General features: G+C 44.0%; 4 protein-coding genes across 7 annotated transcripts; 2 read left to right on the top strand and 2 right to left on the bottom strand.

The window, feature by feature from the left end:
- Window positions 1-23107: 23107 nt before the first annotated feature.
- mrm2 (mitochondrial rRNA methyltransferase 2) lies at window positions 23108-27778 on the bottom strand. Its single transcript, XM_056406207.1, has 2 exons — window positions 27464-27778; window positions 23108-26408 (listed from the first exon to the last, which is right to left on the bottom strand). The coding sequence occupies exons 1-2, from the start codon at window positions 27771-27773 to the stop codon at window positions 25987-25989; spliced, it is 732 nt and encodes a 243-aa protein (XP_056262182.1). The 5' UTR covers window positions 27774-27778; the 3' UTR covers window positions 23108-25986.
- Window positions 27709-32186, top strand: nudt1 (nudix (nucleoside diphosphate linked moiety X)-type motif 1). The gene is made up of 5 exons (XM_056406208.1): window positions 27709-27796; window positions 28784-28799; window positions 28899-29058; window positions 30384-30529; window positions 31672-32186. Exons 3-5 carry the CDS (start codon window positions 28904-28906, stop codon window positions 31881-31883), a joined length of 513 nt encoding a protein of 170 aa, XP_056262183.1. The 5' UTR covers window positions 27709-27796; window positions 28784-28799; window positions 28899-28903; the 3' UTR covers window positions 31884-32186.
- Window positions 31984-42607, bottom strand: snx8a (sorting nexin 8a). 3 transcript variants are annotated; one of them, XM_056406205.1, is made up of 14 exons: window positions 42538-42607; window positions 40379-40445; window positions 39561-39688; window positions 38949-39078; window positions 37848-38038; window positions 37637-37757; window positions 36675-36811; window positions 36484-36564; window positions 36226-36386; window positions 35453-35582; window positions 35282-35350; window positions 34677-34826; window positions 34182-34331; window positions 31984-33306 (listed from the first exon to the last, which is right to left on the bottom strand). In XM_056406205.1, the coding sequence occupies exons 2-14, from the start codon at window positions 40398-40400 to the stop codon at window positions 33226-33228; spliced, it is 1551 nt and encodes a 516-aa protein (XP_056262180.1). In that variant the 5' UTR covers window positions 40401-40445; window positions 42538-42607; the 3' UTR covers window positions 31984-33225. The 3 variants fall into 3 exon arrangements, with proteins under 3 accessions (XP_056262180.1, XP_056262179.1, XP_056262181.1); XM_056406204.1 differs by lacking the exon at window positions 42538-42607 and adding an exon at window positions 40552-41466; XM_056406206.1 differs by lacking the exons at window positions 39561-39688; window positions 42538-42607 and adding an exon at window positions 40552-40565.
- Window positions 41928-64542, top strand: ttyh3a (tweety family member 3a). Of its 2 annotated transcripts, none has more exons than XM_056406201.1 (15): window positions 41928-42134; window positions 42655-42838; window positions 46177-46346; window positions 48858-48969; window positions 49114-49334; window positions 50166-50261; window positions 51149-51221; window positions 52118-52193; window positions 54085-54140; window positions 54675-54767; window positions 55365-55457; window positions 56024-56160; window positions 57332-57505; window positions 57915-57990; window positions 62662-64542. In XM_056406201.1, exons 2-15 carry the CDS (start codon window positions 42713-42715, stop codon window positions 62833-62835), a joined length of 1677 nt encoding a protein of 558 aa, XP_056262176.1. In that variant the 5' UTR covers window positions 41928-42134; window positions 42655-42712; the 3' UTR covers window positions 62836-64542. The 2 variants fall into 2 exon arrangements, with proteins under 2 accessions (XP_056262176.1, XP_056262178.1); XM_056406203.1 differs by lacking the exon at window positions 62662-64542 and adding an exon at window positions 61196-61343.
- The last annotated feature ends 6836 nt before the right edge of the window (window positions 64543-71378 follow it).

Genomic DNA, 71378 nt, shown 5'->3' with positions numbered 1-71378 from the left:
GACAAAGAGACGATGATGCGGCGTGTACAGGACTGTCTCAGAAAATTAGAATATTGTGATAAAGTTCTTTATTTTCTGTAATGCAATTTAAAAAACAAAAATGTCATGCATTCTGGATTCATTACAAATCAACTGAAATATTGCAAGCCTTTTATTCTTTTAATATTGCTGATTATGGCTTACAGCTTAAGAAAACTCTAAAATCCTATCTCATAAAATTTTAATATTTCCTCAGACCAAGTAAAAAAAAAGATTTATAACAGCTGAGTGTTTGTCAAGGCTCAGGAAACCCTTGCAGGTGTTTCGAGTTAATTAGACAATTCAAGTGATTTGTTTAATACCCTACTAGTATACTTTTTCATGATATTCTAATATTTAGAGATAGGATATTTGAGTTTTCTTAAGCTGTAAGCCATAATCAGCAATAAATCAGAATAAAAGGCTTGCAATATTTCAGTTGATTTGTAATGAATCCAGAATGCATGACATTTTTGTTTTTTTTATTGCATTACAGAAAATAAAGAACTTCATCACAATATTCTAATTTTCTGAGACAGTCCTGTATACCATCTGAAGCCTGGAGGAGCATGTTGTTCCCACTCAGAACACAACCTGCTGCAAAGTGTCTGCAGCTTCCTCTGCTTTCATTTGACAAATCCCACTAGAAACCAAAAAAATAGTCTATTATAAGTAAAATGTGCGTTCACAAAGCGGTTGTTCAGGACATGTTTCAACCCCGCAGTGCATTTGTTTTACTTCATGTGAGCCACGTTGGAAAAGTTGTAGGGGAATAAATCTTTTTTTTAAATCGGAGCATCCTCGTTTCTCTCTGCTGGAGGACCATCCTCACATTAACGTCAACATCAGATCGATATTCTCTCTCCATTATGACGGTGGATGGATTTGCCTACATGAACCTGCGGCGCCGGTCCACCGTTTATGTGCAATGGCTCCACCGCTCACTATCCTGTTGTTTTGTCATCGGGGAGCAAACACTGCGATGATGGAACGAAAAGAAAGGAAGAAAAACGATTGCAAGCTGTCCGTCATCGTGTCGCCGCGGGCAGCCGATCGGCCGACGTCGGTCAACGGGAAGAGTGCGTGAAATTAATCGTCGAGTTATTTTCTCAAACATCTGTAAAGCATTTTCCGGAGCACGGCCGTGTGGATTTTCTCACACAAACAAAATAATGTTCAAGGTGAGTAACAATACGACACGCTGCTCTGCGTCCTTGTGGCGGTTTAACAGCAGTAACCGTGGCAACGGCAGCATCATCTCGTCGTGAACATGAGGCAATTTGCCCATTTCCCGTCAGTATCGCACTTTTCCTACAAAAGGGAGTCGACGTCATACTCCGTCCTCCTTCCGCTGCAGCAACCCTTCACACACACGCATAAATATGTAAATAAGGGGTTCAGTAACAGCGTCGACGTCATACTCCGTCCTCCTTCCGCTGCACCTGCAACATGCCTACACACACACACACACACACACAGATGTAAATAAGGGGTTAAGTAACTAATATAATGGTAAAAACATTTCCAGAATCCAATTTTTTTAAACAGCCGTGAGGATTTTCTCACACATTATTCTCAGAAAAACGAAATCATGTTCAAGGTGAGGAACAATATGACATATTGATCTGCAATTTGCCCATGTTCCGTCAGTTTTGCACTTTTCCTACAGAATGGCGTCGACGTCATACTCCGTCCTCCTTCCGCTGCACCTGCAGCATCCCGTCCTCCTCATTGCTCTCCTCTTTCCAACCACACCGGGTGTCTAAACGCAGCAATTAGACAAAGTGGTTCACGTCCCAGAGCTCCACTCAGGCAAGAACTTTTCCAATCGGATCACTTTTGTCAACTGTACTTCTTAAAATCTCGTGGAAAGGAGATTAAGGCCCGACGGGGTTCATCCAGATCTCTACGGCAATACGACGAGGCGGCAACTCCCCGCCTCGTCTCCTTCACTCATAACAAAGGTTCCAGTGTCTCCTTCACTCATAACAAAGGTTTCAGTGTCTCCTTCACTCATAACACAGGTTTCAGTGTCTCCTTCACTCATAACACAGGTTCCAGTGTCTCCTTCACTCATAACAAAGGTTTCAGTGTCTCCTTCACTCATAACACAGGTTTCAGTGTCTCCTTCACTCATAACGGCGGCTCCGTGAGCGTTGTGGTCTGATCCCGAGTCAGCGACACATGATGGATGGAGTTAGCAGTGGAGTGGCAGGATTTATGAAGAGGTGAAGAAACGTGTCAAAACATCTCTCCGCCCCAGCAGAGAGAGAGAGAGAGAGAGAGACAGAGAAAGAGAGAGAGAGAGAGACAGAGAGAGAGACAGAGAGAGAGACAGAGACAGAGAGAGAGAGTGAGAGAGAGAGAGACAGAGAGAGAGAGAGAGACAGAGAGAGACAGAGAGCGAGACAGAGAGAGAGAGTGAGAGACAGAGACAGAGAGCGAGACAGCGAGAGAGAGAGACAGAGAGAGACAGAGAGAGAGAGAAAGTAGGCCTGTATCAGTTATGCAACACTGCATCACGACGCAGCATCAAGACGACGCATCACAACGTCGCATCATGGCAACTCATCACGTCAACGTATCACGGCAATGCATCACAAGACCATATCACGGCAATGCATCACAAGACCATATCACGGCAATGCATCACAAGACCATATCACGGCAAGGCATCACGACGCAGCATCACGAGACCGTATCACGGCAACACACCACGGCAACGCATCACGGCAACTCACCACGACGCAGCATCAGCAGACCGCATCACGACAGCTATCGTAACTCAATGCACTTCATTTCATCGACGGTTATGTAACCATCTTGTTCGGAGGGGTCAGGGACACAATGACATGCACTTTATTTTCATGAAATTATTTTTATGGTGCATTTGATGCAATTTGTCAACCGAGTTATCAATTATGTGACGTACATATTAGACTATTCAGGTTTACACAGCAAGTTGTCTTTCAAGCTATATTTCTATACACTGTGTTGAGTATTATGTATCATATATCGCAGCTTTACATCTCGATACGTCGTGACTCGAGTGAGGTGCTTGCCATTAAACAGCCTTAACACACTTAGAGAAAAACATCTTTGCAAAGTCATTTAAAAGTGAGTGTTTCTTAGTGTATGCAGGAGAAACGTTTGAACCCCATGGTGAGATATTTCAAAAAAAATTAAGAAATTGCAGCTTCAGTGTAGCACATATTTTGGCATCCCTGTGAATTAAAAGTGTCTCGGCTCTATTAGAGTGGACCCAAAAGCACGACTCAGACAGGAGTGACAAAGAATACTGTCTTTGGTTGGAAACAGGCTGGGTCAAAACCGGGAGATCAGTCGAAGAAGCAAACAAGTCCAAAAAGGGGCGGGGCAGAGAATCAGAGGTCAGGGCAGGCAGGTCAGGAATATACTCTAATAACGCTGGAGAACTTGGCACGAAAACACAAGACAATCTGGCAGAGGACAAGTGGAAGTGAGGGAGCTAAATAGTGAGGGACTAATGAGGGGATGGGCTGCAGGTGAGAAGGGCGTGAGGACCAGGTGAAGGGAATGAGGGACTAACGAGGTGATCAGAGGCAGGTGAGGGGAGTTGGATTGACGAGATGGTGTGACAGGATGAAAACAACTATTACAAAAAGGAAGGCGTGGAGCTAAACTGTTACAAAAAGACATAAATAACAGGTTATGTGCAGGTAACAGGGAGGCCACAGCTAAAAATATAAGATACCAAATTATGGAAACAAAATGTAAAAGAAACTCCGAGCTTGAAGGGAAATATCCTGAGATCAATAACAGATGTTATGAGGCTTTTCAGAGACGTAATATTTCTTCGTAGCGTCAATGTGTCCTTCAAAATAAAACATTTTACAAATTCAGATAATCAAAGTTAGAGGAAACAGCCGATCAGCCTTCAGACGTCGTTCTCCCTGTTGACACTTTTCTAACTTTTAGGTTTTTCAACAAATGATGAAAAAGGAAAGCGGTTATTAGAATATAAATATATAAATAAATTACAAACTGTTTGCCGTCTAATACATTGGGGATCGTTTGATGCTACAACAAGCAGGAATTAATGCGCCGGCACCATAAACTAATAAAAGGGAGTGTTTATCTTCCAAAGGAAATGTGTCTTTTGAATTTGGGCACAACTTAATACAAGTTTAAGGACAAAGCCAAAGAACCCGCTGCAGGACACACTGTTTTTAGTCAGCTCATTAATTGTGGGGCCAATTATGGAAGCAGATCCTTCAGGCTGCTGTTATATATTCCTCTTAGATCCATTAGCGATAGTCTCTTCATTCCAGTTTCTAAAAATGTAAAAGATGCTCCGGAGCTCGAGGGGAAATGGCCTGAGATCACTCAATAACACGTGGTTCATTAAAACTGTTTTGGTTTTATAACTTTTTCATCACACAATATGTCAATGCATACCTCAAAATACACTTTGCAGCTGCAAAACCAGAGGAAAAAACATTAAATATTGTGATTGATCTTAGCCTCTGAGATGAGAAGAGGAGCTTTCAACCGTTTACGTCACATTTCATGCCACAAATGGAACAATTTCACGACAGCTTTCTGTCGTCCAATCAGCAGCCAGCGACGAACGCGTGAAGATGGCTTCATTTAACATTGAAGAAATCTAATTATAGCTACATCAAAATATATTTACTTCCTTCAATTTGCACATGTGGATTATTTCTCTTTCCTTTATTTACTCCTTTGTGTATTCAGAAGCATCTCTTTACATACTTAGAGGCACGTTAGCCGGAAATATAAGTTAATTAATTGATCAGTCAGACAATTTAATCAACGGTTTTAATAACACCTGTGACGCGACAATATTTGTATCCTATACAAATTGTAATTATCTGCCAGTCTTTCAAAAGAGTAAACTGAATATCATATTCATATCTAAATATCAAACAAATAAGCCATTTAATATCTCAACTTGGGACCCTGGGAAGTCGTGACACGCATTGTTTTACCATTTGCAGAACGATTAATGAAGAAAAAAATGATACAATAATGAAAATAATTGTTTAGGTGTACATACTGCACACTGCATTTTTATGGAAACATGAGATAAAGAAGATTAACAATTAAAAAATCAGAAGAGTCTTATGTACGTATGTATATGGAAGATATATGTGGAGATATATATATATATATATATATACTGTATATATATATTATTTATTTATTTTCTTTATTATTTTTCTTTATTTTATATTAATTTTCTTAATTTATTTGATGATAATAATTTAGGATAGGAATATATCCGCATTTTTTGCTTCTACCTACAGTCTTTCTGTTTTGTATATTATATAGAATAATATTGTATCGTGTTGCAATGATTGACTGAATACAAATACACAACAACAACAACAACTTAACAGTGGCTTAATATTCACTTCTTTTCCATTAGATGTGATGGAGCGGCGATAAGCTACAGATGACCATCAGTACATGACTAAGAGATTAGAGAGCAGCGTGGCGTGAAAGAGACGCTCGGTGGTTCAGATGTGATTATGATACCAAGAGTAAAGAAAGAAACACATAAAGCAGGCAGAATATTAAGATGCAAAAGACGTGTGAATAATTACATGTAAAGCAACCAAGAAGTACAGTTAAATCAAATTGAAATGAAACACAGGGTAAAAAGAAAATAAGGAGTGTAGAATAATAAAGTATAACACAGAGTCTTAAATTAACATGAATCCACTGACTGAGACTCTTTCTGCAGTTTCTGTCATATAATATAGTTGTAATAATCCAAAACAGCCATGCTGTGTTTTTAATGTCCCGTTCCGATATAGAAAACAAAGGATGATGCCATGTGGTAGAACCCTGGTGGAAACGGGGGTCTGTAATGGTTTCAGACCACAGCTTCCACTCACGTGCAGTAAATCTGGTTCATTATTTTGCATTTTAATGGCGATCGCTCCCCATCACGCTCCGCCCGAAGACACTCGCGTTCCCTCTCTCCGACGGGTCGAAGCCGTTCTTCGTCTTCTCTGTCGGCGCACGCTGATTTTAAACCCATTACGATGGACATTAAACTTTACTTATGGGGCCGATGAGCGACATCCTCGATTCAGAAGTGCTGCTTCCTGTTAGAAACTTGTGACACATCCCAAAAAAACTATTAAAGACTGTGAGGGAACAACTGTTTTATTTCACAATATCTTTTAATTGTAGCACAAATTGGCCAATAACTAAATGTTTCACGCTGATACTTGTTCGGTGCTTATTGTCAAAATAAATCTCTCTGGCATTATTGGATTTTGGTGTAAAACATAAATGTCATAGTAAGGAGCAGTGACATGAAGAGCTCAGAGATAATAATAAGTTCAGTACCCTCACTCTTCACATGGCACTTATTCAAATCCATCTCTGTAATATGAGCATAAGGGCCTCCGCCATTCATAAAACTCAGCAGGAATCGCATAAAAGAGGAAAGATAACCACTATTTTCACTTTAATATATAGTGAAACTATTGCCCTGCGGATGAGTGACAGGTCTCCCCATCTGACCTCCCGTGTCCTCTCAGTTCAGAAGGCAAAACTTCTCACACAATATTACGCCTGACTCAAGATTATTTAATTTAAACCCACAAATATGCTACAAGGGAAATCTTGAGATCTGCACAAAGAATATTGAAGTTTCCATCAAAACGTAGATGACATTTAATTCTGTTATTTTCTGCAGGCGGACATTTTTAATCACTTTAAATTTGTTTAAATGTCTTTATTTGAGATTAGTAATATTTTATTAAATCTTTATTTTTGTATCAAATTATTTACATATATATATATGTATATACACATACATATGAGAGAGAGATAAGATTAAGATATATACTTTATTAATCCCCAAGGGAAAATTAGTTCTCTGCATTTAACCCATCCTTAGTTATTAAGGAGCAGTGGGCTGCAGTGATGCGCCCGGGAAGCAACTGGGGGTTCAGTGCCTTGCTCAAGGACACTTCGATATACATACGATATATATATACACGTATATATATATATATATACATACATATACACATAGATATATATACATATATATACACATATACATACATATGTCAATACACACATATATATGTAAATACACATATATATATATATGTATTTATATATACACATATATATAAACACATACATATATATGTGTTTATATATATACACATATATATATACACACACATATATATAAACACATAAATATATATATATACAGATGTGTGTGTATATATATATATATATATATATATTCATACATACATACACCTCTGTGTTTATTTATATATCTACATACAGAGGTGTAAATAAAAGGTTAAGTAACAATATAATGGTAAAGTGTGAAGCCTTTAAATCCTGCTTTGGTCTCCATTGACTGATAAATGCAACAACTTTTAAATACACACAGTGGTTTGATCCTTCACGAGAATAAAGATAACCGCATTAGAATAGCTCCGAGTCTTAAATGGAGTCTGCAGCTCGATGCGTGACCCTTCGGTAAAGGTCGGCAGCAGACGTGACCCACCTGTAGCAGCTTTAAACATCCCATTAAAAACGCACAAAGCTGCCAGAGACACGCGGGACGACTGCTGGCCGCTGACCCATATTAACCGCTTGAAGCCTGTGGCTGAGCCGAGGGAAGAGGACGGCCTGCACCGAGACAGAGAGCACATGGGAGGCCCACTTCAGGGGCACTGTTGGAGAACCGCCTTCAACGACTGGCACATGCAAAATGGATGAATACAATCCTGGAAGGCCGAGAGACCAAGAGAGAGGGAGGAATGATGTCCCCCTTTTGTGTTCCAGCTGTCAAAGAATAATCACATAACTACCGAGTCCCATTAAAACATCATTTTTAAAAAGGTCATTTTGGGATATTTTGGGCTCTTATTCGACAGTGAAAGTGGAGAGAGAGACGAGAAAGGTGGTAAGAGAGAGCGACAAGCTGCAGGCGGAGACTTCTGTACCACGCACACGAGTCAACGTTATCGAAATGAGAAAAAAGGAGTTGAATCATACTGTACCGTTCAAAAGTTTGGGGTCACTTAGAAATGTGCTTATTTTTCAAAGAAAAGCTCTGTTTTTTAAATTAAATTAATCATAAATATACATAGTTAATGTGGTAAATGACTATTCTCTGGTGTTTAATGAAGTCTCTACATAGGTGTGTAGAGGCCCATCTCCAGTGCTCTAATGGTACATTGTGTTATCGCCTTAGAAGACTAACGGAGGGGTAGAAAACCCTTGAAAACGCTTTTTATGTGAGCGCAGCTGAAAACAGTTATGCTGGTGAGAGAAGCTCTAAAACTGGCCTTCCTTTGAGCGACAAGTTTGAAAAACATTAATATATCAAATAAAAATCATTATCTCTACCATCATTAATGTCGTGACTATATTTAATATTAATTTTGCAAAATAAAAGCGGAAAACATAAAATTGTCTGGGCGACCCCAAACTTTTAAGCGGTAGTGTACATTTGTAACACAACGTATTACCCAATTATACATAGTATTCCTATTACCTCACACTTTAATACAAACACATTCTTCACAGCTTCACTAATAAACACTCGTCTTCAGTGGAATATTAACATCAGTGCAGATTTCAGTCGTCTCGCCAGGTGTAGAAATGCAATTACGGTGAAACTAAAAATTGCTCAACCAAGAGGAGATTTGTTGTCGTCTCTCGGTGATAGGTTGCTCCTTTGTCACTGTGATTGCACAGCCACTGAGATGATGGAGACTAAGCTAATTTCAATATTATTTCTTTTTCATGGATAATGCCCCCCTTCTGATGTTCTGCTGCTGAATCTCAACAAAAACACCTTTTGACGAATCCACATAATTCATCCCTGACAGGGCATTTAAAAACAGATAGACATAGAAAGATAATAAATGAGTCACGCGGCGGCGGCTGCGAGGCTCGGCGCCACTGGAGCCCCGTTTTGGCATCAGATCATCGGTTCCATCTCCTTCCTCCACTTCCATCAGTGTCCACGCTCACGCTGATGAATGGTGACATTTTCATTCCATTTCTTTCATAACTTGCAATTGCTTCCCGTGCAACAATGTAAACAACACACAGCGGTGCACCGAGCCAGACGGGCAGCAGTGTGTGTGTGTGTGTGTGTGTGTGTGTGGGCCCGGTGGAGACGCTGCGATGAGGAACAACTCTCGGCTTCATGACTCACACATTTGGATGGGAAACGGGTTTCTGGTGCACCGCTGGCTCGGGAGGCCGATTTCTCGCTTCATGAAAACACACCAGACTTCGGCCAAGAATAATCAATGAGCGTGTTCTGCCGATTATTCGGCATGTGAAAAAGCGTGCCGGTGGGGGAGGGGAGGGGTTTAGGTGAGAAGCGCACTATTGTGATTTTGATTTTTCGCTCTTTATAAAATTAGTCGTCAAAAATATTATCCGCCCTGGCGTATTGGAACGTGCCAGCGAGGCTGAGAGTCTCGAGCCGATGGGAAACATGGCGGCTCATTTCTGATGGTGGAGGCTGAAGCTGTGGAGGTTTGGATCAGAAAAGTCACCCAGATAAAGGAATATTTAACAGATAAATGTTGCTTTTTTTGTAATATTTCAGGAAGAGGACGAGCGCTCAGCATTCATAACATAGATGTAATCATCGGACTGAAATATCTCATCGACTATTGGACACATTGTTTTTATTCACACACACGGGGTCATCCGGTAGAAAAGTTAAACCAGGCCGAGCTCACGTGTGAAGCTGTTCATCACACGCAGCCACGGTTTACCCATCGATCCCCATGGCAACCAGGTGAGATAGTAATCTGTTCTTCTCACTTGCTGGAAGGAATTTCATTGTCTCGTCTCGCAGGATTCTGGCCTTCTTTGTTCTCGGCTCGACTGGAAACATCGAATGAAAAGAAAAGAGCTGAAGCCGTTCCTCGAGCTGTCCACAGGACTGACATCCAACTCGTGTTTCTATATCGAACCATGAATGGATGTGAAGCATCGTTTCCTATAGAATAGGTTCTGCAGTAGCAGTTTTACACAAGACAGCCACAACAAGATGCAAAAACAACGTTGAAGCTCCTCAAAACTACCACAATGAGACCCAGAAGGGATGCAAAATTACTACAAATATTTGTAAAACAGACAAATCAATTTAAAGCTTCACAAAAAAACACAAAGGGATGCCAAACAAACACAAAGGGATGTAAAACAACAAAAACGGGATGCAACAAAGGGATGTAAAACAACAACAACGGGATACAAAACTACCAGAAAGGAATGCAAAACAAACGCAAAGTGAGACAAAACTATACCGGAAAGGGATATAAAACAAACAAAGGGATGTAAAACTACCACGAAGGGATGCAAAACTACTACAAAGGGATGCAAAACTACTACAAAGGGATGCAAAACAAACACAAATGGATGCAAAACTACTACAAAGAGATGCAAAACTACCATAAAGGGATGCAAAACTACTAAAGGGACCAGCCCATCAGAAAGATCATTTCATTATTCTATCTTGTGGCCAGCTGTAATAATATTCTGATCTGAAACGGCTCAGTAAGCAGGAAGTCTGTCAAAAAGGTAAAATATGTGCCTCTTATTTATGGAAAGTCAATAATATTGATGCTGCATCTGCAACTCGCTCCTTTGATTAACTCGCTGCATCAGATCGGCTCTCCTGGCGTCGCTCCAGACCGACGGCGATCGATGGCGCTCTCTGTTTATTAAACAGTCACGTGATCACAGATGTATTCTTAGCGCCGGCATCGTCATCATTCATTGCATCGCCACGCTGATTCCAGATTAGGTGATAAAATTCTTTGTCTGCTATAAAATGTAAAAAGCTGCAGCGTCAGGAAAATGGCACTGATATATATATATATACGTACATATATGCATATATACATATACATATATATACTTATACTTCATTTTTCTTTGCGTTACAACTAATTTGGTTTAAATCCTATTTATCAGATCGATCTCAGTTTGTATTTGTAAACGATGACGCCTCGATAACCACCAACGTTAATCACGGAGTTCCACAAGGTTCTGTGCTTGGACCAATTTTATTTACCTTATACATGCTTCCTTTGGGCAATATTATCAGGAAACACTCCATAAACTTTCATTGTTATGCAGATGACACTCAACTATATTTATCGATAAAACCAGAGGAGAGCAACCAACTCTGTAAAATTCAAGCATGTCTTAAAGACATAAAAACATGGATGACCTGCAACTTCTTGATGGCATCCAACACCACTGTAAAGAATCTTGGCGTTATCTTTGATCGGGACTTGTCCTTTAACTCCCACGTAAAGCAAATCTCAAGGACTGCATTCTTTCATCTACGTAATATTTCAAAAATCAGGCACATCTTGTCTCAAAAAGATGCAGAAAAATTGGTTCACGCGTTCGTTACTTCGAGACTGGATTACTGCAACTCCTTATTAGCAGGCTGCTCTAATAAATCTCTTAGGTCCCTCCAGTTGATCCAGAATGCTGCAGCTCGTGTTCTCACTAAAACTAAGAAAAGAGATCACATCACTCCTGCACTAGCTGCTCTGCACTGGCTCCCAGTAAAATCAAGAATCACTTTTAAAATTCTTCTCTTAACCTACAAAGCCTTGATTGGTGATGCTCCATCATATCTTAAGGAGCTTGTCGTACCATATTGCCCCACTAGAGAGCTACGCTCACTAAATGCGGGACTACTTGTAGTTCCTAGAGTCTTAAAAAGTAGAATGGGAGCCAGAGCCTTTCGTTATCAAGCTCCTCTTTTATGGAACCAGCTTCCAATTTCAGTCCGGGAGGCAGACACAGTCACCTCGTTTAAGAGTAGACTTAAGACCTTCCTCTTTGACAGAGCTTATAGTTAGGGCTGAATCAGGTTTGCCCTGGTCCAGCCCCTTGATATGCTGCTATAGGCTTATAGCTGCGGGGACGTTTTAGGATGCACTGAGTACCTATCTCCTCTTTTTCTCTCCTTAAGGATGAATTTTCATCTCTCAATCACACGTTACTAACTCTGCTTTCTCCCGGAAGTCCTTTTGACTTTCGTCTCATGGGGTCATCGGACCCTATGAGACGGCATAGATCTATCTGCCTGATGGATCGTCTGGGTCGTGGAATTCCTGCTCATGACTACGCCACTGTCCTGTTGAGACTCCGCCCTCCTCCTCCCCACCGCCATCTGCCTGATGGATCGTGGAGGTCTCCATCGTGGAATATGCCTACTATGAACTATTCATACACTCTGTCATATTCATTGAATGTATTTTAACTCTAAATCTGTCCTTCTGTACACATTACATCTATTGCATCTGTCCATCCTAGGAGAGGGATCCTCCTCTGTTGCTCTCCTCCAGGTTTCTTCCCTTTTTTTCCCCCTGAAGGGTTATTTGGGAGTTTTTCCTGGTCCGATGTGAGGTTTTGGGGCAGGGATGTCTATGTGTACAGATTGTAAAGCACTCCGAGACAAATTTGTAATTTGTGAAATTGGGCTATACAAATAAACTGAATTGAATTGAATTGAAAAGGCACCATCATAATGTACTTATGTTACATCACTGCTCAAGTCAAGGCTCTACTATTGTATTCCAGCTCATCATTCTGAACTTCTCGGTCTTTGTAGTCGACTGACGAGTCTTTTTTTTAATAAAGGACGATTACGTTGACAAGCTCTCCTCATTAAAAATTGAGAAGAGTCGAGACTCGTTATTTCCCGTGACTTTGGGGGCCGACCTCGCTTCACAATCACTCAGTTGCCTCCGTGTGAATGCGCTTCCTCTCAGAGACGGCGCTCTCACGAGGCCCAAGCACCGACAGTGATTGTCAGTTACAGTTATTGTGATGGACGGAGGCAGCAAGCCGGATGGTGGAGTCGTTTCCAGCGATAACGGCCGTGGTTCTCACCTACGATGTGGATATATACGCTTTTACAAACGGAGACGGCTCCGCGGTTATGGAAGTGGAAGTGCGACGGTAAGCGAGTCCACGGGCGGACCGGGGCCGTGGAACTGGAGCCGTCGCTGTGCTGGTGTCCATCGGCGAGCCGTCAAGTCCGATGGAGCAGACCGACCTGTATTGATCTCGTATTTATCCATCCAGGATAACAAACGGCCTTTTGTCTGCACAGTTCACTTCCTTTTTCCATTTTTTTTTGCATTAACAAACATTCAAATCACATCTCCCGTTGAGGTAAAACAATCGTTTCACACGCACACGATCAAAAGGCTCTTTTTTTTTTTTTTACAGTCAATTTAACACGCGAATGATTTAAAGGAAATCCAGCTGAGCTGCAAAGGTTTCTGACTATTGATGTTCATTATGTTTTATCTTACAACAACAAAGTGTTTAAAGGTATTGCCAATATAAAAAAAAATGTCCTTTATTATTTAGCGGCTATTTAGAGGCTGCTTTGGCACGGTTAGCTAAATGCTAACATGTTAAAGCTACGAGGAGCGTTCATTTTCTGTCGATTTGTGTCTGAAAACCTTTTAATGAACCTCATTTTACTGCAGCGGGGTGTGACGGTCTTCCCACCTCGATCCCGTGCCGAAGGGGTTTGATCCTGAATTATTTCCTCTGATTTTGCAAGCTTTAATAATGGCTGTAAATATAGCCGATGGTGATGTCGTATAGGGGCATCAAATTCAAATAAGACCAATTCATGACCAGTTACTCACACTTACATGAAGCATGTTTACCATGTTCACCATCTTAGAGTTTAGACCTGTTTTCGGTGATGTATTCCTGTGAAATATGTTTACAGCAAAGTATTGGTTGAATATAATATGTAATACACAGCGATGGGCCATCAGTGTCTGATTTAGAAAAGAATATATCATATAAAGATCATAAACTTTTTATTTTTTATTTAATAAGTGTGCTTTATTTTTAGTTATTTTTTATTTAATAAGTATTAAATAACTATTTTTAAAGAATTTTTCAATGGATACTCATTTTAAATATATTTTTAATAATCTCACATACCCCCTAGGGTGCCTTCACGTAACCCCATTTGAGAACCACTGGTTTAGAGCATGTAACTAACATCTGCTAATTAGCAATAAACACAAAGTCAGACTTTTACAAACAAATCGCTTGATAAATAGAAAAGCTTTACCTCATAAAAGTGAAAACTTCTACAGTGTTATCGCAGTTCATCCCGAGGTGGACGTACGTGAATGCGAGCGCCGCATTCCATCAAATCCAAACACTTGATATGCCAGGTATAAAGTTTTCATCCGGCTCATACAGGTTGATTTAACTATTGATATTCATCGAGTCTCACACAGACAATGAAATATGAATTGGGGATGAGTATAATACATATATTCTGATGCATCACATGCAGAGGCCACAGTGTCGCAGCAGAGCACTCGTATGAATATAAAATAAGTGTACGCGCCAAGCTTCGAGCCTCCGGTTCCTGCACACGCTAACTCGGTGAGAGAGCGGCTCAGTTTGTTATTTGGAGACACTTGAATTAGTCGACTCCAGCTCCACATTAAATAACTAGAATGGGCACTCGGTAGAGCGCATACCTTCGCATATCACAAGATTGGGCATTGAATTATGAACATTTTGGCATTAGTTGCATGCCAATTGGACAAAAATGTATCGTGCTATGGTAAAAAAAAGAGTTTGACCTTTCCATGACCTTGACCTTGACCTTTGACCCGATTGATCCCAAAATCTAATCAAATGGTCCCCGGATAATAACCAATCATCCCACCAAATTTCATGCGATTCAAGAACATTTTGACCTGTTCATGACCTTTGACCTTGACCTTTGACCCGATCGATCCCAAAATCTAGTCAACTGGTCCCCGGATAATAAACAATCATCCCACCAAATTTCATGTGATTCGGTTCAATACTTTTTGAGTTCTGCGAAAGATTTTGACCTGTTCATGACCTTTGACCTTTGACCTTTGACCCGATCGATCCCAAAATCTAATCAACTGGTCCCCGGATAATAAACAATCATCCCACCAAATTTCATGCGATTCGGTTCAATACTTTTTGAGATTTGCGAATAACACGCATACAAATAAATAAATAAATAAATACATGGCGATCAAAACATAACCTTCCGGCATTTTCAATGCAAAGGTAATGATGTATGGTCACATTGAAAGTTAGAAACATTAATAATAAAAGAGTGCGTAAGCAAACAAACTTTTGTTTTTGTTTTTTTTAGCTGAAACTAACTAAACATGGGATATCTTTTATGCCATTTCATGTTTTACTGAGTCCTGGGCAAAATTGCAAGAGGAAATGTTACGGAGGTGAAAGAAGGCGGTGCTTGAGATTAGTTTTACATTGGAGTTAAATCTTTAAGGTGATGCTGGATGCCAGGGCAATACCATTTACAGAAACTATAGAATTAGATTCATTCATTTCTGAGGTGTTCTGGGGCCAGTGAAATAACTTCAGTTTTATCTGAGTTTAACATCCGGAGGTCACAGGTCACCTATGTTTTTATGTCTTGAAGACATGCTTGAAGTTTAGCGAGCTGGTTGGACTCCTCTGGCTTGATCGGTAGATATGATTGAGTATCAGCTGCATAACAATGAAAGTTTCCTGATAATATTGCCTCACGGAAGCCTATATAAAAAGGTAAATGAAACTGGTCCGAGCACAGAACCTTGTGGAACTCCATAATTAACGTTGGTGGTGAACTTCTGAATATGGACCTGGTGGCTGGTACAGTAACAAATATAATTGACTGTAAAGTTGTCCAGGTTGGATGTGAAAGACAGAAGGTCGCTGAGTGGGGAGAACCGGTTAGAAGCGTGGAGAGGTTGGTGGTGCACCGTGGGGCTTCTGCTTAGACTTCTGCTTCCTTGGGTCAGTTACCCAACCTCGCAGCTAGCAGAAGCTGCGTCTAACTGACGGAGCTAACGGCCAGACATTAATAAACCCGTCTCCTGGGAAACCGTACGTTGAAACATTTGCATTCAGACAATGAAAACGACTGAATATGAAATAAATGCTAATATTCACATGACTTGCTGAAACATATTATGCAACGCAAATAGAAGAGGCACTTGATTTTGGCAGAAAACAACAAGGACGGCGTGACCTGCTCAGACACTGTGGTGATGAGGGCCTTTCGTTCCGGCTGCCTCGACAATGGTGATTTCTCCCCATTTGGATCCATTAGTTCAAGACTTCGGAAAGGAAATCATCTGGCATCATTTGCCATCACAGCATGTGAGAAGTGGTGGTGAGGTCCTGACAGAGGTGGGCGAGCGCTGCGGGAAACTAGAATACAAAAACAAGAATACTTAGAAATATAACGTTTCACGTTTTGGAGGAAAAATGTATTCTGATCATTTCTCTATTTAATCTATCATGTGTATCAAGTCAGATAGGGAAGGGTTAACTTTCCTCCATGAAATCTATCACACTAAAATGAGCATTCAATGCCTACTCACGTATGCATACACACACATATATATGTATGTATTTTCCCTAAGTGGAGGTGGCCATTGAAGTGCACGCTCGTGTGAGCAGAGAAACTGATAGAAACTGGTAGGAACTGGTAGAAACTGGTAAAAACAGATAGGAACTGGTAGAAATTGAGTTCATCCACTAAACTTGTCTGTAAGTTGGAGGAGTCGTGGCCCTCTGGTGTCCTCGTCCTCAGTATATTAGAGTTGGAAAGCCGTTACCTTGGTGATTCAGACTTTTCAATTCATAATTCTCCATTACATTCCTTACAATCGAATACAAAATACAGGCAGTTATTCAATTATGTGACAGTAAACACCCGATGCCTGGCAATTTCTTCTTTTCCCTTTTCAAACATCTCAGCAACCTGGAAGAAAACTAAAAACTAACAAATAAAATGAAACCCTTGGGAAAGAAGATTCAGCAGCACCACCAGAAACACAAGTTGTTTCCTTAATCGTGTTTTCTGTCCGTTCGCGGCAGGAGGAGTTATTTCATTTAACAGACGGATGAAGGAGAAAAATGGATGACGGAGCGATTCCCAAACTAATAAAAATAAAAAAATCGGGAAAATAATAATAAAAGAAAGTGGAAACAAAAGCACGGGGAGGCGAGACACAAGAGGAAGCCGGCAGCAGTCCAGTAACGCGGTGGACGAAGAGGAGGCCGCCATATGGCGAGGCCGCCATATGGCGAGGCAGCCGCGGCGCCCGGACGGATTTAGAGCCTTAATGGGACTCAGGTGCTGCCGGTCGCCTCATCAGGCCGCCCCTCACCTCTCGCCGCCTCACGACCGGCTCGGCCTCGCCTCGCCACGCTCATCCATCTTTCGGGAGGACCTGTTCTCATTTGGTTTGCCTTTTTCCCCCCGCAGTGTTTGAATATCATGTCTTTTTGAGTCCGCGAGATTAACGAGTGGATCGTGAACAGATTCCTATTTTTCTTCTTCTTTTTTACATGTTCCTGTGTTGATAAGGCGAAACAAGGAGACATGCCAGGGAAACCATACGAAAAGTGTGTGTATGTATGTATGTATATATAAAATGTGTTTCTGATTAATCAAAGCTGCATAAACCTGCTTTTATTCAAGTATATATATATATATAAACATAGATACATACATTATATATAAATATATACACATACTATTTTCCCTGGACTTTGCAGACTAAGATCCATGCGATTGTTAAAAAGGGACGAGTGATGCGTTCGTTTTGATGATTACCTTCGCATTGAAAATGCAGAAAGTAATGTTTTGATCGCCGTGTATTTGTATGCGTGCGTGTGTGTTATTCGCATAAGTCAAAAAGTATTAAACCGAATCCCATGAAATTTGGTGGGATGATTGGTTATTATCCGGGGACCATTTGATTAGATTTTGGGATCGATCGGGGCAAAGGTCAAGGTCATGAAAAGGTCAAAATCTTCTTTTTACCATAGCACGGTCAATTTTTATCCAATTGGCATGCAACTAATGCCAACATGTTCATAATTCAATGCCCACTCTTGTGATATGTGAAGGTAAGCGCTCTACCGTGTGCCCATTCTAGTTATTGTTTGTCATGACACTCAGAAGTTAACACGGGATCTTTGCAAATTACATGAAGATTTAAAATCACAGCTTGAATCCAAAGAAACTCTAAAAAGAGGAGAGTAGAATTCAAGCCTCTCTCACAACAACGAGGACACGCGTGTCCTCTCTAGTCATCGCCCCCCTGCTGCTCTCCACTGTAAGACAATGTGACGGTGCTCTCTCTCTCTCTCTCTCTCTCCCATTAAGCTGGAGAAAAATCACATCCCAACGCAGCGCCGCTGGTTATGCAACCGGCTCTCCACACAGCGCCGACACGAACCCAGGGGGCGCCGGCTGTACCACCGTGTCAAGTCCTGCCTTCAGCATCTTTTGAAAAGATTAATGAGCAGGCGCACTGCAAAAGACTCCCCTGCTCCCTCCCTCCTTCCTTCCCTCCCTCCCGCTCTCGCTTCCCAAGTAATCCAGACGGGGTTCCAGTCATTACCTTCGATGTTAAGTGGGTGGAATTTACTTCAAAGTCGTGCATCTGATCAACATTTCTTCCATTTCTATAATTACAGCCCAGCAGACTAAACACAAGACGCCGATGGCGGCGGCGTAAGTGCAGGTTTGCCGCCACACAAAGTGATTTCCTTCGAATTGAATGAGAAGATATGGATTTGCAAGTAAAAGAAATAAAAAAGAATTATTGTGCGTTTATATATATATATATATATATATATACACGCAGCAAGTTTCGTCTGAGTGGGAATACAGATACTGTAAGCGCCTCCGTCTGATATGTAAATATGTAAACGGTTACATTAAGTGAGATGTCACACAATTAGCCTCTGCACCATCTGTCTCCTGCCCAGTCGTACGTCCTCTTTCCTTCAACCCACCAGCAGGCAGATCGGCCTCACGATGCCCAGAAGAGACGCCCCCCCTCCCCTCCCCTCCCGTCCAATGACAAGTTAATTAAATGGAAAACAAAACAAAAAAGCCAATTAAAACGTCCACATTAATGCTCTTTGCACAGAGCACTTAAACTGAGAGATGTTGGAGCTCAGCTGTTGCCTCTTCATTCATGTTGCTGAGGATTAAAATTTTACCCTTGAAAAGCTATGAATAAATACCGTCTTTGCCACGCCCCCTTTTGGTTCTGGATCTATTTACGATGCATTACATTATGATGAAGCCCTGAATGACACATCTCTGTCAGAGAACATTCTTTAGACACATTACGAATACCAAATGACTTATGCATCAGTGTGCAGATCTGAACGTCTCCACTGTCTCTCTATCGTGAATATAATAAAGTTTAATGAAGTACAATAGAAGTGTGTGTGTCGGAGGGGGTTGGGGGGGAATATATAGATATATACACATAGACATATATACACACACACATATATATATATACACAGACATGTACATATATATCTGTTTGATATATGGGATCACCCAGACAATTTCGTGTTTTCCATGAAAACTCACTTTTATTTATCAAATGAGTTGCAAAATGTATAGAAAATATAGTCAAGACATTGACAAGGTTAGAAATAATGATTTGTATTTGAAGTATTAATTTTTTTCTTCAAACTTTGCTAAAGAATGCTCCTTATGCAGCAATTACAGCATCAGACCTTTGGCATTCTATCTGTTAATTTGTTGAGGTAATCTGTTGATGGGCACTTGGGCACTTCTTATGGCTGCTCCCACAACAGCTCAAACAACAGGGGGATCTGGAGACTGTGCTGGTGACTGTGACAGCCACTGACCAGCTGCCTGCTTTCTTCCTCTGCACATTCTGGAGGTGGTGTTTGGGTGCTTGTCCTGTTTGGGTTGTCCTGTTGGAAGAGGATCCAATCAGCGCTTCCCACTGCTATGGCACAGCAAATGCAAAATGCCTTAAAATGCCCTAAATCCTTAAAATAAAAAATCCTTTCCTTGTCCCCTTTCCCCCCTTTCCCAGCAGCAAAGCAGCCCCAGACCACCATCGGATGGTGTCAGGCACTCTTCACAGGAGCTCAGGCACTCTTCAGCTCTCTTCTCACCTGTTCTCTGTCTCACAAATGTCCTTCTGTGTGATCAACAAACAATTCATGATTCATCTGTCCTTTTCCAATCTTCCAATCTTCCTCTGTCAATGCCTGTGTTTACTTTTCTTTTTCTTTTCTTTTTTTTCTCAGATATGGCTTTGGCTTTTGCTTTGCCACTGCCTAGGCAGCCGCCTCACTGTCTCCTCTGACACCACAGCGTTTTACGGGGTTCCATTTAAAAGTTCCATTAAAGAAGCCAGGACCTGAGGACTGTCAAATCTATTTCTCAAACTAGTACTTACTTTCTTTGTTGTCTTCTGAGTTCTTTCTACTCTTTCTGCTCTGAGCAGAGAGCCGTTGTTCTCTTTCTCTGAAAGTAGTACACACGCTGTAGGACATTTTCAGTTTCTTTGCAATTTCATGGAATAGCCTTCATTTCTAAGAACAAGAATAGACTGGCAAGTTTCACATGAAACTTCTTTTTTTCTGGCCATTTTGAGAGTTATCGAACCCACAAATGTGATGCTCCAGATAATCAACTAGCTCAAAGGAAGGCCAGTTTTATAGCTTCTCTCATCAGCAAAACAGTTTTCAGCTGTGCTAACATAATTGCACAAGGGTTTTCAAGGGTTTTCTAATCATCCATTAGTCTTCTAAGGCGATTAGCAAACACAATGTACCATTAGAACACTGGAGTGATAGTTGATGGAAATGGGCCTCTATACACCTCTGGAGATATTTCATTAGAAAGCAGACGTTTCCACTTAGAATCGTCATTTACCACATTAACAATGTATAGTGTATTTCTGATTGATTTAATGTTATCTTCATTGAAAAAAAACAATGCTTTTCTTTGAAAAATAAGGACATTTCTAAGTGATCCCAAACTTTTGAACGGTAGTGTATATATATAACTCATTGATGAACCATGTGCAGGTTCAGATGTGCCAACATAATCCACGAGCCAGTGACCGATCTTTTGAAAAAAAGTGTGAGAATAAAGTTGCATAATCCCAAAAGTCTGTACTTCAGTTTGATGCTAATAACTGGCCAGGAAAAACTTGTATACCTTTTATATTAGTTTGATCTTTTATTTTGCACTCGACCCGTCCTCGGCCTTCTCCATTCACAGAGAGAACCATGACGTGAACCGATGAGCAACTGGACAACAAGTCATCCGTCTTCTCGCCGACCGTCCAACTCGCGCGGACTCATTATCCGACCCGTGGGGAAACTTATTAATCAGATGGACCCATTACAGGCGCTTCAAGTGTTGACAAAGCCAGATAACTGATCTTTCTTTTTGGGCTCTCCAAAAGGAAATGCCCGATGATGATAGGCAGCATTATTATTCACGAGCTCCAGAGGGTTTAAAAAAAAGCTATATACTCTCCTTTAAAAGGCTTTGAAAAAGAGAGCGCCCACTCTGAGCCGTAATGTCTCGTCTGCGTCGACCCAATAAGTACCAGTTATGACTAATTACCAACAGCAACAGGTGTGTTGGAGTATAATATATAATGTTTCTCCACCACACGCAGATGCTGTCGCTCCTCTGATAACTGGAAGGAAACCTTGGCGCCGAGAATGTTGCCACGAGGTCGTTACTTCCGCTCTCCGTCCTCGCCCGCTAAATGTCAGGCGCGATACGAGGACGCACGCCGGCGCCGCCGAGCGCGACCCGTGCTTTGTTGGTTCTCCGCGCCCCTTTAACCCGCCGCCCACAACAATCCGCCGCCCCGTATGCAATAAATATTCCTGACATTTTTCCGCAGGACTGACGCAAAATAAACTAAAGTGCACAGCGGGGGAGAAAAAAAGCAGAGATCGTGAGGCGGATTTGCTCGATTATTCACCCTCGTGAGTCCTTTTGTGCGACGGCTGGCTGACACCTGGAAAACCTTTGAAATGCGTGAGCGGCGGCCGTTGAATATTTTAAATGACACGCTGGATTTTCCAACTTAAAACACTACCCAGCGTCGTTTTGTCAAACGTCTTTAAAAAAACAAAAATCGGCATCATAAACTAAAAAAATGGCACCAATAAAACATGTTTTCATATTTTTTTGCACACGGCACACCGCCTAGAGATTCCAGATTCATGTAGCCGTGAAGATGGCGTGCATCGATCATCGTGACGGGAGTCGTCGCGTTGTGCCAGTGAACGCCCGCTTGGCTCAGCCGGCGAACATTCGGGGACGGGGTCGGGCCGCGGCGGATGTTGGCAGCTCGGGTCGGCCGAAGGGGATGAATGGCACCATGGTTGGACCCGATATTACCCTTTCTTTAATTTCCTGTTGATTTCTGGCTCTCGCCACGCTAATATGAGAGCGCCTCGTTTGTTTTCATCGCGGAGACGGAGCGCGGTCATGGACGACGTTTTGTTTGTAGAAAGCGTGCTCATCGATTATGAGCTTTTACCAGGGTTCTTACACATTTTGACCGATGGATTTCCAGGACTTTTCCATGACTTTAAACCAAATTTCCATGACCAAACTGAAATCTCAGTATAAACATGAAAAATGTAAAAAAGTGTGCGTATTGAGAGCGTACGCCGGCTTATATTTTGAGCGTCTTTCTTTAAAAAAACATTAATTATTTCAAACTCGGCGTAAATGATGTGATTATAACAAATTTCCATGACTTTTCCAAAACTTGGATGATTTAAGTTGTTTCCATGACTTTTCCAGGCCTGGAAATGACCATTTTAAAATTCCATGACTTTTCCAGGTTTTCCATGACCGTACGAACCCTGTTTTCCAACTGTGTGTCTTCTGCAGGCCTCCAGTTGGATTCACAATGAACCTGTGAAGAGAAACACCTTCCTCCCAGACACTGGGTGTTTATGCTCAGAAATCCCCAGTTTATGAGCGGCAGCTGATTAAACTCATCTTCATAAACTTGATCCTAAATCCCCCTCAGAAGACGGAGCTCGGAGATATTCAGCCGCTACGATGTGTTCAATACATATCGTTAAAGTAAAGTGTGCACGGGGATATTATGTCCCCATTGTCATCACGAACAGCTGTTCAACATATTCAACTACAAAGTACAATCAAGAGATTTGTTTTTTAAAACTCAAACAATCAGCGAGTCCATTACAGCCTCAAATCTAAATGTAAAATTCTCATCGCTGCGACAGGTTCTCCTTAATTCGCTAATATTTATGTCTGAACCCGCAGCTGGCCGCAGAAGAACGAATTAACCTGCGAATGAATCATCATTCATCGCGAGCCTGGCAGCTCGGCTCGGCGGAATCACCATAAAGCCCACAGCAATTTGGGAATCGTTTGACTCAGAGTAGCGAAAAAAAGGGAAAAAAAGGCTGAATAATCAACAAGCAATGAGAAGTAAAATTGGTCATCTGTTCGCATCCTTCAGTATCGGCCTCGGCTGCTCCCGCTCAGCCCAAACAATCCCGCTTAGAGGTCAGCCGCTGCGGTTTATTCCACCAAGAGGCCCGAATGTTTCACTTCAGACCGCATTAGTCACCACTCCCGAGACAGAGGAGGCTAAAGAGAAGCCGTATTAATTATTAATTGATGCATGCGCGGAGCCATCTCTGCCAGAAATGCTAATTCAGCCTTGATTAAGCCTCCAATTCTCATTTTGGGAAACGATCAGAGTTTAATCAAAATATTTATGAGTAATTCGAAAGGAGTTCGTTTTCGTAAGTAATCTAATTTCACAGTTACGTTATTAAAAAAGGTGAATTCAGATTGAAAAAGCTATTTAAGAAAAATTCCTACCGACTAGGAAAGTTCAATGCTTAGTTTAAAAATGTTTTATCCTAATGTTTTTAATCTTAAACACAACAATACAGATGTATAATCCCGCTTTCTCAAAAAGTTACCTAACTTTATAAAAATCCTCTAACTGTTATTAATCTGTGAATGAGCAGGAGCTTTCCTGAAAGCATGAAATTAAAAGGTTGTTCCATTTGCATTTTGAGATTCATTGAACCTAATTTTAGTAAAACGTTTATACTATAAAGAACACACCGCCATATGCGTTTGAAAAAAGTTTGTATTCATCAGTCTGTGTAACTTATAATAACATAACATATCTACTTGTGCAATCTGAGCCACCATCTGACAAATCTTTGAATGTAAACTATTAACTGTAAAGAAACATTGTTTTTAAGAATTGATAAGTGTCTTAAAACATAACCGCAATATTCAACTGTATCAATATTTAAACCACAGCTTCCCTGAAGCCTAGTTTAGATGGCTCATTAAATTAAACAGCGTTTCTATTCCCTCCATATTCCTAAATGACCATACGAGTAAAGATGAGTTCATAAAGTGTCTCATAAAAGATTTATCACGAAACCATTCGCCGCAGTTTACGCGAAAAGTGAACACAAGCCAACACTGTAAAACTCCTGTAAAGTCCTATTTACTCTTCTTTTATTTTGAAAACCTGCGATCCTGTCTCAGTGTAGAAAATAAAAGCTTTTTTCCCCCTCATGCTGAAGGCGCATCAGAGACTTTAAGAACCACGAAGGAAGTGATGTAATCTTGTATTCTCAAAGCAAACTTCATATGAAAGTACATATTCGCTTAAAAGTGGCACAAAAACATAAATACTACTAAGAATACATGTGATATTTGTACACGGGGTGCCATTTCCCCAACTATCTGTGCATCTCAGTAATAAGAAACTCCTCGCTCATTCGGCAGCGTAAGCCCCGCCCACTACGTCCAAACCCAAATCGTATTTTCTTCTTTTTTTTGTGCAAATTTTTTTTTTGGAGAGCAAAGATTTTTAATTTGATATATATTTATATATAAAATGATCTATAATATTTTTAATATTTTAGATTTGCAGCAACAAATTCTAGTTTCATCATCAAAACTAACAATTAATTTACTTACAAACGAGAAATTTGATCTTAAAACCTTTTTGTTTTGTTTGCGTAATAAAGACACACGTCTACCTTCATAGTTTAGACTTATTGTAAGTCGCTTTGGATAAAAGCGTCTGCTAAATGCCATGTAATGTAAAGTAATAGCTGTGGCCGACATGCTCGAGTCTGCAGAGGCCCGAAGCCCCGCCCTGCTCCTGCAACGAGAAGGGGCCCAGACGTCCGCGCCCCTGATGAACGGAGACACTGGCCTCAAAACAACAACCGTACACATGTCCTCGGAGACAATGTTATATTTGCAACGCCACGCGGTGAATCCCTCACAAGTTGTGTCTTATGTAATGCGGATTTGATAGAAAACATCCTTTTCATTCTCGGGCACCTGCTGGATGAAAATCAGCGTGAGAAACAAAACAACAACAACAAAGAAACTAAATGAATCGCACTTTCCAAAGTGTCCAACTTGATGATGTTAAAGAAGACTCTGAAGAGGAAATCTCGTCTCCTGGGCCGAAAATCATTTTCGCACAGGAAATGGACATCTCTGCACCGCCAGAGAGTAACGCCCGACGACACAGAGTCAGTATCGTCCCACTTCCCCATTCGTCATGCCGCATGTGACTCTGCATTAGCGCGTCCCTCCGTAAGGCTCTCAATGAGAGAATGATTACATATTTCTCGGTGGCTGGCGGTGCGCATCATCGGCATGAGCAGAGCTGGTAAATGACTTTCCGGGAACAAAGCAAATACCGAACCGACTCGTGTCAAACAAACTCGGCGGGGGCAAACAATAGCTGCAGAGAAAACGGGGCTCTTGAGGAATATCACTGAGGATTCTTGCACAAGTTCACATATTACAGATTCTCTGCTGCTGCCGTCTGCGGGGATGGAGACCAGAATCCGAGCAGCGTGTGAAATGTGTCCGCCACCGGCGCCTCGACAGTGCCACCTTGTGATCAGAGTGATCAAGTGAGCCTCTCCCTCGTGTTCACACTCGTCTGAGAGCGTCCAGGAAGCAACTAATTCCTCCTTTCCGGATGAATATTGGAATAATCCCGATGATCACCGTCTGTACCTGCGAGCGAGGAAAAACTTCTCGGCCGACTCCTTCCTGCTGGCGTTTGGCTTCACGATCTGAACGCGACCGAACGCGCTCGACAGCTTCTCCTGGAGGTTGCGAGCGAGGAACCCGTCCCAGTATTTGCACACCAGGGCGCCCCCCGGCTGCAGGACCCTCTCGGCCAAGTCGGCCAAAGTCAAACACGCCGTGATTTGTTTCTCGTGGTCCATCTCCCGGACGCCGCTGGCGTTGGGCGCCATGTCGCTCAGGATGACGTCGGCCCGGCCGCCGGGCAGCAGCCCCAGCAGCTTGGCGTGCGTGGCGGGGTCCGTGACGTCGTGGCTGGACAGGAAGTGGGCGCCGTCGAGCGGCGGTATGTTCAGCAGATCGATGCCGACGACGGTACCGCGCGGCAGCGCCGGATCTGTGACGGAAAAAAACTGTCAACTTTAATTTAAAAGGACATATTTCTGTGTGTACATGAGTGTGTTAATGGGTTTTTCACCCCCAGCAGATTTGATGAATCCCAGTCTGACAAAGCAATTTGGTTATGTAACACAAGTCAACGAGTGATGAACTGTAAATAAGAGCTAATTATAATATAGTATTCCCCACCTGCCAGATGTTACTTCTTCCCTGTCAAAACAAATAAATACATCTTCCAAACAATCTAATTAAAAACCTTCGAGCCATGGACTGATATTACTGATATTAAAGTCATCATACCTGTCGTAAAAGATTGTGGTTTAGCTTCGGTTGGTCGAATCTATGGTTTGAGAAGTAACAACCAGCCTGAAACAATCTTATTTAACATCAGACTTCTTCAATCTGCACCAACAACTCTTTTTTATCAAAAGCACAGATACTATTAAACTTTACCCCATCAATGTGGGTTTCCTGCATTTGTATAAAATGTAGATGTTTCCCCAAAATGTCCACTTCAATGATGCTTTATGAATAAAAATTGTAAAAAGAGCATGGACATTATTATGTATGGATTAGTTTGAGCAGAGACTCCAAATCAGATTTGTTAATCTAATAAATATCTAATACATAACAAACTGCTTACCACAATAGGACTTCATGTATTACATCATTACACCAGACAGAAAATCAACAACAAAATCGTAATATTTAAACAAATATACAATATTATAATATTTATTGTAATGTTAATGTGGTGCCACTGTTGATAAACAATTATCAACCTACTTTATTTATGCGTTGTCTTGCACATAATAATAATAACTTTATAGCTTCTTTAAAAACAAAGTTTACAAAGTGTTCTACAGAGAGTCAAGGCAAAATAAATAGAATAGTAAGATACAAATATTAAATAAATAAATAAAAACAGACGAACTAAATTAGGGGAACCAAAGCACTGCATAAAAGGTCGACATCACTTTAAAGCGGTTCTATAAAATATGCCTGCAGTAGGGAGGGTACTGTAAATGTTCGTGAACCCGCCTCAGCCCTCACCTGTCCCGGCTGAGTTGACCCTCCGGACGGCCACCTGGCTCCAGGCTCCGGGTGCAGCTCCGCAGTCCACCACCACGAGCCCCGGCTGCAGGAGCCGGAACTTGTCATCTATCTCCAGCAGCTTGAAGGCGCTTCGGCACCGGAAGTGCTGCTTGTGGGCAGCTTTGACATACGGGTCTCTGAGCTGCCGCTGCAGCCAGCGCTGCTCGGCGGGACTTCTACTATTTACGTTCTTCGTTAAACTCACCGAGGAGTGGAGACACCTCCTCTGAAGGGAGAAGCGCCACATTGCAGCGCTTCCTGGGGTCATAGGCACGAGGCTCACGTCACGAGGTGGGAAACTGCGCATGCGTGGATATGCTACTCCCCCATTGGTCAACACTGTGCGTCGTTTTTATATGACCCCTGATTGCAAAACGTTAACAACAACAGTTCCTATCTGAGGAGGACACGTTTCACGCTTCTTCTTTGAATGGAAACGGTTTTTAAAGTCGTCTATTTTATGTTTAATGTTTTTGACGAGCATGCATTCACCTAATCCCACCTAGACTACAGTGATAAAGCCAGTTCATCCCAGACAAACACACACAGTCTATCCACTTGAGGAAATCTGGCATGTGTGAACATGTGTTGCATTTCCTGTATTGCTTTCCATGTCGTATATTTTTACCATACTTAGAATATGAATATTAGTCAATAAAGTTTTGAATGTTTTGTGTTTATATCATAGGTCTGATATAGTATGATTGTTGTTTATCTGTTTCCAAAGTCTTAATACAGTTTGATCTACAGATGTAACATTGAATTCCTCTCTGGAAAGCAATAAAGCCCTATTTTAAATATATCCCATTCCCATCTTATACTGATTTACCGAATTTCTCTGGTACTATACAATTGGAAGAAGAAGAAGAAGAAGAAGAAGAAGAAGAAACATAGACGCATATGTTATTATTATTATGTTGCCATTCTTTTTTATGTTCCATTATTAATAATTTGGACTAATGCCTAAATATGTATGCACGTGCACTGTGGATCGTGCTAAATAAACACGGGGTGTAAAGTGAGTTAAAAGTTGGGTTTTACTGGAGGACACGTGGGTCTGGTATCTTGTCGAACATATTTTAAAGGAACACACTTCAGCTGATTCAAACCACGGGACCGGTGGATCAAGACCGACGTGGAATCTGACCAATCGGAGCTCCTGCACGTCAGCGCGTCATGTGATGACGTCAGTAGCCCTGCACGCGGGAGTCATTCAACGTAAAGACTTGTTGTTTTGTTTACACATCCACTTTCTTCTTATTTCTCCTCGGACTACAGTGCAGACTTTGAACAGGTGAGGATGTAAACGCAGAGCACTTCCGGTGCGCACGCGCAGCAGACAATGCTGCTCCAGGCGTTTTGTTGACATTGTGTTCTGCGCATGACTCGACAGGTGAGATGCTGAGCTCCAGCAAGCTGCTGACCCTGGTGCTCGTGGTCCAGCCGGGCAGAGTGCTGCTCGGCTTGAAGAAGAGAGGCTTCGGGGCCGGGAAGTGGAACGGGTTCGGAGGTAAAGTGGAGCCTGGAGAGACCATTGAAGAGGGGGCAAGAAGGTACAGATGTGTTGTTATTGTGTGAAGATGCACGACGTCTGAATGAAAACAAGTTAGAAAGCAGAACATAATATGTGTTCCCCCTTAAAAACAAAGTGTGACAATATTACTTATCTTTCAATTATGTGTTTTCTTATAGAAAAAAAGGAAAATGTGATTCAAAATCTACTTTACCACTGCATTATATCACACAATGGTAGATATTACACCTCTAATATATATATATATATAAGCAAAGTTACAGAGTAAGCATACAAATATTCATATTAAAGTGTGAAAGAATGCACATGTACAATAAAATAGCAGAGCAGGACATATTACAATTAAATTATAAAGAAAATAACATTAAACTAATAAAAACCACAGCGTGTTTTTTGTTTTTTTGCAATTAGAATCACCCAACGTGTGTATCGACAGCGTAGTGTCCGAGTGTTAAAGGAATAATAATTTAAATCCGTGAGTTTGTAAGCTTGGCTAAATAAATGAATGTGGATGTGTGTGTGGATCATCATTCATCAGCAGGACGTTTGGAGACCCTGAAGGCAGCAGCCGGGCCCTGTCCCAAGCTGTGGAGAGAGAGAGAATGCAGGATAATCCAATCAGAAACGTCTCGAGTGTCCGTTTCTGCTTTTTGAACAAAAGAGGAAGCAAAGTGACCGACGCTTATTCTTTGCAAGATACTTTATATTGTGATTTGCTTCGTCGGCATCTGAAAGAAATCAACTCAAAACTTACTGGGGCCATCTCTAAGACTGAGGATTTTGAATCCTAGTGTTTTATTATATTTATCTTTTTGCAGACGATAATAAACATCCGAGCAGATCCACTTTAACCCTTGTGTTGCCTTAGGGTCATTTTGACCCGAATCAATATTACACCCTCCGCCCGCCTTTGGGTCATTTTGACCCGATTCAATGTTTCACCCTCCTGTTACCTTTATATTTACTAACATATTTTACCCTTTGGGTTCAATTTGACGCCAGCAATTAAAACCTCCAGAAAATTATTAGAATTAATATTGTTTTCCAAGTTTAAGTGTGAGGCACTTTATGTTTGTTTGTTGACTACCGAAAGAACACCGACATTAAACATTGAATGGGGTCAAATTAATCCTAAGGCGGGGGGAGGGTGTAATATTGATTCGGGTCAAAATGACCCTAAGGCAACACAAGGGTTAAGACTAGAGTTATATGTGTGATGGTCACTGTGGTAGGAAAACCCCTCGGAGCATTGAAAGTTGTCTAATTATTGTTCTTGAATGCACCATCGAGCAGATTCTCTTTGTAAAATCAAGTCAAACATTCATTTGATGTTTTCCTTTTCAGAGAGCTGCTGGAGGAGAGCGGGCTCACGGTGGACGCGCTCCAGAAGGTCGGAAACATCACGTTTGAATTTGTCGGTGAACCGCAGCTGCTCGACGTCCATGTTTTCAGAGCCGACGCCTTCAACGGAGAGCCGACGGAGTCAGAAGGTTGAATTATTATTATTATTATGATAGTTGCAGCATCATTTTTTAGGGTTTCATGAAAGATTATTATATTACGCATCAGTGGAGCGAGAAAACCGCTCTGATATTTAAATAGCGCCAGTTTTTAAAAACCCAGAAAATAAGTGTCCTTTTATTGCCATGAAAACAAAAATCATGAACTTTGGAGTCGAAAAAGAAGTCCACGTTGTTGAACATCATTTCAAGTTACTGTTATGTGTGAAGAACTAAACATGTGATCATGCTGGAAAACAATCTTTTCACTTTTGGTTCCTCTTAAACGTGACTTCCTTTTTAATGATCTGACAGTTCAGGCTTCTTCGTCCTTAAAGTTCAGCTCCTGGGACCGTCTGAATTTAAAAGTTTTTTGGTTCAACTTTTAAAACCAAATTAAACTCTGATCCCTGGAAGGAAATTGATTGAAACACCTTCCTGGAAAACCGAAACGTGTTCACAGACATGAGCGTGAGACTCAGTCCACGGGGGAGAACCTTTGAGCTGCGAGGCGACGCTCAAGAGAACGCATGTGTACAAAGGAATGAAGAGGCCCAGAAGGAATGCAGTGACCTGCGTTTCCTGAGAGTTTAGTCGAGGTCAACCGGGTGAAGTTTAGAGACGCACTGCGGCGCTCGCTCGACCAAAGAGGCTGGAGGTCAAGAGAGGTCAAGCTGCCACGGGGTCGAGGAAACGAGTGGAGGGGAAACGCAAGTATGCTGAAGTTAGAGGAAAAAGAACGAATGCGGAGGTGGGTTTGGGACTCCGGAGAGGTTCATCCCTCAAAAGGCTGAAGTTCTACCCAGAACCATGTGAAGGTTTCTCTAAGAACCCTCTTCTTTCATTAAGAACCCCTTTTGGAAGAAAGTTATTGAAGGATTGTTGAAAGCAAAGGGAACGATCCACAGGTTAAGCCCGTCTGAAGGAAACCTTTGGAAGAGAAAAGGGTCTCGATGGATCCTCCTGGATTTTCACCCTACAAAAAGAACTTTATTTGTTCTTTTAGAGAACATAAGGAATTTAGAGAAACAAGTAGTATAATCATTCTCGACCCTCCTCGAAACAGGTCGTGGTAGATCATAAAGAAATTTGAATTCTTAGGTCTAATTTTTTCCCCTCCATTGTTTTTCTAGAAATGCGGCCTCAGTGGTTCCAATGTGACCAAATTCCTTTCAGTCAGATGTGGGCCGACGACATCCTCTGGTTCCCGCTGCTGCTCCAGATGAAGAAGTTCGTCGGATACTTTAAGTTTCAGGGTCACGACGTGATCCTCAGCCACAAGCTGGAGGAGGTGGAGGAGATCTGTAACCGGCCTGATGAAGGGCTTCCTCAAATGCTAAAGTAATCACCCAGTCCAGTCTTTAGATGTTCTTTTCTATAATTAATGAGTTTAACTGGTTTTCTGTGATGGTTCACGTGAGAGAAAAAAATCAATCAAAGCAGCGTTGCACTGAAAGAAATATCCATTCGGTCATTTTATTTTCAGGATCATTGATTTAACACAATTCAGAAAGGACTTGTAAATATTTACAGTATCTACAGTAATCATTTTCTTGGATTTCATGTTCTGTGCACGTTAGTTATGCGATTCAGAAACATTTGAACAGCGTCAGTTTCTTCATGAAATAAAAAAAAAAAGTGCACATTTCCTGATTTGCATGTTGGCGTTCGGTGTGTTGGAGACGACATCAGTTTGTGAGGCAACGCGAAAACTCAAAGGCAACGGGTCCCTTTTTGATTTTCTTATGAGAGAAATACATAATGTTCTGATGAACTAGAAATGGACAGACATGAATGTGCACGATTGTTTTCATGCCAGATGTCTGAGTAGCAGAAAGGGAAATCAACAATAACAGATCCCATTTCAATCGATACGTGATTGGATTCATTTAAATTAGAATTTTTTTGAAAAATAGCCTCCATCTATAAAGTGACACGGGCGAAAGATCTTCAAGTGAAAATGAAAGAAATAAGAAGGTGGTTATTATTAAAGGTTTACATTTAATCTGTGGAGAAGCCGGTGACATTATGCATTACACCGCTGTGTACGTTTATATAATGTCTTTTTGGTAGTATATCAAAAGCTTATAGTGTTATTGATATTATGCCACTGGAGCTAAAAGTTGTAATTGTTAATCAGCAAATCCCTTTTACTTGGAGCAGCGGCCTTTCAAAAAGTAGCTTATAAAATAAAACGGAGTCAATTTAAGCAGAGAAAGCAAATATGTTGCTCTCCATAAAAGAATAAACACTGCAGAAGTGGAAGAAATGACAAAGGACACTTCACACCCAGATGAACTCAAATCTATCAAAAACGCATAAGTCTACATAATATATTGAATAAACTAAGACTTGCCGTTGCTCTTAATGTTCTTCAACTATCTTAGTGTATAAAACTTTGACCAAGTTAGAAACGGGTGCTTTATGAAATAAGGGGTATCTCTGATTCTGTTTAATATATATATTAATAAATATATATATAATATGTATATATATATATACTTATCCAGCATGGCGTTAAACAGACACACCGTCTTCTCCAGTTACACGGTTGGTGAGCAAACGACAAAAATATGATTACATAACATAGAAAAGAAAATACTGGTGGTTGAATGGAATGTATATTATAGAAGACTTTCCTTGAGCTCACAGAGCAAGTTATTTAGTTCCAGTTTGAGATCCACGTCTCAGGCGGGAGGCTTCACTCCGTTATTTGCCCCAAAGAGACATCCGAGCTTCGGCTGGAGTTCATTCCACACCGCCCCCATCTGCAGGGAAAGGCAAAAGATTATCTGGTTTTACCCACAATTCCTTGCAACTCATCATATGAATATAATCTTCGGCATTGTTTGTGTGTCGACAGACTATGAATATTATAATATATGAGCAACAGTTGAAGTCCTCTCTTCGTGTACTTGGTGATTTTACAGTTTTAAATTAGTATTTTTTTTAACCAGGTTTTATATTACAAATGTCATTTAGGTTAGTTTTTTGGCTTTGCACTTGTAACAAAAGTTTGTCGTCACATTCATATCCATTTTATATCGATTTAAAAATGATTAGTGTCCATGTATCGCAGACGGGGCATTATAAGTTTGTCTAATCTTTTCTTTTCTTAAAATGTTGCCGTATTGGAATTTTAGTTTTAAAAAAGTCAGATTTGGGGCAGATAAAAGCATCTTCCCAAATAAATACTTACCTTTTGCTTTATTAGATTTTTTTTTTATAGTATTTTTTACCAAGTTTTATATAAAAAATGTCATTTATGTTAGTTTTTTGGATAATTAAAGTTTGTCACATTCATATCCATTTTTTATCGATTTTAAAATGATTAGTGCCCATATATCGTAGAAGTGGCATTTTAATTTTGTCAAATAATTTTTTCTTAAAATGTTGCTGTATTGGAATTTTAGTTTAAAAATAAAATAAAAAAATTAAAGCATCTTCCCAAATAAATAATTACCGTGGGCTTTATTTGATTTTCTTTTCTTTTTTTTAATAGGGGAAAAGGTGCACGAGAAATTCCCTTGTAAGCTCTAACGCTACGTCGGGAGAGGGTTTCTTTTGTCCTTTAAAAAGCCAATTTTAAAAAACCGGACGTGACCCTCGTGCGGAGAAAGGAGTTTCCGACGAGCCGCCTCACCTCTCGGTGCCCTTGGACCTGGGAGTTCACGAAAGCCCCCAGAATGTGGGATGTGATCGGGAGGTAGATGAAGATGAGCTGCGTCTCTTGGTGCAGGCAGAACAGGGAGAAGTAGTTACGCAGCTCCATGGTCTGGATGGCGTTCTCTTGCTATTAACAGAATAAGAAAGAAAGAAAAGAAAAAAAGAAACAAAGTGGGACATTAGCACTTCTTATCAAATGATGAGTATTAATAATGTTCCTCCAATGATACCGGCGATGGGACGAGGTGTCTGTCGCTGATGAAGAAGCCTCGCGGAAGTTTGCACATTGAAGCAGAACTTGTTCTGCTTCATGTGCCACGGAGCAACTTTAAAGAAACGACGTTTCCGGTTCTCTCTACACATCCGTGGTTTAAACGTGCACATGGTTTGTGGAGCGTCATGAGCTTCATTCCGACCGTTTACGAGGAGTTTATGAGCACCAGATGCTCCGGCGGACTCGAAGTGTGACCACCTGAACGATGCGGGACTCCAGCTGCTCCACCGAGGACTGCTCCTTGGGCTGCACGGTGTTGCTCATCATCTGCCTCTTCATCATGCCGTACTTGTGCAGCGCTCTCTGGTGCTCGTGCAGCACGCCTTTCTCATGGCGCTCGCAGAGATCCTGGACACACACACACAAAGCTCCTATTATATCCCTCAAAAAGGCGTGTTTATATAAAAACAACGGGCATACACAACAGTCACAGACAATAGAGTCATTGTTTGGACACGTCGCCATACAGATCATAGTTAATTGAGGTTATGGAAAATGCCATTTTATCTGCCTACTTGTTTAATCTCTACTAAACACCCACTTCTAAGAAATACTGTTCCCAGTGAGATATTAAAGATGAATAAAACAGAGTGCATTGTTATTCTAATTACATAAGATCCTAAATTCGGTTCCTAACAACCTGGATTTACTGTAAACATACGGCTCCTCGCTGCATCTCTACGTCAGAAAACAGGAGATTGATGGATTCAAACTGTTTCCCAGCGCTTCTTAAAGTAACCGTCATCAGATCGAGACGCACGAGTCGGCTGTCCGCGCTCGGGTTCGACATCAAACCGACTCACTCTGTACGACTGCAGCAAATCCAGGAACACGTTCAGTTTCTCCACCACGTCGTCCTCTTCCCGTCGGCCCTGGAGACAGAAGCAGAGCGGCGTTTATTTTCACCCCGGTTGCCGGTCTCGGGGGCGGCGGAGCAGGTGGCGGGTAGGAGCCGAGGAGCCGAGGAGCCGCACCTGCTGAGCGGCTTTGTCGGAGAGCACAGCGAACTCCACAGAAAGACTCTTCAGAGAGCGGCGCAGCGTCCCCCAGGTGCTCTGTGACGAGGCCAAGGAGGGCAGAGGAGACGCGTCGGAGCCCAGGGTGCTGAGGGAAGGAGGCGTGGGGGGGTGGGGGGAGAAGAAGAAGCATTATTTTTTTTTTAAGGGGGCCAAAATGTGACATCACATACACACAGAGAGAGAGAGAGAGAGAGACAGAGATAGAGACACAGAGAGAGAGAGAGAGAGAGAGAGAGAGACAGAGAGAGAGACAGAGACAGACAGAGAGAGAGAGACAGAGATAGAGACACAGAGATAGAGAGAGACAGAGACAGAGATAGAGAGAGACAGAGAGAGAGAGAGACAGAGATAGAGAGAGACAGAGAGAGAGACACAGAGATAGAGAGAGACAGAGATAGAGACACAGAGAGAGAGAGAGAGACACAGAGACAGAGAGAGAGACACAGAGATAGAGAGACAGAGAGAGAGACACAGAGATAGAGAGAGACAGAGATAGAGACACAGAGATAGAGAGAGACAGAGAGAGAGACACAGAGATAGAGAGAGACAGAGACACAGAGATAGAGAGAGACACAGAGATAGAGAGAGACACAGAGACACAGAGATAGAGAGAGAGATACACAGAGAGGAATCCGGAATCTCATTAACGTTTGTTTTCTCAGTCCGAAACCTTCCGGATGCCGGAGAAAGCCTTCGTCCCCGTCACAATAACAACAAATAAACAACACCTGAGCTCTCTGCCGAACATGAGGAGGTCGGTGGCGTTCTCCTTCGAGCGCTCCGCCATCTTCTCGGCTCGGTCGCGCAGCTTCTGGAAGCTGTTGTGAATGTTTCTGATCAGCTCTCTGCTCGCCGAGAACTGAGCCTGGATGTCAGCGGGGAGATATTCCTACGAGACGAATGCAACCCGGTTAAAAAGCAGCAGATTTTATTTGGGGGGGGGGGGGGGTAAAAATACACGAGGGATTTCCTCGTGAGAGACGGACCTTGGCCTGGGTGGCGAGTCTGTTGGTCATGAACTCATCGCCCGTTTTCTTGGACGCGTCGCGCAGCTTGTTCTGGACATCCTGTTTGGGGCGGAGGAGTGGAAAGAAGAAAAGACAGCGAGTAAGCGGAACAGGATGCTCCTATTGCGCAACAGGCGGCGGTGGGTTTTTAATCGACGGAGACGACGTACGGAGCCGCTGAAGGTCAGGAAGGTCCTGACCAGCTCGTCCGCCGAGAAGAAGGGATGCCGCGCCACCAGGTTGATGAATCTGCCGAGCGCGCGCCTCCTCCCCTCGATGAACTCGCGGTCGGAGACGGAGGTCAGTACTGTGGGGAGGGGAGCGGGGAGAACGGCGTGAGGAGGAGGATGAGGAGGACATCGTGCGGGTGGCGTGAACCGATCTCAAAGCCACGTTTAAAAAAAGGTTGATTTGACATTTTAAATAAATAAAATACCACAACTGTCTGTGAACACGTTGCATTGTGGGTGATGTAGGCACCAGGTTGCGACGATGAAAAGCAAGACCTGTATGTTTCTCTACTTTGGTATCATGACAACAGATACTGTGTTAGGGTGAGACGGGGAAAATTCTACTAGCAGCTAGTCAAAAGAGACGGGATAGAACCGCCATCACAAAGATAAATATACGATATGGAAGTGTTAGCTCACAGAATAAGAGCTCAAGAGAAGTGGGAGGAATGGTCGATGTTTACGCGTCAACGACAACACAAGATAAGAACACTTGAATGTTTCTCAGGATGTATCAAGCTTTTGAGACGACGGAGCAAACCACACCCCTTTTTATTTTATTTATTTCATCTTGCCGTTGTTATTATTTGTTTTTCATTTCTGTATACATGTGCTCTATCTGTGGTGAAAAGACAAAAAGAAAGTGTTAAAACATTTTTTTTTTTTTACTATTCATAAATCTTGTTCTTTATGCTGAATCTATTTTACAGTTATTGTTTTTTATGTATTTTTTAGTCCGACAGCGTTAGAGGTGCAACGCTCCAGAGGCTCCTGGATGTGGAATACGGAGAGAATAAACCCAAATATTCCATAATATGCTCTGAAAGCATTAATTGAGTTCAGAAAGAAAGAAAGCCGCAGAAAGAAGAGAGGAATAGAGCGGTGAAGGCGGAGGGACGCACCTCCCTTCAGCATTCTTTTGGGCGGCAGCGCCGGCACCACCCTGTAGGCAAACCTCTGCAGCAGAACCTCGTGGAAGACATCAAAGTCACTGTAGCGCCGGTACACCGAGATCTTATAACGCTGGAAGCAACAAAAACAACAAACATCGTTGCTGTTGCATAACAAAAGGAAGTCAAGTGAAATCATTTCAAAATAAGAGCGAGCCCTTGCCTGGCTGGTGACCTGGTACTCCACGTGTTTGAGGAACAAGCCCTTCTTCTCGGGGATGAGCTCCACCTGGACGGAGTCTCTGACCAGCAGCTTGTCCAGCGTCTGGGACATGGTGAGGACGTCCTCCTGCGCCGGCTGCATCCTCAACGCCTTCAGCTCACTCGGCTCCCCGAGCTCAGGTTTTGGTAACTCTGCGGAGAACACGAGCAGCGGCAACTTTGGATTTTTTTGTATTTTCTTGAATGAGCTGAATTCCCTCCGCGTGAGGATTGCTGCGTCTCCCCCAGATTACTAGGCGTCTCGCTCCGTGCGTCTTTCGCTAGTCTGTAATTTGGGCCTTTCGGTACATTCCTAGAGGGCTCGTGAATTCGATGTAATGTGCCGTGTGACAAATGCACAACGCTTGTTCTCGCGCACACACACACACGAGGAAGTGGCGTGGCAGCTGGCTGCCATACCGGCCCCACCTGAAATAACAAGAGGGAGCCTTAAATACTCACAGAAGGTCGGGAATGAAAGAAAATCGCAAGTCGGCATAATGGCTACGACTATGCAAGACGTGACTATCGTCTTCCCTCTGTGGCACGGACTGAAAGAATGAACACAGTGACGGCTTCTCTACCAAAATAAAATAAATAGCTCAATACAAGTACGATTGATTTAGGTGTAAAAGAAACTAATTTTTTTTATATTAAAAAATATATATATACATACACACATATATATACACATTTAAGAAAGAAAAAATATATATATACACATATTTTTATTTATTTATTATATATATATATTTATTTATTATATATATATATATATATATTTAACAGTAATAGATGATGTTTGTATCAGGAAAACAGAAAACGGGCGACTCGAAATAACATCAACCACATAAATATAAATATATATTAACATATATATATAATGTACAAATACATGATGTATAAATACTCCTGAACGTCCCTTTGTGACTTTATAATCATAATGAGAAACCTGGTGACGATGCCAGCCAATAAAAGAGCGGTGACAGTTCTTAACCGGTGAAGAGGGCCGGCGGAGGACTCCTGGAGCTACTCATTAAGCTGCAGGTGAAGGTCCCCTTACCTTGTATGCAGACCTCCAGGAGCTTGGGACTCGGTGGCTTTCCTTGCTGAGCGAGGGCGATCAGAGCGAGCGCCTTGTAGAGGGACAACTTGCTCAGGAACCCATCCGAGGAGTCAACGTGCTGAACAATCTGAGGAAGGCAAAGGGGATCCCGATTCAAAAAGTGCTCGCTCAGACGATGACGCATCAAAAAGGGAAATTCTACTGAACCATGACAGACAGAACACACGCAGGCAGATGTGTTGTGACATTAGCTTGACTCCTGAGTGAATAAAGTGAACGCCCATGTCTCATATAAAACATGCCAAACACTAATTCACAACATATAAGTCGTATTTGAGCAATAAACTCGAGGGTTTAACATATTCTTTCATGCCTTTGATTAGAAACACGATGTGGACTTTCTAACGTATAAATCAATAATGATGTCATATTCCAGCCTTCTGTGAGCAAATCAGTGGATCTAAAGAGTGCATGGGCTGATGGATGGATGGGGAAAGACAATAATTAGTAAGTGATATTTGAATTGTTTATGACGGCTGCTGCCTCATTATCAATAAAGTTGCATGACACCGTTTTAATAGACGGTGGACTTCAGTGTGAGCCCCTCACCTGGCCTACAACCGTCTTGGAGAGATTGGTCCTTTGGAGCAACCGCTGAAACACTTCAACCTGCACTCTCTCATCCGTCCTACAGCGGATGGCCTCATACACTTCCCTGTAATAGGCAGGAACTGAGCCTAAAAAGAGGGAACAACACCTACATGGCGTCACAAAGTGTGAGACATATGGCATCTGCAGCAGACCCCGAAGAATAAGAATACCCATCTTATATATTTACCTCAGCGACTCTCACTACTGAGGTTGTGGTTATCTTATCACCTTTTAGAGGTTTTATTTCCCCATCACATGACTTTATTTTGTCCCCGAAAACAGATTGTTAGGTAACATTGGGTTGGAGGTTCAACCTTATCTTTGCTTTATAGTAGAAAGTAGCAGAGTAGATAAAAAATAGATATATAAAAAATGAAGATATTGAATCTGAGTTTTAACTAATAAACTGCAATGCCATTTTTCACCTGGCAGGGAAAGAGTGGCTTCAAAACTTTCATAAGCCCAGCTGGCATTATCGTTAACAGTAATAGTTGATGTTTGTATCAGGAAAACAGAAAACGGGCGACTCGAAACAGCGTCAACCACTCGTGGAGGAGTTTTAAGATGGAGCAACTTCATTTTGAGATCTTAATGTTCCCAAAAGTTCTCACACCGCGACTGCGCCCAACAGAGGGATCCACGTTTTAAAAAACACATCTAACACGATACTTTGGACTGGCTTGACACCAAAACAACAATAACAACAGCAACAACGGCAACAACGGCGTGATTGCGTAAATGCTCCGGGCAACATTAAGAAGTGCTCGCCACTGTACCTTCATGGATCTCTCCTGCCATCGCTCAGACGGTCATGTGAGCGCGAGAGCACCTCCATGTGATTTCCTGGAGAGGAGGAAAAACAAGTCATTTATTTCTTAAAGTTGTAGTGTGGCTGCTGGTTAAAGTTCAAGTGCGGAGCGGAGCAATTTAAACGGGCACTTGCACGCACCGGCAGCTGATGAGTGTGTCCCGTCCTGCGGTAATCTAAACGTGGACGTGTTTTTAAAGGAGTGGGGAAAGCGCTGGTGCACGAGTTTGTGTCCCGAGGCAGCTCGAGGCAGCTCAAGGCAGCTGCCCCTATCATGCAGTCTGCATTCCCCCCAACTAATCTGAGAATTATTTTGTGTGTGTGTGTGTGTGTTTGTTTATATTTGTGCGTTTCCTGGTTTCACTTTCGCACATTCATTTGGTTTGATTATATATTCGACATTCCTCAAACGCATCGGAATAACTAACGTTGCCTTCAAATGCTCCTCGTGTGTTTCAGCTTCCGTGTTTCTAATGCCGAAAGCACAGCTCGCGCGATAATTAAATGCCACGGGTATTTGCAGACATTATATTAAGTGGCACAGCGATACAATATACATCCGAGCGTATTAAATTTACCTGTTTTTTTAATGCACATTATTTCAATCATTTGGGTTGAGATGAGGCCTTGTGTGAGAAATTATAAAACTATAAGTAGTTGTTGTATGCATTACATGTGTTGGAACTGCGAAGTTGTTCATTCTGCACACATATATTGTACTCATGCTCCTGTGTTGCTCTCCCGAAGGTTTCTTCCCTTTTTCTCCCCTTTAACCCTCCTGTTACCTTTCAATTTGACCCCATTCAATGTTTAACGTCTCTAAACAAATGATTGACATCATTTTTTTTGCTACATATTTCATGACTTTTCCTTATTTATTGGGGACAACTGGAAAAACCTAAAATTCACATGATGATATGTTTTCCAATGTCCTGTACACAACTTATACATTTGTAAATTTGACCCCAGGCTGTTTCTCACTGTGTAAAACATATAAGAAATATCAACTTTTTTACTTATTTAAAAGGCTTGGGAAACAATATAAATTCTAATAATATAAGAAACATATAAGAAATATCAACTTTTTTACTTATTCAAAGGGCTTGGGAAACAATATAAATTCTAATAATATAAAAAACATATAAGAAATATCAACTTTTTTACTTATTTAAAGGGCTTGAGAAACAATATACATTCTAATAATATAAGAAACATATAAGAAATATCAACTTTTTTACTTATTTAAAGGGCTTGGGAAACTATAAATTCTAAAAATGTTCTGGAGGTTTTAATTGCTGGGGTCAAATTGACCCCAAGGGTAAAATATGTTAGTGAATTTGAATATAACAGGAGGGTTAAAAAAAAATTGTGGGCTGATCAAATTGAATTGTATAGTTCTAATATGTCCGATACGACTTGAACCTATCACGAGCGCGACTCCGGGACGAGCCTCTGGGTGGCGCCGTTGGATCACGTGTTGTGCCCGCGAGCAGAGCCGAGCGCGAGCGTCGGAGAAGACCGTCAGCCGGATGAATGTCGCGAGCACTCCGCAGTCTCATCCAGGTTTCACTCGGATGCGCTCGTGCTGATCGGTGAAAGTGGAATAGAACTGCGAGAGGATGTAAAGAACCGCAGAATGACAACAGGAACAAAAGAGACTTCTAGTTAGTCTCGGCGGACTGGACAACTAACCGGCGGCTACACGTTAGCTCGCTACATTACGGGTATAACTAGCTTTAAAAAATATATTTTTAAAACGGACTATTTAAACCTTGTTTTATTTATTTTTTACGGGTCACTAAATTCGTGAGTTTAACAGGATTATCGTCAGCGACACAACAAGAACTTAAGTTGACTTGTTAACGAGTTAAATAGCTTCTGGTCGCCCCGGTGGGTTAACGTGAAAGCTAGCGTTAGCTACTAGTTCGTGTTAGCTCGCTACTAGGTTAACTCACCGCCAGTGACGTCACTGTTGGTGTCGTCAGCGAGTCCCTGGTCGTATTGTGATTGTTATTACTAATCTATATAGTCAAATACGGGTAGTTTTTTTTAACGTATGCACTCATTTATATTAACAATTATATGTATTTTATTCTACGGTGTTTAACCTACAGCTAGCTCACTAACTTTGTGCGTCGCCCTTAACGAACGCGAGATCAGCGGCTCTTGTTTGATGTTTTCCTCCCCCGGAAACAGACAGACAGGCAGACAGTGTGAAGCGGAGTCTCTCCTCTGTGTTTACAGCTCCCGGCATCCTCGCTTCTTCTCGGTGAGCAGCGGGTCCCGTCGCCGTGTGCTCGCCATGGCAGCCGTGGTGAGCTACTCTCCGCCCTGGTGGGTGAACGTCCTGCACAGACTCCCTCATTTCAACTTCATGTTCGAGCAAACGAGCAGTGATTTCCAGCCAGGCGACTGGACATATCAACAGGTAAATAAACAACAACAACAACCTCTCTGACCCCTTTCGCCTTGCGTTGAATTCAGATGTTTTATTTCCTGCGTTCAGTATTTAACAGGGTTCGTACGGTCATGGAAAACCTGGAAAAGTCATGGAATATTAAAATGGTCATTTCCAGGCCTGGAAAAGTCATGGAAAAAAACTTAAATCAGGAAAGTTTTGGAAAAGTCATGGAAATGTTGGTATATTCACATGTTCATTTACGGCGAGTTTGAAATAATTGATATGTTTTTTTAAGAAAGACACACAAAAACGCACAACATTTTCTAAATTGTTCATGTTTAAACTGAGATTTCAGTTTGGTCGTGGAAATTTGGTTTAAAGTCATGGAAATCCATTGGTCAAAATGTGTAAGAACCCTGATTTAAGATGAATGCGTCAGGGCAATAGGGAGAACGTGACCGTGTTCAAATGCTTTCCTTAAATTGAAGTTAAAGTGCATCCGTGTTTCTTATTCTCAGCGACGGCTGACCTGTGTGCACCTGTTCACGTTTTGATCCGTGTCACCATCTGCGTGTCGCTGTTGTTTCCATGCCTTGACCTTTTGAACACACCAGCTGGCATCTCTAGTGTGAGCCACATAAGTTGACCTGAACGGCCATATACTTTTATATTTAATCAATATCTAATTAGCAGCCGTGTTCGGGGCATGCGGGGACTCTGAAGTGCCTTTGCAGAAAAACTACAACTACTCCAGATGTCTGGATTAAAGAGGTCCATAAGTAGACAAGAGCTTGATGATCAGCTAAGATTGGGGGAGGGGAGAGCAGCATGGCATTAGTTCACAAGTTTAATATTAAAGAGACTCTCTGAATGTAGGTCAAGTGATACTTTTTTTTTAAATTGCAGATGGAGATCTTCATCATATTCTCATGTCTGCAGATAGCATTTGGTTTCTGTTACGCCTCAATTGCTGCGCAGGTTCTGCCTCTCAGACACAGACAACGATTAGATTTGAGCGTCAGGATCCAGTGAAGTGACTCTGCGTATATCTTCTGCTTGATAATGAGAAACATAGAATCACCGATTGTGTCAGATGGCACAGCGTTAACTTCAGATTTACCGTTTCGGTTGAACGTTCAACAAAGAAATCCGGCAAATCCTGTAAATCCTCCCTGAGAAATTCAGTGGAAACTGTCGAGTCAATCCGCCGTCTCGCAGGATGGGAGGCTGTCTAATTCTTCAAGAGTTAAATGTATCAACATCAATTGACCCTAAAATAATTAGTAGTTTTGAATTTGTTTATTAACAGACTTCAAAATGCTTCATTACCGACCCGTCTGTGGCGCTGTGGTTTTTTTTTAAAGCTCTGAGAGCCGACCGAGGACAATGAGGGAACAACAAATGGCAGAGGGTGATTTTCAACACACATTGGCAGACGTGGAGACCGAAGAGAATGCTGTGTCCTTTTCACAGTGCAGATTCATGAAGTGCAGAAGTGAATCATCGCTCCGGAGAAACAGGAAGGCGTGTTTCCAGACGATGTGTTGCAGCTTGTACGGGCCTTTAATGTTCAAACAATGAAAGTAATCCGAGGTGCAAACCGATAAACGTCCCTCTTTCACTCCCTCGTGTCGGAGTCAGACATTTGATGTCGGGTCGGTTCGTGGAGGGTCTAGCAAAAACACAACGACTATTTTTAAGGAACATATTGTTCACCTCTGGTGCCCCCGGAGGGCATTTCCTGGAAAAAGTCCCCGTTTTTCCGACATCGTTGTACATATTCTGTTCGGCTCTCCGAAGTACAAACGGAAGCCCTTTTTTCTGGTCGCATACAGGAAGGATTCATCGGCTGGATAACGGCTGCAGCTGTTTGGCACTCGGTGCGTCCAGCTAGAAGAGCAGCGTCTCTATTTAAAGGACACAACATGCCATGTTTTAACTAGAACGGGCACTCGGTAGAGCGAATATCTTCGCATATCACAAGATTGGGCATTGAATTATGAACATGTTGGCATTAGTTGCATGCCAATTGGATAGAAATTGACCGCGCTATGGTAAAAAGAAGATTTTGACCTTTTCATGACCTTGACCTTTGACCCGATTGATACCAAAATCGAATCAAATGGTCCCCGGATAATAACCAATCATCCCACCAAATTTCATGCGATTCGGTTTAATACTTTTTGACTTATGCGAATAACACGCACGCACGCACGCATACAAATACACGGAGATCAGAACATTACCTTCCGCATTTTCAATGCGAAGGTAATCAAACGCAGGTGATGCAGCAGTCGGAGCACATTATGTCACCGCCTTCACACCGAAGAACACATCCGACGTCCTCTTACGACTCTTGTGCTTCCGCGCTGTGATGACGGGCTGCTCGTCACTGTCGATGCGACGCTCTCGCGCACGTCTCGGCTCGTCGGCCGTCAGCGGTGCTGCCGTAAGACGACTTCGTGAATATGCAACGTTTGGGTGGCTTTGCGCAGATCACATGGAGGCAATGCAGCAAAAGTAACACGCAGTACGATTATAGCTTGGATAGGGCTTCACCATGTGGAGAAAATCACAAAAGCCCCATGTTTTAGTCCAAAAACCTTGATATTGCGATGATATAGTCGTGTTGATTATTGATGCTTTCACAATATATTTAACCCTCCTGTTACCTTTACATTTACTGACATATTTTACCCTCGGGGTCAATTTGACCCCAGCAAGTAAAACCTCCAGAAAATTATTAGAATTAATATTGTTTCCCAAGTTTAAGTGTGAGGTACTTTATGTTTGTTTGTTGACGACCTAAATAGCCCTTTAAATATATAAAAAAGTTGATATTTCTTATATGTTTGTTCGAGAAGAGCGAACGAACAGATCGAGTCTGGCTTTCTACAAAACGCCGAGTGGAAATCTGTCCGCAGTGAACGGAGGCCTGTCTGACCTACAGAGGATCGTCCAGGACGTTGCTCTGCTACAAAATATTTAATATTCATCTCATTTTTGTTTTCTTTGTCGCGTTTATTGTGCCTCACTGAGCGGGGGGGTTCTGTTCTTCATCAGCACTCCCAGAGAAAGATGACACATCCTACTTTGGAGATGTTTCCACCCGACTATCGTGCACTCAGTTTAATTTATGACACAGAGGGGAACATGTATTTATAATACATTTAATAAAGCTCAAATATTAGGCATCGAGCAGACGAGAAGGCAACGCATGTGGAGCTCTGCGCTTCTTCTTCAACACTGCTGTGTGGTGTTTCCCTCTGGAAGCCCATTATCACCACTGTTATTGATGCTAAAGTGGTATCAGCTATGAAGTTTCCATAACCCCCCCCCCCCCCCCCGTGCCTCTTGTCCACCAGTCGATCCTGTTGCTGGGAGGTGTGGCGCTGGCCTGTCTGGCCCTGGACCTCCTGTTCCTGCTCTTCTACTCCGTCTGTCTGTGCTGCCGGCGGAGCAAACGCGAGGACCGGCCCGCCGCCGACTGCTGCTGCACCGCGTGGTGCGTCATCATCGCAACGCTCGTCTGCAGGTGAGGATTCGGGGGGCCGGCGTTTTGGGATGCCCGCGCATATTTGATTCCTTCCGTCCGGAAAAACTGTCGGACAAATTAGTGCAGCGTTAAAACTCTTTGGGTCTGACCACCACCGCGCGTCCACAGTAGTGGCGAGACACAAGTCACCTGACGTGTCCTGCTGCACATTTCCAGATCAACTCGACTTGCCTGAGAATCCACAAAGAGGAGAAGGCGTCTAAACTCCGTGAGGGAGCGTGTTTAAGGTGCATTCACCGCTGGTATCGGTGACGCTCGGCCGCTTTGCATTCACACGCCCAGAGACGAGATACTGGAAGAGACCGGACTCCCGTCCACAACTGACCAATCACAGCTCAATATGTAAATCATGTAAAGCACTAAACACGATACTGAGAGGGACAAGAACTATCCTGAACTATCCTGAACTATCATTAAGACACCGAACCCACTCACAGCCGAGGCTTGAAATGTAGTTCAGCCGCTCCAGTACCTCCTCATAAAATACACGTTTATAATTCACCTCACGAAATGCTGCCGTGGTCCAATTAAATCCCATTTCTATTAAATAGCTGAAGCCCAAAGGAGTAAATACCCCAAACTAAGCATCCGAGGCGAGATGTAGAACCGGACTAACGGCCACAAAATTGCATGAACGAGTAAGTTATGAAGTTATTCTGAATTTTTAATGGCTATAGGCTGAATACATATTAGTTTTTGGGTTGTCGTCCAGCCGGGACAGTACAGTGGTGCTGTGGGACATTACATTTGTGTGTGTGCACACCAACGGCACTAAAAGCTCCTGATTACTATCAACGTTCGTCGGCTTATTTCTCCGGTTTCGTTTTATTTATTTTTGAAGTGGCTGAACTGAACCACCTGGACGCGGCGTTGGTTTCCTGTTTCCTGTTCCCCGTTTTCCTCCTGCTGACGGGCGACTGGAGCGCCAGCTCGGTTGATTCAGAGGAGCACAAAGAGCTCGGGGACCTGATGAGCACAAGAACTGCATCGCAATCAGTGTGTGTGTGTGTGTGTGTGTGTGTGTGTGTGTGTGTGTGTGTGTGTGTGTGTGTGTGTGTGTGTGTGTGTGTGTGTGTGTGTGTGTGTGTGTGTGTGTGTGTGTGTGTGTGTGTGTGTGTGTGTGTGTGTGTGTGTGTGTGTGTGTGTGTGTGTGTGTGTGTGTGTGTGTGTGTGTGTGTGTGTGTGTGTGTGTGTGTGCCACTGCACACATGTGTTTTAGTGAAAACAGGAAAAGATCATAGGTTTCTTTGTTTAGCTTCTGTCCTCCGAGGGACTGCCTGCTGTGCGTCATTGCTCCGCACCGATGCAAACAACACGCCGACGCTCACATCATCAAAGCGGGGACGTTGTTTTTTTATTTGGTTCTCGCTGTGACGATCGCTCCCGCTCACCTTCTCCACACCGCGGCGTGTGAGAGAAAGAGATTAGCAGACCTCCAGGCGGCGGGGGGGAACCCATTGATTCACTGAGTGCTGTTGGCTGCCACTTTGTCTGACTTTAGCTTTGAGTGATTTGTTTGTCATCATCATCACCATTATCATCATAATTGTTTATATATTTATCCCTGCACTTCTCGCACTCTCCACTTCCTCTTCCACTACTGTTTCACAGCTACTGTATATAGCCATTCCGCCTTGTATATACTTTCTTAAGTCACTTTCTTAAACTTCCTAGACCGTTGCACTGTTTTGCACTGTTTGTTTTGTACTGCACTGTTTTGTTTTTGTTTTGTATTGTATTGTGTTGTAATGTATATTTTGTGTAAGCACACTGAGAGTCACTTTACCAAGCCAAATTCATGGTTTGTGCAAACTTACTTGGCCAATAAAACCTGATAAAACCTGATAAAATAATGTCTTTTGAGAAAACTCAGTCTGGCCTAGGATGTAGTTTATAAAAAGGACGAGATATCGGCTTCTAAACTCCTCTCGGGGATCAGAAAAGGAGTGGTTGGGGTTATTTTTTGCCACTGAAATATACAAAGTAATCTCACTGAGAAGCTTCTCCTCTCTAATGTATATCAAAGACAGAAGTGCACACGAATACATCATCGCAATATTTTATTTATTTCCGTTGCGATGCGCCGACAGCAACGGTTTCCCATGCAGTCGCCGGAACTGGGTTTTTCCCCTCTTTTTTTTCCCCTCTGCCACCTGAGGCCCATCAGCGCTAACGAGAGCCGATCTCCTGCCTCAGTACGGCCTTTGTGAGGCGCGGTGTGGGGTTCGGGGGGCATCGCCGGTCCATTCCTGTGCGTTTCCATGGTTCTGTATGGGGTCTTTCTGCTGCAGCTGAAAGGAGCCCGTTGACTGGGCTCTGGACCGACGGGGTTAAAGTGGAGTTCACACGCCTCTCTGCCGGCCTCGCTGTCGCCCAGCGCTCGCTCTCCTCTCTGTCTCCTCTCTGTGTCTTTTTTGGCTAATCCCTCCTCCTCCTCGTCTCCCTCTCTCCCCCCCCCCCCCTTACCCCTTCCTTTTGTCTCCCCCTCAGCGCTGGCATTGCTGTCGGTTTCTACGGCAACGGCGAGACTTGCGACGGAGTGAATCGGCTGACGTATTCCCTGCGCCACGCTAACCGCACAATCACTGGAGTGGAGAAACTGGTAAGACTCGGGGGCGCAAATTATACCCGCGTGTTTAATAATTCATCCCTCCCCCCCGTCTGCCATGAGCAGCGCTGGTTTCCCCCATGAATCCCATTTCTCCTTCTTCCCCGTGACCTTGTTTGTCCCCGTGCCCGGCTGCAGGTGTACGACAGCACGTCCTCGCTGAACCAGACGGTAGAAAGCGATCTGCAGCAGCTCGAGGGCCAGTACGCGCAGCACGCCGACTACCTGTCCATCATCCAGAAGCTGCAGGGCCAGCTGGACGAGCTGGTCAGGCAGATGGGGGACATCCCCTTCTGGGAGAACGCCGACGTCTCCCTGGAGGAGCTGGCCGTCGAGATCGAGCTGTACGACTGGTACAGGTGAGACAAAGAGTACATGAATATATAATGACATCACTGACATCAGGACGGCAGGAAGTCTCTACATCTTCCGCCGGAAACTAAAAACACATCTTTTCCGACTATATCTGGATTAAAACACAGATTAGCACTTCAGTGGCACTTAAATAGCTCTTATTATGGTACTTTTGTAGTTCGACTATGTTGAGGAAATGTTCCTTTCTGTATTCTTGTTCTTAGTTTGTACTCTAGGTTGATGCACTTATTGATGCACGTGCTCCATCTCTTCATGAAACCCTCAACGCAGACTTTTCTGTCGCTCATGAGTTCACATGATGTGTGTGTGGGGGGAGGGGGAGGGGTTCAAGGTCACCCGGTCTCTCTGCTGGCGGGACAATGCTGGCTGAGGCCCCTCTCTGTGGGATATGCTTTTTGAATGAAAATCTCTCGAGTGTGTGAATTAGGAAGCAGACGCGGCGAAGAACAGCGAGGACTCGAGTCGCCCTCGGTCAGCAGATCTTCAGGCGGCTTTTTATTCTTTATGACTGCAATTATGAATATGCAAGCGGCTTACCAAATGGTTTCTGTTGTCACAACATGAGTCAAAGAAGAAATCATTTGAGATGCATATTTAAAGTGCAAAATGAGGGGTTGCAATAATGTCAAAACGTTCTCTCTTTTTTTTATTACAAAATGAAAGATCATAGGAAAAGGGGTCTCTTGAAGGAATCTCTTGTGCATCTGTTTGGCCTTTTTTTACGATCTTCATAAATGATTCCTGGGTGTGAACATATTTGTCTCGTTAAGTGCTTATTATATAATATTGTTATATTTTCCTTGTCCTCCTCTCAGGTGGCTGGGCTACATCGGCCTGCTCCTGTTCGACGTCCTCATCTGCCTCCTGGTTCTGTTCGGCCTCATTCGCAACTCCAAGGCAACGCTCATCGGGTGAGTCTCGTCATGGACGTCCCCCCCCCCCCCACACACACACACACTCACACACACACCCTTTGGGAGATTCTTTCAGCGGTTGTCACAGAGCGGTAAAACATGTACACGAAGCCTTCAGCCGATCGAGGACGCCTTGTCATTCTAATTTAGTCGTGGATGAATTCTTGCCTCCGCCCAGTCACAATTCATTTAGCATCACGACCCTGAGATCCTCAGTGTTTAGGAGATTGATAATGACACGTAATGACTCACTTAGATCTGCAGCTTTGCCGCTTCTATTTGTTAGTAACTGTTTTCTATTCAATAGAGCAGCTATAAAAAGTCTGTTTGCTCTTTATCAGCACTATAAATATGACTGTAGATGCACTAAGACGTTACTGCATCTACACCGCTCGGCCTTTCCCTTTTTATGGCAGATCGGGGCAAAAAAAGTAAAGATGCAATCTGCACACGGTACGTTAAATGAGTCATAAAAAACGTTTTTAGTTAATTGCCTTGTATTTATAATTTCGTCACAACAATGGTTCATTTAAGATCTTCTAATCTTCTGCGGGCATTTCAAAAAGTAGTTTGTTTTTGCCCCCTTCCACACTTTCCCCATCGAGTTTTATTTTATAGAATCTGTTGGGCCTCCTGGGCTCTACTTTCTCCTTTTCTCGTTCTTTAAAGCAGTTCAACATAGACGTTCACAATTTGAACTCCGTGTTTGGAGATGATGAGCGCTGTGCCTCCTGTGTGATGCACGAGAGGGCTCGACACGTACTTATTAAGCACCGGCGTAATTGGCTTAAAAATACCTCCTGCGACACGGCACAGATGAATAGTACTGCTGTGCCGCTGCGGGCTGAAGGTACTTAAACTCCTCACCTCCTCTCTCTCCCCAGGGTGTGCTTGTTTGGTGTCGTCGCTCTGGTGATCAGCTGGGTCTCCCTGGGGCTGGAACTGGCCGTTTCAGCGGTGAGTGTCTCCACCAGAGCGTGGGCCTGTTTTCAGGGTAGAGCAGCACACAGTTCATTACGTATAATTGGGTAACACCATTTATTTATTTATTTTCTTGCGCTCAGCCAAGGGCTGTTAAATATGGGCTTCGAGGGACATGTTATTTCGCTTAATCTGGAGGGTAGTGGACGGAAAAATAGAGACACCTGTTTGATGTAAAGCAAGGCCATACAGTCGCCTCGCAAGAGATGCAATATTAAAGACCCCCACCGGACATAAAATCATCGGGTGTGTTTTCCACTCAAAACAATTCTACTCCTTCTCTCTCATTAAAACAAATGAATATTTAAATGTTTTTCATTTAAAAAGTTTGTTTCCTACTACTGTCAAAAAGGACCTTATTGATGTCGGCCTGTCACGTTGTTGTTTATTTTGTCATATTTTATTTTCTAAATATTATAACAGAGCACACTGCATTAAACATGACAGAAAACTACACAACAGGTTAGGAAAGAGAAGAAAATAAAAATACATAAGTAGATTAAATAAAATTAATTAAATAATCAGAATAAAAAATTTAAAAAAAGATAATTCCCCCCACTCAAAGAAAGAAAAGAAAAGAAGAAAGTTGGTGAATAGATGAAGACACAGCACAGAAACCACGATGATACAATAATAATTCAGAGCTCCAAACAGTTACAGTCCTATGGTACCGTTAGTGTACCCATGTATTGTAAAATAACATATATACTTATTTTTCTTTCTGAGACTAAGTAATCTTTTTCAAGAGGGATCTGTTCACAGGTGTTATCTGTCTGTAATGTCACGTTGTGAATATGTTTTTACGGCTGCAGTCAGTCACTCGCGTGTTCCATCCAACATGACAGTATGTTTCTGTTTATTTTTCTCTCTAGACCTCCAGTGACTTCTGTGCGGCTCCTGACATGTATGTCATCGAAGTGGCGGACCAGTATGGCGTCATCAACCGAGGTATGAATACGCCACTGAGACGAGTTCAATGAGTTTGTTTCCGATTCACTCCGACGACTCTCTTGAAATGGTAAATACATGAGTCATCCGACACTGAAGAGGACACTTTAGGCCGAGTTGTTTAATCCCCTCCCCCTTCCTGGTCTCAATGCTCCGATTATGGTGCAGCAGGGAGGACGCCATTGTTCTGCGGAGTGGGGCTCGCTCTTCTCCGTGGCCCATAAAAAGTCTCTAAAAATGACCGCCACATCTGCGGCAGGGTCAAGAGGCCAATGAGCTGCCTTTTATACGCCGTACAGAAGCCTCTCACACATCTCCGCTTTGTAATTGCCCAATCTGTCCCATGATGGGAAGCGTGTAAGGGAGGGGGGGGACAAGCGAGAGTCTCGGATGTGTGTATGTGTGTGTGTGTGTGTGTGTGTGTGCATGGGGGAGATAAGAGCAGTGGAGAAGAGGATCAGAGACACAATATGTTTCCTACATCCCTCCTCAGCCTTCTTGGGGGGGGGGGGGGGGAGACGTGAAGAAGCTGCTTAGAAATACAAGCGCAGAGGACTTCCCGCTTCACAATTTGTCTTTTTCCGCTCTCCTCTGTGAGAGACGGCGCTTCGCTGAAGGCACAAAGCAGCTTTTGGCGAATCGGGCCAGAGAAGCCAGCGCTGCTGAGTCGAGCACCAACTGCCTCTTTGCACTGAAGTGGACGATGAAGCTGTGTTTCGCTGCAGGGCCGATTCAGGCAGAAGGGGAGGGGGGGGGGGGGTTCTCTTCTATTTTTACCCCTCGAACACATGGTAACTACTCAGCCGGGAAGTTGAATCCTCGTTGTTATTTTTATTTCCTCTGCTTTCCCCTCATTGCGCAATCGTGTCGGACACTTGGTCTCAATCCGGACAGAGCGAGAGTTGACCTGGAGGTCGGATGGTTTCGTTTGATGATGATGATGATGGCAACACATCTGCATCTCGTCAAAAATGCCGAAGCATTTTTCTCCCCAAGACGAGAACCAAAGACAATTAATGATCTATAAATTCATCATAGCTTGCTTTGAGAAACATAGTCTCTCTCTCTCTCTCTCTAAAAACGTTTGCTAGATCACAAGATATTATATTTCCACTGTTTTCAATGTGCAATAAACAAGCCGTTGTGGCCGCGCCTCACCGATAATCGGCCCGATTGTCAAACCCTCCCGAGTCTTTGTGACGGAAGCTTTACTGCTTCCTTAAACATACATTCCTTTGATCTTTTTGAGTCTTCAGGAATCCTTTTAAGTGATGCAATAGTGTCCGTAGCTCCATCTATTGCCGCCAAAACAATCTGCTCCTCCTGATATGTGTGTGTGTGTGTGTGTGAACACCGCTGGCCTTCTGCGTACCGGAAATCCTCTCGGCTGCGTGACGTCCACGCTCGCCATGTGCCGGGGGGGGGGGGGGGGGGCCTGTATTTGTGGACGCTGCCGTTGAGTCACACGGCCAGGACTTCTCATGGAATCCTACTTAGTAGCCGGAGCGGCGGGCTGCAACGACTTGTGGGAGTCCAGAACCTCCATGATGAGTCTGCATCGAGGGCGGGGAGGCTGTCGGAATAACAGCTTTGATTAAATATATACACGACAAAACCTATCACTGCTCCAGCAATACTGCATTTAAAGGGACTATATTGATACTTTGCCATTTATATACGTCTGATAGCGATGCGTTCGTGGACCGATGATGTCGACATTGTTTAGAAGTGACCTTAAACCTTGTTCGGCTTGTTTTTAGTTTTTTTATTTGCGACATGGATACTGATATATCCTTAATAAGCTAATATCAGCCGATTCATCTGAGTGTTAATCGCTCCGCGTGAACTCATGTGACTGCTGACCTGTTCCCACTGTCCTTGTTCTTCTCAGACATCCTGCAGCACTACCTGAGTTGCAGTTTGGAACGAACAAACCCCTTCCAGCAGGTTTGTTGTTCACACTACCACATTCCCTTCAGATGAATTCCCATATTAATAATACCCATATTATGCATTACGGCTGATTGTTTATTCGGCCAACCTTCAGCTGGTCTGCACGACATCATGTTTGTATCGTATGTCGATGATTCTCGTACGCCGAGGAGTCCGATAACAAGGCCACGCCCCCCAGAGTTTCTATGATTCATATGAACCTGTAATTGGTAAGATTGTGGGCACAATGAGTCACAATGAGTCACTAATATAGTTAGTTGAATACTTCCCAAAGTGATGCAGGGAAGCTCTTCCTGTGTGTGTGTTAAAAGCTACAGAAGAAGAACAGCTCTTCTACTGGGAATCTTTAGTTTTCTTTAGTGGACTTCCTTCAGCGAACCACATGAATAAGTCAGAACCCCTGAGTTCTGTGGAAGTCCGTTCCGTCTATTGTTAGTACGACTGTAAAGAAAAAGGAAGCTGGGGACACGAGACGTGATCCCGTCGGCTCGCTCGCGACACAACGTGCTCATACTTTTGTTTTTCCAGAAACTCTCCGGCAGCCACAAAGCGTTGGTGGAGATGCAGGACGACGTGTCTGAACTGCTGCGCTCGGCCACCAGAGAGTACAAACAAACCCAGGTACAGTTCCACTCTTTACCAGGCCACAGTTACAGGGTAGCTGCCCCCCCACACACACACACACACACCCCTACCAGGCCACAAGCAGTCCTGTCCCATTGGACTGTTCAGGATGACCGAACAGCCGAGTGAGTGCCGGACCTGCAGAGAGGGGAAGTGCACCTGTTAAAGATCTGCTGACGGCCCACCTGGGACCCTCATTGTGTCCGTGTAGCCGCATGAGGCTTTCACCGGTTCAATACAACACTGCTGCGTATTGTCCTGGCGCTGGTCCTTCCACCGCGTTGACAGAGGCACAAACGAGAGCCGATACAGAGAGGGAGCATATTTTCCCTTCACATAGAAATGTGCTGAGGTTGTGGAAATATGTATATCGGGCGATCGGACCCGTTTCCCTCTGGAGGAAGAGTCTATTAAAATGTATCGTACGATCTCGTCTGCTTTTTCTGCCTTCACCTCCACCCACCTCCCTTCACCTGATTCAGTTCCAACCTTCTTTTCTTTGTGGTTGGCATACCCAGGTAACAGAGTTATGGACTTCAAGTTGAGCCCCGTTCAACAACGCTGATGGTGTGTGCGTGTTGTTTGTTTCTCCAGGGAAGTTTAGAAGAGATCCAGGGGGTCCTGAACACCACGGAGATCAGTCTCCATCAGCTCACGGCCCTGGTGGACTGTCGCAGCCTGCACATGGTGAGGAGACGAGAGCGAGGCCCGATTGGTTGTGACGTCTTCGCTCCCTTTGCTTGTTACGCCGGTGCAGCCGACTCCACCCGTCACCACCAATAACATTTGCCCCCGCGTCCAGTCGCTGCTGGCGTTGCACCGCTCCTGAAGCGGGCTGAAAGACGAGTACACGCGCACGCGTATCGCTTCCTTGTTTCCTTTCCGCTCCACTCGTCTCTCTTTCGACGTCTTTCTCTCGCCGAAGAGTTCTTCCTTCACGAATACGGGATGTGGTTCTGCTGTGGGGAGATTCTCAACCGGGATGACTGTTGGGCGTCGTGCTTCTTTTCAAAGCCACATCAACGCATTGCCTTCCTTCTAGTTTGCCAACCATGAGCTCATTGGTTTGACCTCGTTTTAAATTATAAATCACAGCAGATGCATTTTAAAGCCGCGTGCGAAAAGTACAACAACAAAAAAACAACTTCTGCATATATTTTTTTCCGTCTGGTTTTTCTCGACTGTCCGGGTGTTTTTTTGACGCGGGCACTGATCTGGCCGCATAATAACGGTGGCGCCTCTCCTTCTCGCAGGACTTTGTCCAGGCCATCACGGGACTGTGCTACGACGGACTGGAGGGCCTCATCTACCTCGTGCTCTTCTCCTTCATCACGGCGCTCATGTTCACCTCCATCGTTTGCAGCGTGCCTCACACCTGGCACACCAAGAGGTGACGCATCCACCGGACACACACACGCACACACACACACACAACCACACACGGGGAGCGGGGGCAAAAGCTTTTACTCTGGCGTATGTGTGCGTGACCGCGTAAACGGTGAGAAATAATTGAACAACATAAGCCTATCAATAAATGATAGTTTAATGGCATTTCTCCCTATTCCTCTCCACTTGTGCGCCATGAGAATGACAAAGTGATCCCGGATAAATGAGGCTGTGTTTATCACCGGGACGTGTCCACAAGGCTCCAGCTGCTTCCTCAAATAGATTGCTTCCCGTTATCCGCCCCCTAATTGTGCCGAGTTGGCCTAAATCTATCATAACCACCGCCTGCGCTGCTGTCTTCTGTCTTTTCTTTTCTTTTCTTTTTTCTCCTGCAGCAAAAGGGTTCAAATCACTCTGATGTCTTTGTCCCATCAGAGGAAAGTGGTCTCCCAGATCCAGCCGTCAGCTCAGCTGCACCACATAATTAACTGATCCCTGCTAACAATGGGGGGGGCATGTTCATCAGTTTGATCTCAGCTGGTGCTTCCTGTTATAAAACAAAGGCGTACACGCCACCAGTTTTCTCAGTGCCTGCTAAACTCGCTCTGTTTTTAGTTGTCTATTTCATTTTCACCCCTTTTGGGATTACATGACGCTTCGTAATTATTATGCTGTGTTGGCGTACCTCGCGCGTATTTTAATTAGCATGTCGCCGGTTTCTCTCGATGCACACACCTCCACGCGCTGTTGGACCCTCGCTGCGTTGAATGAACTCGTGGATTAGCTGCGGGGTGACCACCAGAGGGAGACAGGCGCCATGACGTCACTGTTGTTGGATCTGGTTTCATTGTTTGAGAAGAATCAAGTGGAATCACATTCTCCCCGCCTTTCATGTGACAACGTGAACGATGCGTTTATTGTCCTGCCGCTAAACTAGGGCTTTTCATTTTCCTGCAACAACTGATCCGATTACACGAGACCGGTCTTCAGTCCCCGGGAGGAAACCGCCTCGTCTTTGCTGAGAACTCATCTGGTTTTTCTCTCCCTGAATCACAGCGTGACCGTGTGGCTTTCCCCGCTCCTTTGTTATCAGGCGGGTAGGACAGGGGCGCCCCCTGGTGGCGGAGGTGTTTTTTAATACTGAGGCGCTGTGTGTGTGTGTGTGACGTTTGCAGGAACGAGGAGGACAGCGAGGACGAGTCTCTGAGCCACGGCGGGAGGCAAAACCACGACAACCTGTACCGCGTCCACATGCCCAGCATGTACAGCTGCGGCAGCAGCTACGGCAGCGAGACCTCCATCCCCGCCCCCGCCCACACCGTCAGCAACGCACCCGTCACCGAGTACATGTAAGTCACCGCTGAATGGAGATTTAAGGAGAACGTGGGATGCAGAGGGCCGCGGACTGAAGATGCGTGGCGGACATCAGATACTTCGGAAGTACTAAGTATGTTTGTCCCCAGAGACGAGCTGAGCTCTCCTGCAGAAAGTCTCGTCGTGGGCGGCAGATGCAGCTGTTGCTCTCCAGCTGTGGAGCCTGTGAAACTCGAAGCTCCGTCATGAGTCAAGCTCGAGTGTTTGGTGGAAACTGGGGGAGGGGATCCCCCATTTTCTGGCTGTGTTTTCTTTCTCTTTTTTTTTATCCCTGGTATGCTGAAAACTGGACGTGGAGAGTTTCTTGCGTGCGGCATATTGTCTGACGGTCCTTGAAGCAGCGTGTCGGGGGTCTGATCTCCCTGTGTGTGTTTCATTCAACAGGGCTCAGAACGCCAACTTTCAGAACTCTCGCTGTGAGAACACGCCTCTGATTGGACGGGAGTCTCCTCCGCCCTCGGTGAGTGTCGCATTTCCTGTAAAAAAAAAAACACGAGACCTCTCGGAACACCTCTGGGTCATGTGTGACCAGGAGCCTCTTTTTGACAGATGACCATCCGAAGAACCGTGAAGATTAGACCAATAAAGGATTTAAAACAATGGCGATGTACAAAAACACAGTTAGAAAGTCATAAAGACTCCAGAGCGTCCGTCTCCACAGCAAGCTGTGTGTTCGATGCTCATTCAGCTGCCATGAACCCATGAGCAATTAGTTTTGTATTACTCTCCTTCACTCACTTTGTTTCCTCATCATCGCTCATTTTACCGCAGCTTCATCTCTTTCTTTCTCTCTTTCTCTCGGTTACACACACACACACTCTCTCTTTATAGGCCAACAAAGAATAACTTTGTGTTTCAGTTAAATGAATATTATAAAATGGTTCAACACCAGTACTGCCCAGTACTTTCTTGTTTTTTAAGCGGTGTCTGTTTGACCTATCAGACGAAGGGCCTGAACCACGTGCTGCGTTTTACAGGAACTACATGTTTCGTTCCTAAGTTCCTCAAAAGGTTTTTGGTTTCCTCAGAACGTTTCTGAACGCCCGATTTAATAAAATGCAACGCTGGTCTCTGCGTACATATTTACTCACCACACACGTAAACATGATATGATCGAGGATATGGAGTCAAAACAAAGATATCATATTTATCTTTAGACACCAGTGTTTTCATGAGATAGATTCGTTGTTTTCTTCTTCTTGTCTTTTATTTGATACCAGTTGGAAAGGAAATAAGCAGTCTTCATCAGGCTCATTGTAGACGGCATCACACACACACACACACACACACACACATATAGAGTCTTCATCAGACTCATTGTAGACAGCATCACACACACACATAGAGTCTTCATCAGACTCATTGTAGACAGCATCACACACACACATAGAGTCTTCATCAGGCTCATTGTAGACGGCATCACACACACACACACATATAGAGTCTTCATCAGGCTCATTGTCGACGGCATCACACACACACACACACATACACACATATAGAGTCTTCATCAGGCTCATTGTAGACGGCATCACACACACACACATATAGAGTCTTCATCAGGCTCATTGTAGATGGCATCACACACACACACACACATATGGAGTCTTCATCAGACTCATTGGAGACAGCATCACACACACACACACATATATAGAGTCTTCATCAGGCTCATTGTCGACGGCATCACACACACACACATATAGAGTCTTCATCAGGCTCATTGTAGACGGCATCACACACACACACACACATATAGAGTCTTCATCAGGCTCATTGTAGACAGCATCACACACATACACACATATAGAGTCTTCATCAGACTCATTGGAGACAGCATCACACACACACACACATATAGAGTCTTCATCAGGCTCATTGTCGACGGCATCACACACACACACATATAGAGTCTTCATCAGGCTCATTGTAGACGGCATCACACACACACACATACACACATATAGAGTCATCAGACTCATTGGAGACAGCATCACACACACACACACATATAGAGTCTTCATCAGGCTCATTGTCGACGGCATCACACACACACACACACACATAGAGTCTTCATCAGACTCATTGGAGACAGCATCACACACACACACACACATAGAGTCTTCATCAGACTCATTGGAGACAGCATCACACACACACACACCTAGTCTTCATCAGACTCATTGGAGACAGCATCACACACACACATATAGAGTCTTCATCAGGCTCATTGTAGACGGCATCACACACACACACACACATAGAGTCTTCATCAGGCTCATTGTAGACAGCATCACACACACACACACACACATAGAGTCTTCATCAGGCTCATTGTAGACAGCATCACACACACACACACATATAGAGTCTTCATCAGACTCATTGGAGACAGCATCACACACACACACACACATAGTCTTCATCAGGCTCATTGTAGACAGCATCACACACACACACACACACATATAGAGTCTTCATCAGACTCATTGTAGACAGCATCACACACACACACACACACACATAGTCTTCATCAGGCTCATTGTAGACGGCATCACACACACACACACATATAGAGTCTTCATCAGACTCATTGTAGACAGCATCACACACACACACACACACATAGTCTTCATCAGGCTCATTGTAGACGGCATCACACACACACACACACATATAGAGTCTTCATCAGACTCATTGGAGACAGCATCACACACACACACACACATAGTCTTCATCAGGCTCATTGTAGACGGCATCACACACACACACACACATATAGAGTCTTCATCAGACTCATTGGAGACAGCATCACACACACACACACACATAGTCTTCATCAGGCTCATTGTAGACAGCATCACACACACACACATATAGAGTCTTCATCAGGCTCATTGTAGACGGCATCACACACACACACACACACACATAGTCTTCATCAGGCTCATTGTAGACGGCATCACACACACACACATATAGAGTCTTCATCAGGCTCATTGTAGACGGCATCACACACACACACACACACACACAGTCTTCATCAGGCTCATTGTAGACAGCATCACACACACACACATAGAGTCTTCATCAGGCTCATTGTAGACAGCATCACACACACACACACACACATGCATCACACACACACACATAGAGTCTTCATCAGGCTCATTGTAGACAGCATCACACACACACACACACACATAGTCTTCATCAGGCTCATTGTAGATGGCATCACACACACACACACACACACATAGTCTTCATCAGGCTCATTGTAGATGGCATCACACACACACACACACACACACAGTCTTCATCAGGCTCATTGTAGACAGCATCACACACACACACATAGAGTCTTCATCAGGCTCATTGTAGACAGCATCACACACACACACACACACATAGAGTCTTCATCAGGCTCATTGTAGACAGCATCACACACACACACACACATAGAGTCTTCATCAGGCTCATTGTAGACAGCATCACACACACACACACACACATTAAGATTGCGACTAGATAGAAGTTACTTCCCCCCCCCCCCCCAGTGGCCATGTGTCTGCCTGGACCTAGACGCTGCTTTGTGTATCTGCTCTATTCTCTCTTCTTGTCCTCTTTTTTTGCCGTACATCATTTCTTCCTGCGACTCCATCCAGTTGTATTTGACCCCCGCGGACAGTCACAGCGGTCTGAGCTGGCAGTTAAAGCCTTCGGTGAGCTCGAGATCGTTTTGGTAACCTCCTCTGTGACGCCGACAGGTACTAAACATGCCCGCCTCCTCCACCCGCTGGCCTGCTCCTCCTCTGTGCCACCTCCCCAACTCCCAGCTCTGCTCATCCCCCCCCCCCCCCGGGTCCTGACTCTTGCTAAGTGTCCCACCTGCCTTCTTGTTTCCTGTGGCCCTAGGCTGCATGCCCCCCCCCCCCCTGCACCACAGCTGTACTTAGAGGCACATGTGAAGCTGTAGCTCCTCACTGTAAACTCTGAGTCAAGTCAAGGTCAAACTCATGACGCGTTCAACTGTTTCACTGATATCACCTGCATCTGTTTTGTCTTGTTTATTTATGTTGGGGGGGGGGGGTAAAGAGTCCCATATTTCACACCTGTATTTGATCAGCATTCAGTATTGGAAGTGTATGGAACAGAGGAAATGTCACCTGAAGGTGCCACTTTCTCTTTTTTATGATCTCGTGTATTTATGGCGGGTGTTTTTTTTTCTTTTCATTTCTGGTATTTTACCCACCGCTGACGCATAGATCTGTCAGCTGATTTATGAGCGCTGCCGTTTCCGATTTGAACCGAACACATTTAAACGGATATCTGGATTAACCCGTCAGACGCTGCCGGAGTCTTTGTGTGAACATAGAAGTTATTTAGGTTTTTTATTTTATTTTTTTATTTATTTTTTTATTTTTATTTTTTTCTATTTTTTTTTTCTTCCTTGCCTGATTGTTCGTAGAGTTTTTTTTATTTTTTTCTTTATTCGATTTTGATTGTCTGGTGTAACTTGTAAAAACGTAAAATAAAATGATTGAAAGAAAGAAATTATTTAGTCTCATAACAGACATTTAAAAAATAGGCAAAACAGAAAGTAAAATAATTTATTGATCATTAATATTTAGTATTTTAATAAGTATTGGTTCTAATGAGCCCATATTGGCCGATGAATGCAGCCTTGTTGTGTTCCCACCGCCCGTGTTCAGCTCAATGCATGGGTGCATCCTCAATGTTTATGAATGTGCACGAAAGGTAAAGGCAAAAATACTTTTTTTAAAATATGTTATGTATGTACACACCCCCCCTGCACCGCGGGGACGTCGCCCTCTTTCTTTCTGAGGAACTAGTTTAAAGAACGTGTCCCATCAGAGCGTCTGTGTTCCTCTGCTGCTGCTTCCCATGTTTCATTAACCCCCGGAGGCTTTGAATCTGTTTGATTTCAGGGTTTAAAACCTGCAGTCGTGTAATGAGGAAACGCCTCACGTGAACTGTGTTTAAAGATGTTTTAGTCGGGGCGTCTCGGTCCTTTTCTTGTCCGTCTTGGATGTAATAATTTCAACAATAAGGAGCGAAAGCAGCGGCCGTTTTGTTCCCATGTGTCATTTCCTCTTTGTCTTGACCACAGTACACCTCCAGCATGCGGGCCAAGTACCTGGCCAACAGCCCCCCGGATCCCAACACCCCCCCTCAGGCACAGCAGGCAGCGGCGGCATCGACGGCGGCGGCGTCGACATCAACGGCGGCGACTGCGACGACGGCGGCGGCGGCGGCGGCGGTGTCTTCCCGCCCTCAGCGCTGACGTCTCCGAAGCTTCTCCTCCAGTCGGTCCGTTCTCACTCCTCACACCTGTCGGTCACTCCTCCCACGCCCGCAAAAAAGTCGCCGAACCGTTCACGTTCTTTCCCCCGCGATCCTCGGCCGACGTTCGCGATCGCGGGAATCGGCGGCGGCGGGAATTCCTCCACAGCTCCGACGCGCTGCGGAGCGCCATCTCACTCCTTTAGGCCTCTGACGGACTCTGGAGGCGCTCGCCGACTCACCCCGACGGCTCCTCGGTTGTTTTGTTTTGTTTCGCACTGCGCTCCCTCGTTGCCGCACGCCAACGTGGGAGGAGCCGACCGCCTGAGGCGAAAGAGCCGCGTCACTCCTCATCAGATTCATCTCGCGGTGCATTCAAAGGCAGTTTGAATCATCCTGTACATTTCTCACATGCACCCCATCTTGTTTTTTGCATTCTGCGCTCGAGCCGACGTCCGGGGCCTCCTGCCCGTCTCGCAGGTATAGAATTGTCTTTGTGTTTTTTGGGGACTGATGTGACCTCCCGTTGTTTTCATTTCCATCGATGAGCCACGAGTCTCCAGCCAGAGAGCGAGACTTCGTTCTGCCTCCAGCTCTGAGGACAAAGCTGCATGCGTGAAATGCAGCCGTTTGGCAAGAAGAGTCTCAGCAGCATGACGACCCCCCCCCCCCCACACACACACACACACACACACCTCCCAAAAACAAAAGAAACTAATGAGTGTGACAAAAACCAGAAGTTGTTACACGACTGGAAGAACTTTTTCTTCCTTCCCGCCCTTTGAAGACGACGCCACATGACTCCAGACCGCTTGTTATTCTCTCCGTGTTGCTGTTGAGTCGTGAAGCCTCATCTCCCTGAACACAACGGGGAATTGTCCACCCACACACACACACACACACACACATCCTCTGTCCGAGTGCAGCAGCCTAGAGCCAGAAACTCTGCTCACTAGAATCTCAATGCAGGCTTATTTGCATACGGAGGGTTGCGCAATGCAGCGTGCCACGAATGTGTTGTAGCATTTCTAGCTCCAGGTGAGCGTGGCCGCTGCGAGGGGACGCTCACAACTCACCCCTCCGTGACAGGAAGTGGGTTTCTATTGGACGGTGCCACCGAGTGAAGCGCAGCTCTACTTTCCGCATATCTTTTTAAATGTCTTCCCTTCAGGCCACTTTGTGAAGTCCACGGCTCCCGGTGGACTGAAATGAGAAAAATGACTTTTTCCAACTCGTTTGTGCTCTTTCAAAAACATCATGACACCGAGGACCTTCGCGTTTTTGGGGTAGTCGTCGTATTCTCGTTGTTGTTTGTAATGCGGAGGCGGTTGTACAGATTATAAACATTTTACAAAAGGAGAGAAGAAGAAAAATAAAGTGGCTAAAATTGACATTTCATTTACAATTCCTTAAAAAAACCTTATTCCACTTCTCTTTTTTTTATAATATTTCTTTTATTTGATCTTTACTTCTTTTCGTTTTAGAGTCTCTAGCGAGCACCGTGTGTTGCTCCGTTAATGTGAATATGGTAAATAGATTTTCATTTCCTCTTGAGTCTTTTTTCTGGAAAAAAATTCACTAGATGTCATTTTTAAATTTTTTTATTTTATACGTCGTTTTTTTGCGATCTCTGAAATGTGTACATGTAAAACCTGTGGTTGTGTTGAGCTGGAATGCTGTGTTTTGAAATAAACCAACCGTAACTGTTTATTGGGTTCTTATTGGACGTCCTGACCAGGAACCGCCACTAGAGGGCAGCAGAACCCCGCTTCCGACACGAGAACACGGACCGTGCATTTAGGGAGGAAATAATGAAAATATAACATTTTAACAGCCATGATTTAATACAGTTGGTATGGAAAGTATTCAGACCCCTTTACATGTTTCACTCTTTGTCTCATTGCAGCCATTTGCTAAAATCCAAAAAGTTCATTTTATTTCTCATGAATGTTCACTCAGCACCCCGTCGTCACAGAAAACAACAGACATTTGACATTTTTGCAAATTTATTAAAAAATAAAAACTGAAGGATCACGTGGTCTTGTCTACAGTGAATGCTGCCCGTGAAGAATTTATTATTTAGTGTGTTTTTTAATCTGAAGTGAACCGGGAAGTCTCTTAAATGACATTTTCTATTCCGCAAAAGAGGCCTGACCAAGAACCCCCCCCCCCAGATCTGAGGTCTGAGACCCTGAAGAGGATCCGGGGGTCTGATCTGGGGTCTGATCCGGGGTCTGATCCGGGGTCTGTCAGACGGAGCAACTTCCACTAGATCTCGCTCTCTTGGCGTCGGCCGGCTTCACCGAGCCGCTCATCGGTGAAGCCGGATGACCACGCAGATCCAATTACTGGTGACATCATCAGAACCACGAACAGAGTCCTTGTGTATTTATACACAATGGGCTGAAGCGGTGACAGCTGCGTGGAAAATGTGGTGAACAGTGATTCGACGAGGCAAAAATATAAACAGTAGATTTTATGCGCGTTGTGTATTTTGGTCGTGCGGCGCCGATCGCAGAAAGGCGGCGTTGTGTTCCTGACCTTTCGGGGCCCCGACAGCAGGCCAGGGGTCAGCGTCGGCTCCGGGGCCGCCGGGCTGGTTTAGTCAACTTCCTTCATACCGCCGGCCAGCTGCCGTCGGGTGGAAGTCTGGATTACGGAGAGACAGGAAGTGGACTGATGACTAATTGATACTTTCCTCGCATTTTTCGTGGCTATTTTTTTTTGGGGGGTCTCAAAAGATGGATTTTGAGATTACATCACCTCCTGGGTTCCCCCCTGCTGTTTATTGTGGAGGGGCGGGAGGGCAGAAGCAAACAAAGCGGTAAACAAACAAAGCAAGAGGAGGAGGGGGGCGGAGCTTGTTTATGAACAACCAGAGATGCAAATGAAAATTCACACGGTCTCACTGTCGAGGAAATTGAATTACTCGGCTCGTCGCTGGACTGGAGGAATGCGTCACTAATGCTTTGAGGTGAGGAGCTGAATGGAGGAGGGTGGTGCCTGCACCCTCTGAGACCCCCCCCCCCCCCACCAGACACTTCCTGAGTCTGGCTGGGCTGTCTGCCAGGTGGTCGGACCACAGCTCTCCTCTTCCTCCTCCTCCTCCATGCCAGGCAGCTGCAGGGCGAGAGAGAGAGACAGAGAGAGAGATGCATTCCCCACCTTTCTGGCTTGTGGTGTCGGCGCGGCGTCATCGTTAAGCCGCCGACATCTTTTAGCGATTAAAAATCCACTCTTGGTCTGAACTACTGTAAATATTCAGAGAGGTGGTTTATCCCCCCCCCCCCCCCCTTCAAAGGGCTCTCGAGATGAGTCTCAGGGGTCGTGCCGTGGTTAACGGGACAGCAAGGAATGAAAGACATATATTCATGTTCTAAAACACACATTTTTGCTGTTATTTTTTTGGGAACTTTTTCTATAATCTTTGATTGTCTAGAGGCAAATATTGGATATTTCTACGTCTTCGGGCCTTAAATATTTGTAGAAATTTGAGATATTGACCCATGAAATGTCACAAGGGGCCCAACGAGATAATAATAATAATCATATATATTTTTTTATGCAAAATCTCAATTTCAGAAGTCACTAATAAGGGCTTATAAATGTGACATAAATAAAATAAAAGTCAAAAGTAGAATATTGCCCTGGGAATACTTCTAGAGGGAGACCTGCTGCTTTGTTGCTGCCATACGAGGGCGAGCGAGGGAGGAAGAGGGAGGGAGAGGGAGTCGGGGGGGGGGCAGCTGTGTCCCTCACGCCTCACCTCCTCCAGTCGGGGAGCACGCTCCCAATGATGGATTCATGGAGCGGTCTGGTTATCCCTGTCCTCCTCCTCCTCCTCCTCCTCCTCCTCATCCTCATCCCCTCCTGCTGTTTCCGATGCTTCATCCCTCTCTCTCAAAGCGTTTCCTGTTCTCCTTCCTGTCTCCTCCGGAGTCGTGTGTCTCGATCCCAGAGGTTCGCCGCCGTGACAGATTCAACCGCGTCGTCCGAGAGAGACAGTCGGGGCCATTCATGTTCCGTTGCCGCGGTTACAACAAACATCCAGAAACACTTTATTTCACCAGGGGAGAGTCCCCGGTCGGTGGATTTCGGACACAGGATTGAGTATTTTCCATATTCTCATAATAGCGGCGATGAGTTATCTGAGCCTCTCCCTGAGGGTCCCGACTCACGGAGACCGCCGCGTCCTCGGTTTGCTGTCCCAAAAAAATTCAAAAATAAACTTTAAATGTATCCATTCGATCAATCACAAACCTTCTGGACATCTAAAATATGGTCTGCAACGTGGGCTCAGAACATCTGGGCTCGCACTAAACCCCCTGAACGGAGCCGGAGGAGCTTTCATCTGGATTCTCCTCATTTGCATTTCTTCTGCAGAGCACCACGCCTCAGTTATATTTGACTTTAACGCAAATATACCATCAGAAAACACATTTTACAGATATGTAAATGTCATTCATGGAGGGATCTCATTAAACAACTAGAATGGGCACTTGGTAGAGCGCATACCCTCGCATATCACAAGATTGGGCATTGAATTATGAACATTTTGGCATTAGTTGCATGCCAATTGGATACAAATTGACCGTGCTATGGTAAAAAGATTTTGACCTTTTCGTGACCTTGACCTTTGACCCGATCGATCTCAAAATCTAATCAAATGGTCCCCGGATAATAACCAATCATTCCACCAAATTTCATGCGATTCGGTTTAATACTTTTTGTGTTATGCGAGTAACACGCATACAAATAAAAAAATAAATACACGGCGATCAAAACATAACCTTCCGCATTTTCAATGCGAAGGTAACTATGTGATGTTATCTTTACGCCATCAACCAGCAGGATGAGGAGTGTTTCACACCGTTTTTTATGCTTCTGAAACACTCTGCAAAGGTGAAATCATCGGTTAGAATCATTAACATTACATTTGTTTCCCCCTCGTCCATATTTAACGCGCATAAACAGCATATTGTGTCATATTTGGCATCCGTTTAAATAAAAGACTTGGATACATTTAGTGCCAGATGTATTTTAAGGATGAAATGACTTCTTTTCTTCTTCTTTTTCAAGTCCTTCTCTCAAGTGCTGCTTCCACCCGAGTTCAGGTCCGTCTCCGTCGTTGATACGTGACACCTGGATTAGGGGCGAGCACATGTCGGGATTAAGGCCCGCGTGCCAGTTGCCGTGTGCCGGCGCTCCTCATCCCGCCGCGGACAATGCCGCCTGTCGATTGGCCGGCCGCCTGATATAGCCGGCGGCGCCGTAATCCTCTGGGCGCTCTGAGGAATGTCCCTCTGTGGCGGCCATGCACCGCACGCCGCCACAGCCACTGGGGAAGGAGGGGGAGAGAGGGGGGGGGGGGGCATTTTACTGGAGTCCAACTCACAAATAAATTGTGAAATGTCACACGTCACTGATGGAGGTGCAGGATAAGCACACCCGGGTGTTTGTGTCGTGGTCAGCAGGAGACGCAGCGGTCAGTCGGGCTGCAGTAACGAGACCTGAGAGTCTTCGAGGTGTGTCTGTGTGGTCATACAGACACACCTTGAAGACCTGAGAGGTCCGAGAGATCTGAAAGAAGTCTTTATGTTTCATATGTGTGGAATATTACACGACGTGTGCTGTGACACAAAGATATTTAATATAAAGACATTTGTAGTCTTTCTAGATGTTTTTGCGCCTCTTTGTGATTATTTGTAGTTCTTTGCCGGTGGGTTTTTTAACGTCGCTCTTTAGTCATTTTGCATTTCTTACGAATCCTTTTTTTTTATCGTCATTCTGCATAATATTTCTTTGCTTCTTTCCGCCTCTTGTTTTGTTTGTTTTTGTCATTATTTGTAGTTCGTTGGCGGTGTTGTTTTTTTTACGTTGCTCTTTAATCATTTTGCATTTCTATCTAATCCTTTAATATTTAGTTCTTTTGCATCTCTTCAATCATTTCATGTTTTTTTCTATTTATCATTTGTTTGTAGTCATTTTGCATATTTGTTTGTCTTCTTTCCGCCTCTTGTTTTGCATGTTTTTATTATTATTTTTAGTTAGTTGCTCATTATTATTTTTTACGTTGCTCTTTAATCATTTTGCATTTCTTTCTAATCCTTCAATATTTATTTAATTTTTGCATATTTTTGATCGTTTTGGAATCTCTTCAATCATTTAATATTTTGTTCTATTTATCGTTTATTCGTAGTCATTTTGCATATCTATTGTGTTCTTTCCATCTATAGTTTTGCATGTTTTTGTGGTTGTTTGAGTGACTTTCCAGCAACCCCCCAAAAGAGACTCTGGCCCAGAGCCCGGTGTCTGGTGAACCTCCATTGTATGAACCAGCCACCTAACCTCGCCTGACCCCGGGAGGGGGCGGGCCTTCCTGGGGCAGCCAGTCACATTGCACCTTTTGGTATTCACACAAACAAAATGTGTAGTTGTGATGATCAGCTCGTGCAGAAATGTGTCAGAACCCGCCTCAACGAGATTGGAAAAAAAAACCTCAACGGCTTTCGGGCTGCCGGGTCATCGAATGGCGGCGAGACGCGAAAAACTGCAGGCGGGCAGATTCCTCCTCGGGTGACTCACGCCGAGACAGACGCCAGTCATGCGGGACTTTTTGATGTTTTGTAAACAGAACGTCGGTCCACACTTTGGATACCGGATCGTTTATCAGTGGAAGAGAATCAGCAACAGCCTCCAGTCGTGTTCCAGCGAGGCAGTTGGGTGGTCAGCCGTGTCGGCAGCTGGGTGTTTGTGTTGTTGTCGTCTCTCTTGTTGTCTCTCTTGTCGTCTCTCTTGTCTTCTCTCTTATCTTCTCTCTTGTCGTCTCTCTTGTTGTCTCTCTTGTCGTCTCTCACCTGCCGCGTATGCAAAGCAGCAGAAACCGCTGAAGCCGAGCTCACCTGCGTTCTGATTGGAACCCGTGACGTCTTCACGTCTCACCACGCGGCAGCCTGGCTCGTGCCAACAGCTGTAGTTCCTCCAATGGCCACCGGGGGTCTGGCTCCAAAAGCGAGTCAATCCTCATAGACCCCCCCCCGCCCACACACACACACACACATTCTAAACAATGTCTTGCTCAAGGACACATCAACTAGGGGATTGAACCGCCAATCGGCTGTTTCTTTCATTAGGCAACGGACAATGAGAAACTGGCAATGGGCAATGAGCAACTGGTAATGGGAAACGAGCAATGGGCTACGAGCGACTGGCAATGGGCTATGGGCAACGAGCAACTGGCAATTGGAAACAAGCAATGGGCTACGGGCAACGAGCAACTGGCAATGGGCAATGAGCAACTGGTAATGGGAAATGGGCTATGGGCAACGAGCGACTGGCAATGGGCAACGAGCGACTGGCAATGGGCTATGGGCAACGAGCGACTGGCAATGGGCAACAAGCAATGGGCTACGGGCAACTGGCAATGGGCTATGGGCAACGAGCAAATGACAATGGGCTACGGGCAATGAGCAACTGGCAACGAGCAACTGGCAATGGGCTACAGGCAACGAGCAACTGGCAACAGGGCCCAGGACGAAATAATCCATTTGTATGAATTAAACTTGACTCCCCTGTTCTGCAGAAGTTGTCGGTACGACGCCCAGAGCCTCCAGGCGGTCCCTCCTCTCCGCCCTCGTCTCCCCGCGCGAGGCCGGAGCCTCGGCCTCCGTCGCCACGCCGACGGCGTCCTCGCCAGAGGCCCCGCCGCGTGTGTTGCTCCGCGGCTGCTGGGACGGGAACATCATAATTGCAATAGCAAACGTGAAGGGAAGGTAAACAGTGGAGAGAGAACACACTCATCACATGTCACAGATTAGTGTGTGTGAGGATCTCTGAGACCTCTGAGGGATCTCTCAGGGACCTCTGAGGTGAGGGATCTCTCAGGGACCTCAGGGACCTCTGAGGGACCTCTGAGGTGAGGGATCTCTCAGGGACCTCTGGGATCTCTGAGGGATCAGGAACCAGCGAGCAGATCTCACACGGCCCACTTCATTTCCTCTCCTTGGAATACTAACACAAACAAACTCAAAATCTCTTTGTGCTCGTCTGTTGTGATTCTAAGAAATAAATGTTACGCACAAGTGTCGGTTTGGAGAGTTTAAAAGATTAGAGGCCGACACGCTAATGATTTGTTTTGTCTGTAAACAACTCGGAACAGATCAATGAGCTCGGCTGATTACTGTTTTCACATCCACAGAGGCCCGCTCAATAATAATAATAAGAGTTTCATTCTTAAGCCACATGCCCGTCTTTTCCCATGGGTGCAGTGCCAGAGGAGAGCTCTCTCTCTCTCGCTCGCTCTCTCTCTCTCTCTCTCCCTCTCTCTCTCTCTCTCTCTCTCTCTCCCTCTCTTTATTCTGTGAAGCTGATCAATCGTCTGGCTATTGCAGCTCAAACTGCTTTGATTCATCCAATTCAGATGAAATATGATTGGAAACTTTGGCACAAGGTTACTGGACACATTTTGAGAGCGAGAGAGAGAGACATGGAAGAGGTGCAGGGTTTGGCGGCGCTGTGTTCGTGGGTCGTGGTGAGGATGTTGGC

Source organism: Pseudoliparis swirei, chromosome 23, assembly GCF_029220125.1.
Source record: "Pseudoliparis swirei isolate HS2019 ecotype Mariana Trench chromosome 23, NWPU_hadal_v1, whole genome shotgun sequence".
Taxonomy (NCBI): domain Eukaryota; kingdom Metazoa; phylum Chordata; class Actinopteri; order Perciformes; family Liparidae; genus Pseudoliparis; species Pseudoliparis swirei.
Note: the sequence above shows the minus strand (reverse complement) of the source record. Positions and strands in the feature narration are given on the sequence as shown.

Excerpts from the sequence above, each read along its gene's own strand:
- mrm2 (XM_056406207.1), bottom strand. The coding sequence starts at position 27,773 with ATGACCCCAGGAAGCGCTGCAATGTGGCGCTTCTCCCTTCAGAGGAGG. Across the intron at positions 26,409-27,463 it reads GGTCAACTCAGCCGGGACAG|ATCCGGCGCTGCCGCGCGGT; the intron begins GTGAGGGCTGAG and ends TTTCCGTCACAG.
- nudt1 (XM_056406208.1), top strand. The coding sequence starts at position 28,904 with ATGCTGAGCTCCAGCAAGCTGCTGACCCTGGTGCTCGTGGTCCAGCCG. Across the intron at positions 29,059-30,383 it reads ATTGAAGAGGGGGCAAGAAG|AGAGCTGCTGGAGGAGAGCG; the intron begins GTACAGATGTGT and ends TTTCCTTTTCAG. Across the intron at positions 30,530-31,671 it reads AGAGCCGACGGAGTCAGAAG|AAATGCGGCCTCAGTGGTTC; the intron begins GTTGAATTATTA and ends TTGTTTTTCTAG.
- snx8a (XM_056406205.1), bottom strand. The coding sequence starts at position 40,400 with ATGGCAGGAGAGATCCATGAAG. Across the intron at positions 39,689-40,378 it reads GGCAGGAGAGATCCATGAAG|GCTCAGTTCCTGCCTATTAC; the intron begins GTACAGTGGCGA and ends CCCTCTTTTTAG. Across the intron at positions 36,387-36,483 it reads GACTCGCCACCCAGGCCAAG|GAATATCTCCCCGCTGACAT; the intron begins GTCCGTCTCTCA and ends TTCGTCTCGTAG.
- ttyh3a (XM_056406201.1), top strand. The coding sequence starts at position 42,713 with ATGGCAGCCGTGGTGAGCTACTCTCCGCCCTGGTGGGTGAACGTCCTG. Across the intron at positions 42,839-46,176 it reads GCGACTGGACATATCAACAG|TCGATCCTGTTGCTGGGAGG; the intron begins GTAAATAAACAA and ends CTTGTCCACCAG. Across the intron at positions 57,506-57,914 it reads GCACCCGTCACCGAGTACAT|GGCTCAGAACGCCAACTTTC; the intron begins GTAAGTCACCGC and ends TTCATTCAACAG.